The sequence below is a fragment of the Ursus maritimus genome, unplaced genomic scaffold (genome assembly GCF_017311325.1).
Source record: "Ursus maritimus isolate PB19 unplaced genomic scaffold, ASM1731132v1 scaffold_7, whole genome shotgun sequence".
Classification (NCBI taxonomy): domain Eukaryota; kingdom Metazoa; phylum Chordata; class Mammalia; order Carnivora; family Ursidae; genus Ursus; species Ursus maritimus.
The window spans coordinates 76,336,556-76,408,644 of record NW_024426885.1 but is presented as its reverse complement, the minus strand read 5'-3'; the positions used below and the strand labels follow the sequence as shown (position 1 = coordinate 76,408,644).

Below are 72,089 nucleotides of genomic sequence, written 5' to 3'. Positions count from 1 at the left end.
TTATAACTGGGATGCACTTATTTCTAAGAGCGATTTTATTCTGGGCCGGAAGGTATGCTGCGTTCAACATGACAGCACATCTTCACTGTGTCGGTTCGACGCTGTCACTTGGTGGAGAATTATATTAAGACAAAAGTATATATTGCAGAATAACATACAAAATCCATACGTGGTTTTAAAAATATGAGTCTTCAAAAAAAGTTAAGTCTTGAGAGTCTGTTTTCAGGCTAAACAGGCAGATACTTCAGAAGCAGAAGTTTCTTCTATTTGGGTACTAACGATGGGTATTTTGGTGAAAAAGTTTGAAACTGGCAAATCTCAAGGCCAGAGATTTTCCCATCCTATTTAGCAAATTGTTTCTGAATGTTGTGCTTACTCTAATACGAAACTAAGAATTGTTCTGTTGCTCCATTGGATCAAATCTCAGTGATCTCTAACCTATTAAAAATAGGCATATTCAATAGTTTACAAAAATTTGTAACTTTATTAACCAGCTCTACTGTTTGGCTTTTTAGTTCAGTATTTCAAAGGCAAAAAGTGAAATAAGCAAAAAAAAAAAAATCCTTGTCACATCCTTCCTTTTTTCAGTGTTGGTTTTGAACTATCTTTATGTCACTTGTTTTGTAGCTTTTGTGCTATATATTTGTTTAGTTTTTCTTAGGAAGGGACTGTGTCACGGACACAGAGAAAAGAAACTTCAGTTACAGTTTTTAACGATGACCCCGTATCTCACGGCTGGTCTCTCAACAGACCAGTCCAAGTTCACTTTATTTATTACAGAACTTTTTGATGTGTTTAAAGAGAAACACACATTTCACTGTCATTTCTCTAAATACATGGGTGATTTTTTTTTCCTTGAGCTTATAAACCCAGCCGATACAGCTCTTTGAAATACTAAAGGTACTGTTTCTCTAGTATATATTTCTTGGAGTGAACCTCAGATATGCCCATTTTTATTTTCTGAGTAAAGCAATTGGAACATAATATATGTCTCCCCAAACTACTCCCCCTGCCAAAATAAACCAAAGCATTAGATAAAATTGGTAGCACTGAAATTGAGGATATCTAAAAACAGCGACCTGTAACCTTGGGAAATTTCGAGTGATATAAATACAATGGCTGAGAGCATGTTAACCACACAATTTTTGCCTTAAACTTAGACACTTGCAAGGTTGTTGAGTTGCTCTCCTGTGGCCCATATTAAAATGCTCATGTTTGGGGACAACAGAGTTCACATCCCATGACTTTGTTTGTTTGTTTGTTTTTTCAAGCAAATCCATATTTGTAACCAACTTGTAATGTCTGGTTCAGTTCCCAACCAAACAAGCAAATACACTTTCTGAGCAGTGATAGCAATTCTATACCTGTTTGTTTACAAATTGTCTGACAATGAGTCAGAAGCCTGTGATTTTTTTTTTTTTTTTTTTTTTTTTTAGTATACAAACCTTCTCAGATTGATTTAGCAATCTGGAATAATTTCCTGTCTGTCTCTCATTCTTTATAACATAAGAAAAGTGCCTTTAATGCTTTCAGCCTTTCTGTCTGATACAGAAGTAATATCATGTATTTCACAGAGAAAATAATGCCTCTCTATTCCATTAAAGTGTACTGACTTATCACAAAACCCCGGTTTTTGGTTACATCACTCAAAACACTGCCTGCCCCAGAGGAAACATGGCTACTCTAATTAGCAGTAAATCAAAGTTCTTTCTCTCTGATGGAACAGGACTGTGAAATTGTAATGGGTGAGCTCTATCAGCAAGCATCAGTGATTAGGAGGATTGGCTGACAAGTCTGTGGAGACTGCCCTGAAGGAAACCACACCCATTTAAGGAGAGGCTGGGGGAAGGACGTTTTCTGTGGTTTTACTGTTGATCTCTGTTTCCTCACACAAAGTTTATTGTAATTGACAATCAGACTGGTACTACACAGGATGCTTTAATCTAAATATTTGAAGGTGCTTTTTTTTTCTCTTTTTGTAATCTAATGAAGTAGGATTTTTTAAATTGAATCAACAGAAACAAGATCATGGTTAACAAGGAACAACCAAAAGCATTAAATAAATAGGGGCAGGCTGTGTTCTAACAGAGAACATGAGAAGTTGGAGCACATTATTCTTTTAAATGCGCACGTATAGTCACACACACACAAAAAGATACTATAATTAGCCTGAGTTACTAGGCTTGTCTGGCTATAGTTGCCAAATGCATGAGTTCTCCAACTAATTTTTTTCTGGGGGATAGCCCCCAAATTACAAAATGGCTTTTAAAAATACTTTTTGGGGGCGCCTGGGTGGCTCGGTTGGTTAAGTGTCTGCCTTTGGCTCAGGTCATGATCTCAGGGTCCTGGGATCGAAGCCCACATCAGGCTGTCTGCTCAGCGGGGAGCCTTCTTCTCCCTCTGCCACTCCCCCTGCCTATGCTTCTGTCTCTTTCTTTATGTCAAATAAACAAATAAAATATTTTAAAAAATAATAAATTAACAAAAATAAAAATACTTTTTGCACAGCTCATTCTAGACAAATTGGTTAATTATAAATCTAAAATTTTAAATTATATACACATATATTGTGGAATGATTACCACAGTAAGATCACCTCAAATATTTATCATATGTGTGTGTGTGAGAAGAATGTTTAAGAGCTACTGTCTTAGCAGATTTTAAGTGTACAATATGGTGACTAGTCACCATACTGTACATCACATCTTCAGAACTTACTCATCTTCCAATTGAAAGTTTGTATATTTTGACCAGTATCTCCCCATTTTCCCCACCCACCCAGTCCCTGGCCCAAAGGAAACAAAATCACTGACTTGAAGAGGTATCTACACCACTATGTTCATTGCAACATTATTCATAATGGCCAACCTAAGTCTGTTGATGGAAGAATGGATAAAATGTGAGATAGATATATTTATATGTCTCTATCACACATATAATGGAATATTAATCAGCCATAACAAAGAAGGAAATCCTGCCCATTTGCAGCAAATACAACTTGAGGACATTATACAAAGTGAAACAAGTGGACAGGGAAGTATGGTCTCACTTATAAGTGGGATCTACAACAGGCCTCAGTATTTAAAGTGCCCCAGGGACTGCTTGTCTCCATGCTGTGCTTCCACCTTCTGCCTACCATCTTGTACTTTCCCGTGTGTTCTCTAAGCTCAAGCTGCACTTCTGTCTCTTCCTCAAAATCACCAAAATTATTTCTGCCTCAGAGCCTTTGCACTTCCTGTCCTCTCTATATGGAATTCCTTCCCCCCCCCCAGATCTTCATATGGCTGTATTCCTCTTGATATTCAGGGTTCAGCTCAAATGTCAACACTTCGGAAAGAACTCCTCCAAGGCGCCCACCAAGTTATGCTGTATCACATTATCCTGTTTTATTTTCTTCATAATCTTTCTTAAAAAAATTATTTAGAATGCAAGTTGGTATAGCCACTTTGGAAAACAGTGTGGCGGTCCCTTAAAAAGTTAAAAATTGAGCTACCCTATGATCCAGCCATTGCACTACTGGGTATTTACACCAAAGATACAGACGTAGTGAAGAGAAGGGCCATATGCACCCCAATGTTCATAGCAGCATTGTCCACAATAGCTAAATCGTGGAAGGAGCCGAGATGCCCTTCAACAGATGACTAGATTAAGAAGTTGTGGTCCATATATACAATGGAATATTAGTCATCAAAAAGAACGATTACACAACATTTGCAGCAACACGGATGGGACTGGAGGAGATTATGCTAAGTCAAATAAGTCAAGCAGAGAAAGACAATTATCATAGGGTTTCACTCATTTATGGAACATAAGAAATAGGAAGATTGGGAGGAGAAGGAAGGGAAGAATGAAGGGGGGGTAAACAGAAGAGGGAATGAACCATGAGAGACTGTGGACTCTGGGAAACAAACTGAGGGCTTCAGAGGGGAGGGGGGTGGGGAATTGGGATAGGCCGGTGATGGGTATTAAGGAAGGTACATATTGCATGGTGCACTGGGTGTTATACGCAAATAATGAATCATGGAACATAGCACCAAAACCCGGGGATGTATTGTATGGTGACTAATATAACAAAATAAAAATTATTAAAAAAATTATTTAGGTATTTATATGCTCGCTTACTATCTCTCTCAACTATTAGAAGTTCCATATTGCAGAAGCTATATTTTTTCACCATTGTCCTAGCCCCTCAAGCAGTGTCTAGCAGCACGTCGTAGACACATAATAAAGTCGCTCATTTTAGAAACTATTCATTAAGCACTTACTATGTCCCAGGCTCTGCTCTAGGCAATAAGGATAAAGTGATGAACACAACAGATGAAATATATAAACAAAGTACATTATAATAGTACCCACTGGACAGGTTAGATGAACTCAATTCTTACAGGGAATTTTCCTTTTTAATGTCATTGAATTCCCACAACTATAAGCAAACAGTCAACAGAGCTGTGTTCAGAATTTATAGGCGTGCAGTCTAGCCTACTGGGAGTGATGCAGAGGAAGGGATGCCTGAGACCACAGCATCTAAACCCTAACTCTGGCTCTACCAATACTGGTAGCTATGAAATATTAGACAAGACATGTACCATGTAGTTATTAGGAGCACAGCTTCAGAGGAAGCTGGTTTCAAAGACGGGCATTTATAATTTACCCATCCTTTCTGGTATTTCATTTTCTCATGTATAGCGTGTGAGTAATGGTAAGTCACTGCTTCATTGGATTGGACTGAGGATCAAATAAGGCAAAGAAAGGGAAATTAAATAAGGCTAAAAAGAGCACAGAGAAAGATGCATTTTAATAATAGCTGTGGTTACATTAATTCTTCTTCTGTTCCTTCTCAGCTTTGAATTTTTTTTATCTCTGCAGCAGTGAAGGTAAACTAATGTTTCTGCCATCTTTCCCAGAACTCACATTTTAAAAATATTCTTGATGATTACACTGGGATCCTTGACAATGAACACCTTGTGCATTTTTAAACAAATATACGTTCCAGAAGTATGTAATAACTCATCCCAGATTTCTTGGCTCTTCTATTTTCAGATCCTATGAATGATTAAGATGAACAATGATGTGGTAATACTCTGATTTGCTACTCGTAATTTAATCTGCTGTTTTACTGGATACCACGGATTTTTGTTTTGCTTTGTTTTTGCTCTAAGCATATGCAATTTTAAAGTCTATTTTTCACAAAGTTATTATTTTTCTTGAATGGATAATTTTAGTTCCGTGGAATTTGTTAGCCCACCCCTCATTACATTGCTTCTGACTTTGAAAAATGGAGGAAATTGCTCTGGGTGGGTAGCCAGCCAGTCTGACTCGTCCACTGGGCGCAGGCTCCCTGGCCACTGGGATCACTAACGCCTAATGCCTCTCTAATTATAGACACATCTCATTCCTGGCTACTTAACGGCCTCACCACAGGGAGTGACTCCACTTCCTGACTGGAAGCCTACCTTCATTAGCGTAAACTGTACATCATAACCATCTAGTCTTACAATAACCCAAGGGGCCCTTCCTCCCTGAACTGTGGCAGTGTGACAGTCTTAGCATTTGAACCTGGAGACAGATGATAAGAATTTATGACTTCTTACTTTAAAATGCACAACGTAAAACTCGATATGGTATGGTTTTAAAAGAAGCCATCTGTGCCGATAATGGAGAAGATGCAGGGATTCTGTTTTACCTATCCCTCTTCAGCGTCCCTTTCTTCCTAAGTGAAGCAGGACCTATGGTAAGACTCTCAGCACTGGGGTAGTGGAGACTGAAAGATACAGATAAGCCTATAAAGCAGCTTAATCCCAGTTCAAGATTTAGTACATCTAGAAGTAAACGAATTATCACTTAACTTGGATTAGAACTTTGGGTCCCTGGTCAAACCTTATCTACTTTTATAATCCTACTCCTTATCGTCTCACTTGCTACCTTTTATGGAAAACTCTTCATATGCTGGGCCCTGTACTGAGCACTTTAGATATTCTTGGATATTCCCCTAAACGCTACAAAGTAGGTTGTCTCCATTTGTCTAGGAAAAAACTAAAACTCAGAAGAGCTTAGGAAGTTGCCAGGCTCACACAGCCTATGGCTGTGTGATTTTGATTAAAATCAAAATACTTGATTTTAAACTTCTCTCAATCCACTCTAAATCCTTTAGACTTTGTTGCCCAATAACAGTAGAATGACTAGACTTTTAAGGGCAATGCTCCTAGCTCTGGGCTTTCATAGACGTTCCATATTCAACTTCCATTACAATAGTAATAGTAATATAATTTTCACAACAGTAACGATAACCAATTTTGCTGAACATTTATTACAGGTCACACACATAGTACTCTCATTTGGTCTTTAAAATAACCCTTATATCTTTATTTTGAAGGGAAGATATTGAGGGGTAGAGAGGTTGCATGGATGGCATGCAATCACACCCAGGTGGTTTTGCCTTTCATGGTAGCACTTAACCACATACATCATATTTAGATATATGTTAAATTGTCTTCTTGATCACACAATGAGACTCAAGAGAAGGAATCACAGCCCAGCAGCTTCCTCACTGATTAGGACTGTGTCTGGCACAGATACAATAGATGTTTGCTGAGCAATGATCAATTTTAGTTACACTTGAGCCAGTCATTACCTTGTTCACATAATGGTGAAACATGAGAATGTCTGCAGGCCATATGACAAAATGAGGGCTTCATACATTTTTCTAGTTACGCTAAAACCTTGTTAGTTAGCAGTTAAATCTTTAGTTCTGGTGCAGGGTGACTGTAGTGTTTTAAGAAACACTTAATAATACTGCAAATGGAGGTAGCAAATCAGAAACAAATCATAATTTTATGACAGGTGAAAGACCGTTGTCTATTCGAAATTAGCAACCCTAAAGTCTTGGACTGTGGAAAGAAGGCCAACATTTTCTGTATGTTTTCTCACTTCACTTCCCAGTGATTCATGCATTGATATCTACATACTATAAATGAGTACTAGAGACATGAGAAATCAGAGTTGCCTGATGGCATCTCTTCTGACTAAAGTTAATTCTAGTTCATTCACAATAATAATCTATTTTGTAACTCTGGAAGCTGGAAGGGAATTTAGGAACCCCTTAGGAAAAACTCTTATTTAACTGATTATGCAAAATAAAGTGTAGCGACATTACATTTACACAGATAATCAGACCTAGAATAGAGATCAGTTTTGGAGGCCCACTGCTCTGCATCTTGCCAACAGCAAAATAAAACTATCCTTTTTTTAAAAATAGAATTCATAATTTCATTATATATCTTCATACATATTTTTTTAGTACTCCTTCCCAAATCCACAAAGTACACACATACTACCTCCATGTCCAGGCCACCAGGCCGGGCCACCACTGGCTGTAGACTGGATTACAGTTGGCCTGCTCCTAATCTTGCCAGACTGTTTTTTCAAACATAATTTAGATTATGTTGGTCCTCTGCCTCGGAACCTTTTCACCTCCAAGTAAAAGCCATTTCTTTTCAAGAGTGTATGGGGCCCCAAACATCTCACTGCCTTCCTCATCTCTCCTATTCCTCTGGCCCATGTCCATCCATCTGTGCTGCCCCCTTCCAGTGCCAAATATGCATCTGGATGCTTCTGTCTAGTATAGGGATTTGGCTCTTGCTGATCGCTCTGATTGGAATACTCATCTATGCATGCCCCATATACCACTTGCTAGTTTATACATCTTGTTCAAGTCTTTGCTTAGATTTTACCACCTCAAGGAGGCCTATCATGACCATTTTTATTTTAATACTATAATCTAGCTCTCTGTTTCTATCCCCTACTGCCCTGTTCTCTCAATCCCAATTATTCTGCCCTATTTTAAAATTTTTCCATATCACTGTCTGTCTTACCATTTAGTTAATCAGTTAATTTAATAGTCACATTATTTCTAGTCATAGACAATATAGTTCTTGAACTTCCCAAATGTAACAACAGCAAATATTAACAGACATGAGCACATTTACCCAGCTTTTAATGTTTTTCTCAAGTGTTGAGAGATTTTCCTGTTATTCTTCAGTGGATTCTGATTTGTTTCATTGTGGTTGGGTTACATACTGTGTACAATTTCAATTCTTTAAAAAATGTTAAGGTTTATTTTATGACCCAGGATACAGTCTATCTTGGGATACGTTCTGTGGGTGCTTGAAAGTATGTGCACTGGCTGTTCTAGGGTACAGTGTTCTATAAGTGTTGATAAAATCCTGTGAGTTGGTGATTGTGTTGAGATCTACTGTATTCTTGCTCATTTCTGCCTAGTTGTTCTATCAGTTGTTTGGAGAACGCTACCGAAGTCTCCAGCTATAATTGTGGATTTTTGTTTCTGCTTCCAGTTCTATCAGGTTTTGCTTCACAGGTATTACAGCTCTGATGTTTGATATAGATGCATTTAGGATTTTATGTGTTCTGTGTATTCTTGGTGGATAGACCCTTGTATCATTATGTAATGTTTCTTTTTTTCTGGTAATTTTCTTTACTCTGAAGTCTATCTGATATTAATCTCTCTATTCCTGCTTTTTAGAAGTTAATGTTTGTGTGATATAAAAACAATTTTCTATTGTTTTTCTTTCAACTTTCCTAAGGCATTCATTACATTTGCTGTCAGTTTCTTATGAACAGCACCTAGTTAGGTTATGTTTTTAATCCACTTTACCAAACTCTCTCTTAATTGGTGTATTTAGGCCATTTACATTTAATGTTAGGTTTTAAATCTGGCATTTTCTGTTTTGTTTTCTGTTCTGGTTTTCATTTCTCTGTTTTGTTTTTCATGACTTCTTATGGAAAAATTGAACTGAACATTTTTTAGAATTCCGTTTTGACTTATCTGTAGTGTTTCAGGTATTACATTGTATATACATATCTTCTCATGGTCTTTTGGTATCAACTTTTTGCCAATTTAAGTGAAATGTGGAAACCTCACCTTCCTTTACCTTCTCCTACTTAAAGTCATTTAAAATATTTCTTCTTTACTCATTGAAAACCACATCAAATATCATTATAATTTTGCTTCAACTATCAAACATTAATTTAGAAACTCAAGATGAGAAGGAGACACATTTTTTAATTTTCTGGTCTTCTCTTTTCCCGTTTATTATCCTAAGATTCTGTTGATGTTGTTAGTCATTTTTCTTTTGTTTAGAGAACTGTTAGACATTCCTTTAGGGTAAGTCTGCTAGTGATAAATTCTTTTATCTTTGCTTCATATGAAACTGTCTTGATCTCCCCTTCATTTTTAAAGGATATTTTTACTGGATATAGATTTCAGGGTCAACTGTTGTTTTTATCAGCACTTAAAAAATACTGTGACCCTTCCTTCTGGCCTTCATGATTTCAGATGAGAAATGTAATATGTACAAAAGTAAAGTGTCATTTCTCTTCCACTGCTTTCAGGATTTCTGTGTTGTCTTATGTATTCAGAAGTTTGACTATGATGGCCTTAGTGTGGATTTCTTTGATTTATCTTGTTTGGAATTCACTGAGATTCTTTAAGTTGTTGGTTTATGGCTTTTGCTGAATTTAAGAAATTGCCAGCCATTATTTCTTTGAATATCTTTTCAGTTCCTTTCTTTTACTTAACTTCTTCCTAGACTCTGATGACATAAACATGAGATCTTTTGTTCTACTCCCACAGGTCCTGAGGTTCTATTCTTTCGGGGGTATTTGTTTTGTCTTTGTTTTTGGACTGGGTACTTTCTATTGTTTTGTCTTTAAGTTCCCCGATTCTTTCCTCTACCCTTCGTATTCTGTTTGGAGGTCACCCCTTAAAGGTTTTTTAAAAAATCTCGATTATTGCATTTTTGCAATTTAAAATTTTTCATTTAGTTCTTTTTATATCTTTCTTTGTTGGGGTGAAAATTTGCAAAATTTTTCTTTTTTTTAAATTAGTTTCAAACATGTTTGTATTGCTCAATGAAACAATGTATTTTACTTTACATTTTACTTTAGCTGTTCTGAAATCTTCCTAAAATAATACTAACATCTGTACCATTTTGAGGTTGCATCAGTTCACTGTCTTTTCTCATTCATGTTAGAATTTTCCTGATTCCTGGTGTGGAGTGATATTTGATTACAAATTGGACACTTGGGGCATAATGTTATGAGACCCAAAGTTTATTTCCATGTTCTGTTTTAGCAGGCCTTCTCTGAAATCACTCTGGTAGAAACCATCTTTAATTGCCAGGTGGGGTAGAAGTACAAATTCCCTACTCAGCCTCTTATTTATATCTGCAGTGCCATCTCCTTGTTACTGCTGGGTGGAGATAGAACTTCTGGCTTCTCAGGAGGGCTCTGCTGTTACCAGCTGGCAAGGAGACTTAGGGGTGTCTCATTGCTACTACCCATGTGTCTTCCACTGACACCATGGGGTGCAGGTGGCTTTGTTACTGCCAGAAGTGGTGAAAGTTGGAGTCTTTATTTGACCTCCTCTGGCACCACTCTCGCATGAGAGTGGGGAGACCCTTTGTTATTGTAAGAGGGGAGTGAGAAGTCCAGGTTCCCTGTATAGCCTCCACTGACACCTTCTTCCATGTGTGGGCTTATGACTACCCCAGGGGGATGAAAATCCTGGCTTTCTGTTGGATCTTTGTGATATCACCCCAGCAGGGAGTCTGGAGCATTTTACTGTAGCCTGAGAGGTTGAAGAAAGTGATTCCTGCTTAGCCTTGGCTATTGGGTGGAACCTCTGTTTTTTTTCTGTGCTTTTTGGCTGAAGTAGAGTGCTTATTTGTCTTAAAGTTTTCTGTCTTGCTAGGCTGCCCGGCTGTTGGTCCTTTATCTCAGAGCATCCAGATTTTCTTGGAGCTTCTTTGTCTGTACCTATTTGCATTTCCAGGGTGTTATCTTCTCCAGCACCCTGTCCTGAATACATGAAACAAAAAGAAAACCTAGGAAACTCAGTGCTGTGTTGTTCTTAGGGTCCTGATGTTTCTAGCTGATTGGCCTTTTTCTCTCCACCTTTTAGAATCTTTTTATGTTTGTTTTATATATAATGTCCAGGATTGTTAGATGAACTTGCCAGGAGGAATAGAGAAAAGTACATCTATTCCATCTTTCTTGATGCAGAAGTCTCTTAAAATTCATTTTTCAGGGCTCCTGGGTGGCTTAGTTGGTTATGTGTCTGTCTTCAGCTCAGGTCATGATCTCAGGGTCCTGGGATCTGAGTCCCTGCTCATTGGGGAGTCTGCTTCTCCCTCTTCCTCTGCGTCTGCCCCCCACCCCTGGCTTGTGCTCAGGTGCTCTGTCTCTCTCTCTCAAATAAATAAAAAAATCCTCAGAAAAAATCATTTTTCAGTGGTTCAACCTTGATTCTGAAAAAAGTACCATGATTTTTAGGTGTCAGATTATAATAAGGGATACGATTGTTATAGAGAATTTTGAGAATTTCCATTCAAGTGTCTCACATACTATACCAAAAGTATATTTTAAAAGAGATACAAAATAACTAGAGTAGAAATTGCTAATTTTTCAGATATTACAAATGGTTTTCTGGGGTAGATCTGTACATCATGGAAGAAGAACATTAAGTGAGTTTAATTCTCAGGGAGACAAGAAAATCCCAGAATAAATGGCATTATTTAAATAATGAATTAAGGTCAGCTTGTACATTTAATGAGTATTATTGATGAAGGTATATAATGATGATGGTAAATGCCAACCAAAAAATTTCCCTTTCGATTAATAAGTCTTACAGGACGCTGAAGTCAAGATAAATGATAAGAGAAGCTTTGTCTTTTTATTCATTTATAACATTTAAAGGTTATATTTTATGGTACTGTGATAATGAAGGTTTATATTGTTAGGATGTTTTCAGTTTTACTTTAACAATCAGTTTACTAGAATAATATTGTGGAATATCAGATCAGACTGTAGTTGATGATGTCATTGTTGTTTTAAAAAATTCCAAAAATCCTTTATTTTCTTGTTTTTCAAATCCATATTGGTAATCCAAGATTACCTTTTCTGGCGTGTAGGTAAAGATAAGTAGCATTTGGTGTATACAGTACTGACAATGATTGATTTTTGTTTTCCATTCCAAACGTTGGTTTCTTAATGCAGTTTGTTTTTGATATATTTTTTAAACAATGAAAAAATATCTAAGACATGGATGTTAAACCATCAATTAATTTTCGCTAATTTTCATTCATTTTAACACAAGAATAAATAACAGGTTTTAAATTAGCCTATTTAATGACAGCTGACATGAAGAACTTAGTTTTGGCACATTAGACAGTAAATGAGGTGTGTTCAGAGCATTCAGACCCTAGAGTTTCCCAGTTCAGGCTCTAGAGTCAGAATGGCCCTATTTTGAGTCCAACTCTATTACATACTAGTTTGTGTGAACTCAGGAAGTCATTCAAACCCTCTAGCCTTAGCTTTCTCTTTAGCAAGTTGGGCTAATAATGTGTGATTGGTAAAACTGGATGTCACTGTCTCAAATATTTCTTGAAGAATATATGGAGAGTGAGTTCTGGGGCACAAGGGTGTCAGATGACAGGTGGTCTTAGGGTCCAGATGTGTTGTATTCCTTCCCTTGTTTGGTCATCTGGTCTTTCTCCAGATTTTACAAATAGAGTAAATTCAGATTCCCCTTTCTCTCTCAGCAAGTCATGTTTATGATTTGTTTTTAGTCAAGAAACAGTCTGCTTTGTGTTGATCAATTATGTTAGTGAAAATCTCCCTCTAGTCAGCGTTTTAAAGCCTAGGATTGACAACTGGTCAATTTACAAGGATGGGAGAAATAAGCAAACATCTGGGAAGCATGAAAAAAGCAAAACCACGTTTTCCCTGAAAAGGTGAACCCCCCCCCCCAAAAAAGTACTATCATAGCAGAAAAAAAAAATAGGCAATTTGAGGAGCATGTTTTGAGGACACACTGTTAACATATCAATAGATTGAGTGTGTGTGGGAAAGAGAGGTGCATGTCCTCCTTTCCAAGTTCAGTCATATGGAGGGATAATTTGGTAAGTTATTTCATCCCCTTTTCCTTTCTTGTTGCTCTTTCTTTTATCTCTTTCTCAGAATCCCTTTATATTAGTCTTGAGGTCCAAGTTCTTTTCCTTGGGTTGGGTAGTATCTTCAACAGGGCTTTCGCACAATAAATTGGAATTAAAAAGCTATATTTCCAAATTTCCAAATTTCCACAGCTACCTTTGATAAAATAATTTTTCATGTCGTATTTGATGAAAATATATCCTAAGTGTAATTTCCTTGCTATCTATATGGACCTGGAACATTTTTGCTTCAGCAAAGTTTGTCCTCTCTTCATGATACGACCTGAATACCAACCTACCCCAAATCACCTGTTCCAGCGAGTCTGCCTAGAGCCTCGAATCACAGGATGTACCATTCCTTTCAACTGGTGTCTGGAGAACTCTTAACAGAGAACTTTATCTCAAAAGAAAAACCTGCATAAAGTACTTTTATTGCCATGATATAATGCTTAAAAATTGCATACGGTGAAGAACGGTGGAGATAAAAGGCAATTTTTCCTCCATAATGACTACATAGGAGGAAAAAGACAGGAGAAGAGAATGGGCCATGTAAGAGATCTGTGTTAAGAATCTGGAGGTAAAACACGAGATAAATCTACAATCATTAGCAGCAATTTTGAGAATACTAAGGATAGTGTGTGGCCGATAATCATTTAGGACAATTTGCCTCCGTATTTTGGTTCAAACGTATGTATACCAGGTCTCCAGGATAGGTAGATCTTTAGCCAGTTCTGAAAGAATACACTAAATATCAGGGGCTTGGAACTTAGGAATTTGAATTTTAAATAAATACCCAGATGATTATAATATGCAACAAAGTTTTTAAATAACTTGCCTAAGCTGCCTAAAAATGTTCCAGGGTGATTATGACCAAGTTTGACTCCAGAACTTTTCAAATTCAGCTTCTTCAAATTTGTTTTTTATTCTAAGATTTATACCAATTGTGTTTGGAACCGTGTGAAAGAGAAATAATAATTGAGGGAAAGCAGGGTGGTATTGTGTTTTAAATTATTGTGTATCCTCAATTATGGCCAATTTTACCATTCTGTGTTTTTTTATTTCTTTTCATGGACAATCAGGACTAAAAAGTACAATAAAGGGGTGCTTCAGTGGCTCAGTTGGTTAAGCATCTGCCTTTGGCTCAGGTCATGATCCCAGGGTTCTGGGATCCAGCCCCTCAGTGGGCTCCACACTCAGCAGGGAGTCTGCTTGAGGATTCTCTTTCTCTCCCTCTCTCTCACCCTTTGCCCCTCCCCCTGCTTGTGCTCTCTCTCTCTCTCTCTCTCAAATAAATAAATGAAATCTTTAAAAAAATTTTTAAAAAGTGCTATAAAGATCATCTTCATTTCTTAAGGAAAAAGAATCATGCATATGTACAACTAATTTACTGTAAGGATGGTCATCACAAATTATTTATAAAGCGAAAAGTTCATAACCTAAATGTCCTGGCTGTGGAGGAATAGTTAAATATGCGAAGGCACGGGGATGGGATAATATTCAGCCAATGTAAGCCATGTTTTAAAATGACACTTATGACATGAAAAATGCTCACAATACATTGATAAGCTGAAACAAAACAAAAGTTGACGGCCTAATGTTATCTCTCATGTGCAGGCAGAGATGGGATGGCCTTTTGTGGAGCTTAATCAGAGTTGGCAGTTTTCCCCCAAATAGAAGCAACTTATATCTACTTTTCTGGTTTTTAAGCACGTTGAAACGAGAATGCCAGCACTCGCACCTGTTTCATCAAACATCTGATTCTGACTCCTGTAAAGGAGAGGAGCTGAGAGAAAGGGCATGAACTGTAAAAACTATTTGAATGTTATGCAGACAGTTCTCTCCATTCGGTGGTCTATATGCTATTACTGGTTGAAGTCCGATCCACCATAAGGATATGGATATACAATTGAACTATATTTTGCTTTTTTAAAAAGATTTTATTTATTTATTTATTTGACAGGGAGAGAGAGCAAGAGAGGGAACACAAGAAGGGGGAGTGGGAGAGGGAGAAGCAGATTTCCCGCCAAACAGGGAGCCCAAAGCAGGACTTGATCCCAGGACTCAGGGATTATGACCTGAGCCGAAGACAGACGCTTAACGACTGAGCCACCCAGGCACCCCTATATTTTGCTTTTAATGAGGTTTTCTTTGATGGTATGTTCTTGGTTTTTAATTGATGTGACTTTAAGAAATATTAATGAGTTTATTTTGAATTTTATTTAAAGATACTCTTGATAATAAGCCTCCCCGAGATATTCTGTATTATACTTCTGTTCCTGTATATTTCTTCAGTGTGTTTTCTTATCCTTTGAGACCTAACTAAAATACCTTATTTGTTAAGAAAGTCCCTATTTCCCACAGTGACGATTAGTCTTGCCTTCTTTTGTGCCTTTTGATTATTTTTTTATTATAACAATTATCATATATTGTTTTGGTTGTCCATAGTTTCACAAATTTCACCTCAAAAGTTAGTGATTACAAAAATAATTTATTAGCATTTTTCATGTTTCCATAGATTGGGGTCAGTTGGACAGTTCTTGCTTGGAGTCTCTCATGTGGTTGCTGTCAGATGGCAGCTGGGGTTTGAGTCATCTGGGGGCTTGACTAAGCTTAATAAATAACACGGCTTTTTCACTCACACACATCTGATGCCCAGGCTGAGATGACAGGAACAGATGAGGGTGGCTGGGCACTTCTGAGTCTCCTTGTATTTGCTCCATGAAGCTCATGTGGGCTTCCTCATAGCAGGACAGTCTCAGGATAACTGCATTTCTTACATGGGGCCTCAGTTCCTCCAGAGCTGAAGCTGCCAGATTCCTTATGACCTAGCTCTGGGAGTCCTAGAATTGACTTCTGCCATATTCTGTAGTCAGGGAAGTCACTGGGGCCAGCCCACATTCAAAGAAAGGGGAATCGGACTCCATCTCCATGTGAGGAGCAGTAGGCATGTACACAAAGGCAGGCACTGATGGCGGTCATCTTTGGAAACTACCTACCATGCATAGAACAGAACAGAATTTCGGTGCTGAGAAGTATTTGAAAGATCATCTGATTCAACTTCTCATTTTGATGAAGACAAAAAAAAAAAATCTAGAAAGACTTGCCCCAAATTAAACATATATATATTTGCCTCTCTTCCCTTCATGAACTCAATGCCCTAAACTGTGGTAGGATTGGTCACAGCATGTGCAATGGTTTGTTCGCAGCCTAGCAAAGGACTGTGCCTAAATTACACATAGAGCACTTTCTAAAGTGCATAGGGTATGTTATAGAACATAAGTTTAGCTGCCCTGTATTTCACTTTGAGGAGCAACGGGAAAAAAAAGTCCAAGCTTTCTGTTTTGGCTGCATCTTGCCCTGGACCGTGTGCATTTTGACCTGATTTAGATGTTGTTCTATGTTGTGAAATCAACCCAGGTAGGGTTTTTTAGAAATAGTTCTCATAGCTACACTTCTTCGAATAAACCTTGGTTATAGATTTGACTTTGGAACCATGAAAATGACCTACAGACAAAGCAAAATTAAATCAAAATGAAAATGAAAAGCATTCCGAAGCATGGATAGCAAAAGAAAATAAATAAACTTCATTTTGCATTGAGTTGGTGACTTAACCAAAATGGAGTTATTTCAGATTATTTTAAAGCACAGTATTTTTACTCGGATGTATCGTAAGAACAAAATAACTCCAAAGCAAACCAAAAATTAAAGCTGTTTTCAGTAATTATATCATTGGTAAAATTTTGTATTGTTATCCTATTTTGCATGTGTAGTGGGATAAAACTATAATTATGTTAATATCATTAAGAATCAAGATTTTCATAATAAAAAAATTTGAGATTAACCAAAATTCTGTATTAATAAATTTTTGAATTTGGGATTATTAGTATAAACTCGGGCTTTATACTCTTTTTTTTTTTTTAAAGATTTTATTTATTTATGTGACAGAGAGACAGCCAGTGAGAGAGGGAACACAGCAGGGGGAGTGGAAGAGGAAGAAGCAGGCTCACAGCGGAGGAGCCTGATGTGGGACTCGATCCCGGCACGCCGGGATCACGCCCTGAGCCGAAGGCAGACGCTTTAACGACTGCGCTACCCAGGCGCCCCCGGGCTTTATACTCTTATAAATATGTATTTCTTAGCTCTGTCCAGTAAAATAACCAACAAATAATAACCGATGATTCTTCAGTTGCAGTAAGCACAATTAATGCACAGATTCTGATCTGTAAAAGCCATCTCCTCCTAAATCAAGCTGAGGGTCCTTAGAAAAACAGTTGATTTCAGAACCCAGGACAGGAGATGTATAAGATAAGCCTGGAATATTTTGTGATGACAGAAAGCAAGAAAAGCTATTAAAGAGTATTGAGGTCGTGGTCATGTCAGAAGGAATCAGGAGCCAGCAAGAAGTGTATCCAAATAGCAAAAGTTGGGACAAATTGAGAATCAGTAAGAATAACGACTGAATGACCAACAAGAATAAGATTTGGTGAATTAAAACCAAATATCATTTTTGGGGCATCTGGTTGGCACAGCGGTTAAGCGTCTGCCTTCGGCTCAGGGCATGGTCCCGGGGTTACGGGATCGAGCCCCACATCAGGCTCCTCCGCTATGAGCCTGCTTCTTCCTCTCCCACTCCCCCTGCTTGTGTTCCCTCTCTCGCTGGCTGTCTCTGTCTCTGTCGAATAAATAAATAAAATCTTTAAAAAAAAATAAAACCAAATATCATTTTTAAAATCACATGAATCCACAAGTATACTTTTAAAAAGCCTCTTGGACACCTTTGCTACCGGAGTGGGGAATGATTTAGCATTCTGAAAACTGAGCTTATATTTTCTGCATAAATTTTATATAGAATGCAATAAAATAGAAGATGAGAAAATTTGTTTTCTTTTTTAAAAATTATCTCCGTTAATAAAAGAAGGGATGTTAAAGTTAGCATATCATTTGGGAAACTGCAAAATAAATTATTCGGCAAAAACAACAATGATCGATGCCTGATAGTGACATCAAAAGTGTTGCAGTCAGACATTACGCTCCATCTGGTTAAAGTACACAGAACACCAAGGAAGTAGTTTTGTCAAGAAATGAACCTGCAGTCAGGTCAGCCCTGCAGACTTAGCAACAGTTAACAAGAAATGCAGGAGACAGGAACATGATAAATGGCATCATGGAGTAACGATCTACAAAATCCAGACTGTTAGAAACTTGACAGGAGTGCTTAAACTTGAACATACATATAAATTGCCCAAAGATCTTGTTAAAATGCAAATTCTGACAGCACTGTGAGGTGGGATCGAGATTCTTTACTTATAATAAACTCTCAAGAGTTGTCAGTGCTGCTGGTCCATGGACTGTACCAAGAGTAGTAGCAAGGTTCAAGGTAAACTTACTTTCTTAAGGGTGACAAGAAGAAAAAAGAGAAATGACCTATAAATTAAAAAGATTCCAGAGACATAATAATCAAATGCAGTGTCTACACCTTTGTCTAGGTCCATTGAGCCAAACAATGTGAAAAATTATGAGAAAATGATAACCTGATACTTGATAATATTTTTTAAGTTGTGGTAACAGTACTGTGGTTATGTTTTTTTTTTTAAGTTCTTATCCTTCTGAGATACACACATAATATATGGCAGGATTGATGTGATAATTGAAACTGGGTTCAGAATCAATCAGTGTGTGTTTTTCTTGGGGGGACATAGTGGAGAAGGGCTGGGAATTATCAGTTCATCATTTTGTTTTCTCTACTTTTTTATTTTTGAATTTTTCCATAAGAAAATTTCTAAACTGGCTCTGAAAAAATGTTAAGCATATTTTGGAAATATTCTTATTGGTTTTTTTTTTTTTTTAGTGTTTCCCTAAATTCTTCACCATTTTTTTACATACATGTGAGTAGATCACTTTTCTTGGCAAGTCTGTAGCTTTCATTACCTTTTCAAGGATGATTGAATGAACGGGAATATTACTAATGGTATCTAAATTCAGGAAATGATCTCCTTTGAAAACCAACAAATTGAAGAAAGCCATTAAGATAATCATTGTATTAAAATATATTTCTTGCTCTTCAGTGAACATTTTGAAACATTTCCTAGCGGATAATGTAGTGTATTTTAGTAGAAGAGCACCCTCTGCTGTCTTGACAAGAAATGTCACCACATCGAAGAGACATTACTGTGTCCTTGATTTTTCCAATTACCAGTTATGGCAATTGGAACATAATCATAATAATAATAATAATAATAGCAACAACAATAACTAGACAGACCAAGGTAACAATTGAAAAAACACAAATTAGCAATCAGGAATAAAAAGGGGATACTATTATTGATTCTAATAGATCTCAAAAGCGTAAGGGATGACTATGAACTTTATGTCAATAAGTTTGCCAAGTTAAATTCCTTGACAAATAAAAGTTAACAACAATGATACAAAATCAAATAGAAAATTCTGAACAGCCCTGTATCTACCAAAGAAAGTTAATTTCTTATTAAAACTTGCCACAAACACAACTCCGGTTTCAGTTGGTTTCACCCATGAATTCTATTAAACAGGAGGGAAGAAATAAAATGAGTCTTACACAAACTCTTCCAGAAAAGAAGAATAAGGAATACTTCCCAATTTGTTGATAAAGCCAGGATAACCCTAACGTCAAAATCTGAAACTATTACAAGAAAGTATTGTAAAAATTCTTAACAAAATATACTGTTTCCAACAACCTGTGACAAACATACCACAATCAAGTCATGTTTATCCCAGAAATGAAGAATAATAAAAAATAATAAATAATCCACTGTATTAACAAGTGGACACTTAAAAATCAATCACTGAAATCTGCTATATTAACAAAATAGAGAAGAAAAACTATATACTCAATAGATTTTTAAAAAGTCATTTAAAATTTCCTTATTCTTTCATGATAAAAACTCTAGCAAACTTAGAATAAAGGGAGCCATCTTGCATGGAAATCAGTAAAAATATTATAGATGACATCAGCCTTAATGGTGAAGCATGGACAGTTTTACTACTCACATTGAGAAAAAGTCAAGCGTATCCTTTCTTATTACTTCTATGCAACATTTTTCTAGTCATTGTAGTATATCAAGGAAAAGAAAAAAATCAAGAATATTGGAAAGAAGTAAACCTTTCCCTATATCAGAGAAGACATTTTTTTACATAAAAAATACATGTTTAGAGTATAATGCTAAGCAAAACGAGTCCGTCAGAGGAAGACAAATATCGTAAGATCTCACTCATGTAGAATTTAAGAAACAAAACAAGCGAACAGAGGGAAAAATAAGAGAGAGAGACAAATGTAGAAACAGACTCTTAACTCTAGAGAACACACTGATGGTCACCAGAGGGGAGGTGGGTGGGGGGGATGAGTGAAATAGACGATGGGGATGAAGGAGGGCACTTGTGATGAGCACGGGGTAATGGATGGAAGTGTTGAATCACTATATTGTACACCTGACACTAATATTGTGCTCTATGTTAACTAATTGGAATTTAAATAAAAACTTTAAAAAATACTGACATAGTTAAAAATTCGCTAGAAGTCAATAGGATGAATCTTAAATCGCTCACCTTAATGTGAACTAAGAGCTAATACATGTAGTATTTCCCTGTAATGGGCCCTATTCTAATTGTTTTATGTATACTCATCCCAGCAAATCTATGAAGTAGACACTTATGTTTTCTATTTTGTAGATGAGGAAACAGAGGCACAGCACAGGGCCTTCCCCTTTCCCTGCCTCGAGGGCCAGTGGCTGGTCCAACAGAAGGATAGGTAGGAGGCTTGGTGGTTCCCCCTGCAGTGTGGAGGGAACAGGTGACTGGCACCAGCTTTCCCCAGACTGTGAGCCAATTCTTTTGAATCAAACACTCCTCTCCTTGGGGGAGGATTGCAAACCATCCCCTGGATACAGACTCTCAGGGCATAACCTCTGAGGGTTCTAGGTCCTGTCCTGCTGTGGTTCAGCCCCCAGCCTTCTAACCCTTAATATTCCTGGTCAGCAGCATCCTACCTTGTTGGCCAGCACTGTTCTTGCATCCTATTTCCGACAAGAGGACAAGGAAGGAACATGGATGTTTCTTCTCGGCCTGTTGCTTCTTTTCAAGAAAGAACCCCAACGCTATCTTTAGGGGCCAGACGGGGTTTTACAAGCCTGAGCTTCATAATTCAGGGATTGTCCTCATCTTTTTTTTTTCCCCTTTTTTTAGGATTTGTTAATTTATTTATTGAGAGAGAGTTCACACACGCATGAGTGCGTGCGAGTGGGGGAGGGCAGAGGCAGAGAATCTCAAGCAGATTCCCTGCTGAGTGTGGAACCCTGCATGGGGCTCAATCCCACAACTGTGAGATTGTGAACAGAGCCGAAACCAATAGTTGGCCGCTTAATAGACTGAGTCACCCAGGCGCCCTGGATTGTCCTCATCTTATACATTCACCCGTATCCAGATGCTCTTCCGTGCCTTCGTGTGTACACACACCTCCCTCCTAGTGCTTGGACCTCACTCATACACACAGACACTGAGCTGGACTCATACAGTCAGGAGCACACAGGTACGTAGTTGTGCAGTGGCAGAGACACACTGTCCATTTTCTCTCTGCTTCCCAAACACAAGTCACACAGATGAAAACATACTCATGATACGTACATGGGCACAGTCACGGACTCTCTGTGGTGTTGCAGTGAGAGCAGGCCACATCTGTATTTTTACTACTCTTCTTAGAATCCGTTTAACACCGACTTGGGGCTGGGTGGAGATCAGTCCCACCAATTTGTGCAATTTTTTTGTATGTAAGTTGGTGCAGGAAAGCAACTCACTTCTGTTGACTCTAGTTCCTTCAATTAATAGCTGGGTACAGCTTTCCTCAGGTTTCAGGATGTGAGTGTGACTTACAAGCTCTCACAAGCCATGGTGCTGTGAAGTTCAATCTCCAGCAATCCTGTGATGCCCCTGCATCAGGTAGGGCTCCTGATGAACAGTAGGAGATACGTTAAGGAATTGGCTCATAAAAGAGTGGGGTTGGCAAATCCCTAGTCTATAGGGCAGGCAGTAGGCCAGAAGCTCAGGCAGGAGTTGACATAGCCATCTCGAGGTAGAATTCCTTCTCTAGAAAACCTGTCTCTCCTCTTAAGGCTTTCAGCTGATTAGATGAGCCTACCAACAGGATTGAGGTAACCTGTAATCCACTTAAAGTCAACTAATTGTAGTTGTTAACCACACCTACAAAATCCCTTCATAGCAACATTAGATCAGTGTTTGATGAAATAACTGGGTACCATAGTGTGGCCAAGTTGACACATAAAACTGGGCCTCACGTGCCCTGACTCCAGGATAGACAAGGAGATGTGCTGCCCAAATAGAAAGCCACGAGCCACGTGTGCCTGCTGAACCCTTGGGGTATGTTTAGTCCAAATTGAGATGTAAACGCACACCCAATCGCAAGATGTTATAAGAAAATAGTAACAGAGAAGTATCAGTGAATAATGTGTTTATATGATTATGTGTTGAAATGATAATATTTTGAGTACTTTGGTTTAAATTTCATTAAAGTTAATTTCAAATGTTTCTTCTTACTGTTTTAATGTGGATTCTAGAAAGTTTTAAATCATACATGTTCCTAACAATGTATTGGACTGTGATTATACACCTCACGGTATATATATACATAGATATACATATTATATGTGTATACACCTCACTATATATGCACCTCATCATATATATGTTATTTCACTATATATATAGAATGCCATTTATAAATGTACATTATAGTGGCATATAAGTACCACTATATATATAACGATTGTTTGGATTTCTATGTACACATAAAGGGCTTTTAATGGGAGATGAAAAAACTTTTGAACAAGTATTACTGAAACTGCTAGATATCTGTGAAGAGAGAATCCATATTGAACTCCGTCACACATCCTCAACAAAAATTAATTTAAGGCCAAAATGTGAAAGCTAAGTTAATAAAGTTTTACAAGACAACAGGAGGATGCCTTCATGAAATTGGAGGAAGCAAAAATGTCCCAGGTAGAATAATAAATCCTTAAAGAAAAAAGGAAAAAAAATGGATAGATTCTTCATCACGAGTGAAAACTCCACTCACCAAAAGGCACCAGTAAGAAATCAGGAGACAAGCCACAGATTGTTAGGAAAGATTCGTAAACTTCATCTGAGAAAAGACTTGTCCCTAGGATATATAAAAATTCTTACAACTCTCCAATAAAAATGCAGAGAAGTTAAAAAAAAATGGGCTAAAGACTTGAAATGAAAATGCACTGAGGAAGGAACGCAAATGTCGATAAACACAAGACAAAGAGGTCAGCCTCATGATTCCTCAGGAAAACACTAATGAAAACCACAGTGAGATCCTATGCACACCTCCAGGAAAAAAGCTTCAATTCAAACAGCTGAAAACAACCAGAATCTTCACAGACACGAGGAAGTGGAGACTGCCATACTCTGCTGGGGAGAAAGCAAATAAGTACCATGACAGGAAAAGGGGAAGATGCCCGTAACACCTTCTTTGACATCTGTTTTGACCAAGGGCTGGAGGGGGCAGAGAGGGAGTGCACACCTCCCAGCCTGGGGGAGCCAGCCCGTCCTGATTTTTCCTGAGAGCCCTCAGTGGTTTAGGGAGCAGTGCTCCTCCTCTCTCTGAGTCTCAGCTCCCACATCTGTGCATGGGGCTCTCTGCTCTCAAGAACAGATTATGTGGGGTTACCTCACATGGCCCCTGAAAAATCTCCAGAAGGATGTGGCTTACCCACCACGATTTTATGCTTTTCTTATGGGAACGACTTGCAGAGTCCACAGAGTTCACTGTGCATCCCCATGGGTTGGTCAATAATGACCTCATGTCTGGGTCCCTTATTCTCCCATTCATTCATTCATTCATTCATCCATCCATTCATTCATTCATCCCACAAACAGGAGCATGTACATCCCTGAAGGAAGGTCTGTTCTTGCATCTTTCCTGAGAACAATTTTCCTTTAGAGGCCCTGAAATCCAGAAGCTGTCATTCTACCCTTTTATCATTATATTTGTCAACTTTTTTTTAAAAGATTTTATTTATTCATTTGACAGAGATAGAGACAGCCATCGAGAGAGGGAACACAATCAGGGGGAGTGGGAGAGGAAGAAGCAGGCTCCCAGCAGAGGAGCCTGATGTGGGGCTCGATCCCAGAACGCCAGGATCACGCCCTGAGCCGAAGGCAGAAGCTTAACGACTGCGTCACCCAGGCGCCCCTGTCAACTTTTTTTTTTATACCAAATTCTACAAGTGAGGCTGAAAGTACCACTTCTGAAACCTTGCTGAGAAAACCCATCCAGGTGCTGCCCCAGTGTGGCTACCTGACCCTGTACAACCTCTGCCCCCCACCCCCCCCCCCCTCCCTCCAGTGCATCTGCATAGCCCCAGTGGCAATGTTTGATTTCCTTTTCTGAGAAAGGCTGTGTGTGTGGCCAAGCCCCGGGTGATGTCGTGTTCAGCTGGGGTGGCAGGGAGCTGGTGACAGCTGGCAGTGAGGGTGGGGAACTGGAGTCCATGGCAGGGCAGCTGCCATGTCCTCTTCTGCCAACCCCTGCACCTAGTTCTGGGAGAAGACCGAGGATTTACTTTCTCTGTCTTTCGTTTTGAGCTCTTCCTAGTTTTCAATTCATTGTTTAAAACTCTGCTGAGGAAAAGAAAAATAACCTCCCTGTAATAAGCTCTTGGAGTTCTGTATCAGTCTTTGAGACATTCAGTACGGGCCTTTCCTATGTAAGCCCAACATTCTGCGTCCTTTGAAGGAATTTCCTTGTCAATTTCTAACTGTTTTGGAAACATTTCAATTATTAGATTCATTTTCACATTCTCTTCTTCTGTTTGGGTTCTTCAGTGTTAAATAATGCAGATTGTCCTTGTTGAATAACATTGGCTCTATCCTACAGAATGTTATGGCTAATATTTCATTGTTTGTACTTTCCACGGTTTGTGCAGAATTTTATTTGGTGCCTTGTTGGATCTAAAGATTATTTAGATCTCTGAATTTTCCAGGCAGTTGTTGGTTTTACTTTAAGTGTTGTTATTTCTTTCTAATTTTTTTTAAAAAGGAGATTGCTGAAAATGACCCCCACTGCAGTTTTTAATCTTTCAAAGTAATTTAAGGATCTCTTTGTAATTCAAAATGGTGAATTCTGAGGAAAATGCCATGGTTGTCTGATGTTAAAAATTTGTTCAACCTTTTTAATTGCAGTACTCTGCTAGTCTATGTCCATGAGAGTTAAAATACCCTAATGGATTATCTGATGGTCAGCAGAGCATTACATGTTGATTGTTTCCACAAACGTGCACAGAGCATGGAGGACCATGGCCGGGCTCTGTCTCATGCACTGGGGCCACTTGAGTGAGAGAAAAGAGTGGGTCTAAGGCGGGGTTGTGCCCCACATGTGGGCAGCGAAAAGTGGGGCTTTCTGGCCTGAGAGAACGCTGTGCATTATGGATTCAGCAGGCCCTTGGGGGCCACAGAAGGAGAAGGTAAAGAAAGGAAAGAAAGAGCCAAGGGCAGTGTGGAGTTCTTCGTTGCTTTGAGCCTACCTGCCCAGCCCTCAGCAGGCGTGGTCTTCCCTGGTTGCCTGGTGCAGGTTTGGTTCTGGATAAAACCCAGAGCAGACATCTCCATGGGGTGGTGTGGTCCAGCTGGCCTTGATGACCCTGGGAACTTCTGTGTCAGACTGGGCCACTGTGGAGGAGCTTATAGAAGTTATCCCATTATATGATATTCTCTAAAAAATATAAATAATATTCTTATTTGATCAGTCAGCCTACTATTCTTTAAACAAAACAATATTATCTATGAGCAGTTTACTCCACAGAAACATTTGAAATTGAAAGATACTTTCTCTGTTAATATTTCTATCAGCAGCATTATAAAAAAAAGGTATAAACTCCTTCATGATCTCAATAAATATGCTTAAATGAAAGACTGGGTGACATGAGGATTGAGTGGACACAGAGGCCTATGAAGTGGAGAGTATGTGGGCCTGGACCCACCCATGTCTGTTGCCCTTTGCCTGTGTGAACCTCTGAAAGAGGCCAGGCTAATGTAGACACTTAGTGAAGATGGGGGTGGGTCAGTTTATAAATCTCCACCTTTGCCGCCTGTCTCTTGGAGACCTGGGCTACTGTGGCTCTCAAAATAGTCATCTAGATGATGGGTTTATCCCAGTGTCACTCTTCACAATGCCATCTTTAGGTTTACATGTTGTGTCCCTGGTGGCATCTTATGCCAAGTGCTGGAGTGTCTGGGAGTATGGGTATGGGATAGATCTGACTAGCAACTAGTTTGACACAAGATCAAGTATGTCCCCAGGTTTGGCAAGTGGCGAATGTCATGAAGGATGCGAGGGTGACGCCTTGAGTATTTAAGTAAAGAGCCTTTGGTCTGAGACAAGGCAATTCCGACAGTACAGAACAATAGGCTAGTCTTTGCTCATCTGGATCATGGTCCAGAGACACAACCATTCCAACCAGAGCATCCATCAGTCTTCAGGGAAGTTGTGCCTCAGATCTTTGGTATGTAATGGGGATCTAGGACCTGCAGGTCATCTGACTGCCACTGAGTCTCAGGTTCTCCATCTTTACCTGGGTCCAACATTTAGAACTGCCTACCAGCAGTCCTGAGAAGATTCCAATAGGACTTAAGAGTCTCCCTGGTACCTGGAAGCCAGTACATATCCAGAAATGGACAGTAGCCTATACTAAGACTTCCCCGAGGATGCCCCTCCGAGCCAGGCATTGTGCAGAAAGGAATGGGCAAGTACCAGGGTATTCCCAGAGAATAGAAGCACCATGAGGGCTAAACACTGCACCTATCATGCCATGCACTGAGGTAAACAGAGGATTTGGGTGGGGGCAGGGATTGTGGGGCACCCAGATTTGGAGACTAGGCATTAAACTGGATCTTGTACCAACACACTTCAGAGACTGTGTCTCTTTATGACAGTCCACTATTAGAGAGTGTCCTTTCAGCACAGATCCTGGGGAAAAGCATCTACTGGAGGCAGATTGTTCTGGTTCTTTCCTAACCCCATGCCTGAGATAGTACTTCATTGTGGTCCCTATCTTCTTTGGTTGTTTCTGCTTTGAAGGCAGAGAGGACCATCTCTGGGCAGGGCATGGGCCTTTTGTGTCTACCTCCTTACAGAAGTGACTAGTAAAGGCTTAGCCAGTCACCCTAAGGCCTGGGATGTGGTCGCAAGAGTCATGAGGGTTATTACAAAGTCATGCTGTGCTGCGGGCCCTGTGGACATGTAGGGTCTGGCACTGGGATGACCAGCATCCATATGTCCTGTCCGGAATAAATTCTATCTCATTGCCCTTTAGCTTCACGTAGGGGCCGGGAGAAGGTAATATGTCAGCATCACTGCAGGAGAAATCAATATGTGGGGAAAGACACCAGCCAGGACTTCATCTCATCCCTGTCCGCCACTGTCCAGGTGTGACCTGCTTCCCTGACAATTCCCTCACAAAATTCCCCTGTTGTAGGAAATCCATGAACATTTTCTTTGAAAATAACCAGCAGAGGGCAGCATACACCAGTGCCCTAAAGAGTCCTGTCATCCAGGTCCCTTCTATGGAATTGCCCTCTGCCTTGCAAGGAAAATTAGAGTACCCAGCAGCTCACTGTCCCTGGCTTACTCTCCTTCCTTGTATTTAGGCTAGTTCCCCTGTTTTACTTAACAAGTATTTCTAATTTTTCCTCTTCGCTTTTATTTTATTACTTTTTAAAGATTTCATTCATTTATTAGAGAGGGAGAGAGAGAGAGAGTACGAGCAGGGGAAGTGGCAGAGTAAGAGGAACAAGGAGACTCCCCCTGAGTAGGAAGCCCGATGTGAGGGTCAATCCCAGGACCCTGAGATTATGACCTGAGCCAAAGGGAGATGCTTAACTGATTGAGCCACCCAGGCACCCTTCTTTTCCCTTATATCTTAATGTATTCGACAATTGTAGGCTCTTGGCCCTATGTGTGCCAGGTCATGCACACGATGATGAGGGTCTTGGTGAGCCAGGCTCCCCTGTCCTCTCTCATGGTCTACTCTTACAACCTCAGCATCCATGACTGTCTGTGGACTGATCCTAGAAACCCAAGAAGGGGAGGGCCTTTTTTTCTCCTAGAACTGTACCTGAGCCCCTAATTTCCTATAGAACAAATGTGAGGACTTCCCTGGATTACCAAGGGCAGGTACTGAGGACACAAGACATTGTGGGACATCTCCCAGTGTGGTCCCACAGGGCTTCTCACCTCTATCTGCAAGGTATGCCAGCCAAGGCCAGGGGCTGAGTGTGGAACTGAAATCCTGATGAAGGGGCAGTCAAGCCCTGCCCACTGTGCCTCACTCCAGGGCATGAGAGTGATGCTGGAGGGGAGGGGTCCTTTCCTTTCTGTTCCATGATGCTCTGGGGACTTACACCTCTTGGCCACGATGGAGGAGCTCGACCTTCCCACAGATAACAGTGATTAAGTCTGGACAAATTATTCCTAAGAAAGCACTTGATGGAAGGCACTGCAGAGTCATTCAAATGAGGTGGATCCTGGAGGGGATACCTGTGGAAAGAAAGTGCTAGGAGCGAAGTCTCAGTGCAGCTGTTCAGCCAAGTAAATGCCCCAATAATATTGAGGAAATGCCTCAATAAATATTAAACTTCACCAAAATGACTCAAGTCAAATAGAAAATCTTCCACATTAAGTCAGCCTCAAGCTCAGATGACTTTCCTGGTGAATTTCATCAACTTCAAGGAAGAAACAACCTTACACTAAGTCTTTCGGAACACAGAAGAAAAGGGACGTCTTGCTGACGAATTGTGGGACACCAGTATTTCCTGATACCGAATGTCAAAGTATACAAAAGCAGAATGACAGGCCAGGGTGCCTCATGATCATGGTCACAAAAATTCATAACAAAATAGAAGCATATTGGCTTAGCAGCATATGGCAAATAGAGAATATCATGACCAGGTGGCATTTATAAAAGCAGCAATGCAAGTTACAGTTTACATATGTCAAACTTTGAAATCCAACATATTTGCCTAATCAGGGACAGATAGAAAACAATAATTTCAATAGATTCCGAAAAAAAATCAGTCGACAAAATTTATGACCTATTCATTATTTTTTTTGAAAAAACTCTCAGATTTGGAATAGAGGGGCATTTCCTCCATGTAATAAAATATATTTATGAAGAACCTTGAGCTAATGTTATTGGTGACAGTTGGAAAAATTTTGTGCCTGGATTGAGAACAAGGCCAAGAAATCAGCTCTTATCGCCTCTATTCGGTGTTGGGTACAGGATCCAGTAAATGCAATATGGTAAAGTAAAGAGAAAGAAGTAGTGAAATGTTGAAAAGAAGTAGTGAAACTTCTCCTATTCACCAGAGGCATGAGTTGATATAGAGAAGTCCTAGGGAATCTGTTTTTAAAACAACTAGAACTAATCTATATATTTGGCAAGGTCTTAGGGTACAAGGACAATGTACAACTACAACAATCAATTTATACTTCTATATTTTAGCAGTAATAATTTAGAATGTAAAAGTATCCATTTCAATGTCAATTCTCTACACGATACTTTCTAGATTCAACTCAATGTTAATTACAACCCTAGAGAAATTACCAGCCTACTCCATAATTTATATGGAATGCATTAGGGGAGGATTATACTCCATGATTTCGTGTATAAAATTCATGATTTCGTGTATAAAAATACAGTAATCAAGACAGTATTGAATTGGCATGGGCACACATAAATACATTTGTAAAATAGAGCAGAGAATCCAGACATCTACCCAGTTTCTGTAAGTGGGACATAGATTCTTCAAGTAGGCGTAAAAGACCTTTAGTGGAGAAGACAAAGACTTCTCAACAAGTATTGCTGAAACTGCTGGATATCTATGAGAGGTGTAATCAGTTTCAACCTCTGCCAAACAGGCATGTAAAATTAATTCAATTTTATGACTGAATATAAAAGCTAAGTCAATAAAGTTTCTACAAAAACAAAAAACAAAAAGCAAAAAACAACAACGAACCAGGAGAATCTCTTTATGAAATTGGAATAGGCTAAAAGTCTTGGTAGGATATTAAAACCATAAACAAAGAAAAAAAGAAACGGGTAGACTACCCTTCACCAAAAATGAAAACTCTGCTCATCGGGGGCACCAGTGAGAAAATGAGATGAGACACACGTTGTTAGAAAATATAAAATTCATCTGAGAAAGGACGTGTCCTAGAATATATAAAAATTCTGGCAAAGAAAAATGTAAGCATAAAGCTTGAAAATGCACAAAGGAAATCATGCAAAAGCTCTGTAAGCAAAAGAAAGTAATTGGCACCACTTCTCATCAGGGAAATAGTCATGAGATTACAGTAAGATACTGCTCATACCCACAGGAGAAACGCTGCAATTAAAATGACAGAGCACAGCAGGAATTAACCCAGGTACTAGGGAACCAGCCCTGCCACACGATGCTGCAGAGAAAGTAAAGGAGATACCTCCCTCCACTTTGGAAAAAGGTAAGATGACCATCTCATTTGACATATGGTGACCAAGGGTTGGAGGTGGCAGCTACAGAGCAGTTGGGGTGTTTGCGTCACAGACAGTGGGGTCAGCCTGTCATGACCTGCCCTGACCTGTCCTGAGAGCCAAAGGAGGGCAAGGTCAGTGGTGAAGGGAACAATGCGTCTCCTCTCTCTGAGCTTGTTTCCACAGCAGTACACTGGCCCTCAGCTTTGTGTGAGCAGAGCACGCTTCCTTGAGTCGTGAGTTTGCCTGTGCCTTCCCACCCCAAAAACCTACCAGGAGCATGTGGCTTTTCCACCATTGGTTAAAGCACCTACAGAGTCCATAGAGTTCATCGTGCATACGTAGATATACCCAGCAACTGTGTCTACATCATGCATTCATTCATGTACTCATTCATTCATTCCACAAACAGTGACAGGCACCTCCAGAATTTGCAGTAGTCCTCCAATAGATACCTGTGGGCGTGATCTGCCACTTTTCTCTTTGAAAATGGATTTTACTAATTAGTAGAAGGAGGCACAAACAGAGCTGCAAGGGTGGCCTCCAGTCATCCTATACAGAAAACTTCTCTGAATGGTGATGCCAAGCTGTGCTTTTCAGCCATGCACAAGCTCCATGCTCGAGTCTGGGCTGCAGCCCCTGGCCAGCCTAGAAGGGGCTTTTCTCTGTCTCGGCTCCCTGGTGATTGGGGATGGCAGGGGCAGGAGGGGCACGTGGCTGGGAGAAGGTGGTGGGGAGTCCAGCACAGCTGTTCCCAGCAGCTCCTCCCTGCATCTCCCTACAGAGTTCTGGAAGGAAGGCTCTGGAGAGTTTGTTCTCTCTTTGTTTTTCCATTCTCTCTTAATTTCAAAGTCTACCTTCTCCATGTGAGAGAGAGAAAGAGAAAGATGGCCACTCTCTTTCAGCACTTGACGTTCCATTCCAGTCTTCCGATTTTCTGAAATCTAAGAGAAAGTGTTTCACTACATTCAAGGTCTGATTCCATTCAGGCTGCTATAACATAGCATGCCATAGACAGGGGGATTCTGAACAGCAGAAACTTACTTCTCACTGTCCTGGAGGCTGGAAGTCCAAGATCACTGCACAGGCAGACGTGGTGTCAGGTGAAGGCTTCCTGGTTCATACTTAAATTTTCCCTGCTTGTTTCTAATTCTACTGAGATGTAATCACAGGAAATGAGCTCCATTGCAATATTTTATTTTAAAAAATTGAGGACCTTTTTGTTGTCCAAAATAGTGAATTTTGATAAATATTACATGGTCATGATATTAAACATTGTTCAACATTTAAATTGCATGTACTCCATTATTCAGGAGTTTTAATTCTTAAAGAAACCAGCTGCTTAACAGATTATTATGTAAGACCCCTCAGAGGTGACCAGGAATGGCTTCGCTCCTCTGTTCTTCATTCAGATGCTCATATATTCATTCCTGCCACACACACATGCATAGAGCACTGAGCACTGAATCCTGGCCAGGCCCTGTCGCAGGCACTGGGAAACATGGGTGAGGAAGGGCACTGGTTTCAGATGGGGTTGAGCTCTCCTACACTGTGCGCAACGAGAGGAAAGGCAGAGGAAATGGCATGCACAGAAAACAGGGTGGGTATTTGGGACCCTAGGAGGAATAGTTGAAGTAGAGGGGAAAAGAGCCAAGAGCAAAGGAGTGGGTGTGTGACTTCTTTACTGTTCTAGTCCTGCCCACTCAGCCCTCTGCAGCATGGTCAGCCCTAGTTCCCTGGTGCAGGTTGAGGTCAGTGAGTGACTCAGTTGAGTGATCTCCATGATGTGTTGGCCCTGGTGGCTGCAGGGGTCTCTACATCAGATTGGACCACTAGGGAGGAATCATCCTGCCGGGATCTTTACAGTTGGACAACCCAGGAGATATTGGGGAGTTTTATGGTCAAGGATATGAGGCCAGGGCTGTCTCTGGCTATCTGTAGGAGATGACGGAGGATGATGCAGTAGTTCAGCTGTTCAACCTTATCTTGGCTTTGTGCAGAATTCTCAGCCAAGGAAAGATTTTTTTTGTTTTTTAATAGGAGATAAGGAACATGCCAGTAGCAATTCAGTGGTGGATGTAGCAAAGTGGAATGTTTCTCAACATGTCTTGTTCTGTAATAGAAATGATATAAACCCAGAAGTGCCAGATGTGTGGATTGTTACAAACCTATGATTAGAGACACCATATACATTATAGTAAGACATTGGGAAAAGAAAATCCTCAAACGTTCATATGAAAGAGAACTGATGTATGGACTGCAGTTAAGATCCAGACACTGGAGGAACAAACAATCCAGCAAAACACAAGCAGAAGAAGCTAGCACACGTATAAAAGTACTGTGGGCAAGTGAGAAGATCCACTGCCTGCATAGAGCGGCCCCTGGCTGTGTGCAGGCTCAGCCGCCATGTCTGCAGGACCGCTGGCTCTCTGAGAGAAGAGGGCACACATGAGCCTGTGCAGCCAGAGGAGGGAGAGCATGCGGGTGACCAGGAAGGAGGATCACGGAGGAAGTGAAGGACGCTGTCATGTAAAATGAATGATCTGGAGAGACATCGGTTCTACATTGTGAGTGCTGGAGAAGAGGAGAGCCCACCTGCCTGGTTATTATAACGATATCCAGCCCAAGAAGCCTCAGTCAAAAGGGCAGCTCAGCATCTCGTGGAGAGAGGAAAATGGAATGACGGAAGTTTTTTGAGAGAAAGAAAGGGAGCTGTGCAGGATAGTTTCCCATCAACATAGACCATGATTTCCAACAAGAGACAAAAAGTTCTGAAGGAAATGACCTAATGAGCTGTGGAATCTGCAGAGTGATTTGAAGAGCTCAAAGCCACGATGGAAAGAAACATTTATTCTTTTCAGAGCCAGTTTCTTTCCCAAGAACTAAAAGCTCATGATGAGCTGTGGAATGAGATGTCCTTTCCAGACAGGAGGTCACAGATTTGAAACAAAGACTGATGGAAAGCACCATTCAGCTGCAGCTTCGTGTATTTAACAATTCCAGCGGACCATTTGGTGGGGAGAATTGCATCCCTCATCTGTGCATCTGGTTGGGGTGTTCTGTGTGATAGAGGGTCTCTGGCCACCCACTTAGATCCTCTGCTGACTGGCACCTGTCCTGTTCCTCCTACTCCTCATCTTCTTTACCTCAGGCTGAGGTTTCCATTGGCCTAAATGGGGAATAACTGGCAAGAGGAAGTCCCCTTCCTATACCTCCCCGGGAAGCCTGGGGTGCATGGCTCCAAGCTGGCTCCCCATCAAGCTGAGGTCAGGGGGCATGTTCCATGGGACACCTCCCTCCAGAAAATGGAGAGATTTGTCTCCTGGACTCACTGGGATCATCCCCACGTTACCCTGACAGTCAAAATCCTGAAACGCCCTTAAGTCCCTTGGTTTCTTACTTTTCCTTAAAATATTCTTTATTCTACATATTTAATTTTAGGATGGAAAAGTCTTTGAAGCAAGTGATGTTCCTTTCTCATTCTGCATCTTGAGCATAGCATCATTTTTATGATAGATTTAGAAAATAGAAATCATCTCATTTCTCCCCACTGCATTGTACTCTGTAGAAAACAGAAGTAGTATTTTATGTGGTGAGTCAGTCCACTATTCCCTAGACAATACAGGATTATGTGTGAGCATTTTTCCTCATAGAGACATGTGGAAAACAAGCAAACATTCTCTCTGTTAATGTTTCTATTTACCAGCATTCTAAGAAAAACATGAAAATTTCTTGGTGGTTTCCGTAATTTATAGCTGAATTATAAGAATGGCTAATCTGTGACTGAGAGGAGGAGGCTGTGTTTGGAGTGGGGGATCTCGTAGGGCTGGACAAACTCAGGTCTAGTGCACACTGTCTGGGCCAGTCTCCCGCTGGGGCTAGAATATACTGAGCTGCTTACTGAAAGAGAGGTGGGCTCCGGCTGTGACTCCTTGCCTGTGGCCGTCCTCAGGAGCAGATCCAGGATGAGGGGGCTCTCAGACTCTCTGGAATCATGGGCTCAAGCTAGTGTCCCTGCATCTTAGCACCTGTTGCCAGCCTCAGTTGCTACTGAGGATGGAGTAGGGAAGCAGAGCTGCTCAGCAGCCCCGCTGATCCAGAGTCATGGGCATATGAGATGTGGGTAATGCCAAGCAAGACTGAAAATTGGGTAGTGAGGTGGGGGGGTCCTGCATCCAGGGCCCAGGCCAGAACAATAGTCCAGGTTAGGCTCATGTAGGGCCTTATCCTTATGGACAGAGGAGTGGCCAGAGTTGTGAGAAAACCTCCAGCAAGGACTCTCTTGGGTCAGCCAGAGCAGGATTTGAGCTGGGCGCCAGGATCCATCGGCAATGCAGTATCTCTCCATTTACGGCACTTAGCTGGGCCTCCGTTTCCTGATTTGCATATGGGTGCTGTTCTAGAAACTGCCTGTCAGTGCTCCTGGGAAGGTTCCACTATGAGCAGAGGGTCTCACTAGTGCCTGGTATTCAGCAGATACCCTGATAAACACACATTTGGTGTGAACAAAATTTTTTCCTTTTGGAGACCATCAACACAATTGCTTGGGCTGCCCGGCAAACATGTCTTTGTGTGAAACTGGGAACAAAATTATTCCCACACATTACTCTGTGGGTTGGAGCTTCTCAGAAATGTGCTCCTGCCTAGAAAGTCTGTGTCTACACTGCTCACTATAGAAATTCAGCCCAATGGGTTTCATTCTGTTGTCCAAGTCTGTTCAGTGCTGAGCTCACTTAAATGCTCGACAAGGCTGTGGCAAATCCCTCAGTGCCTGTCTGGGCTGTCCTTACCTTGATCCTGAGGGTCACATGAAACAATAGCGTGTTTATATTGTGGCCTATGTCATTTTCCATTCACTCTGTTTGAATTCCTCTCTCTGGGAGAACTGCCAGAGAACCCTCATGTTTCAAATAACACTGTGTTGAGTAAAGCGTTAACAAAAACCCTTTCTTCTATTTTATGGAATTAGCCCTTGGGTTAACTCTCTAGCTCCCTTTTCCCAGAAACCTGATAAAGGTGGAATGTCTGCTGTGCTCCTGAGCAGCACTGCACGTGTAGAAGCCACCTCTGCCGGTGCTCTGCCTCTGACCCGGGAGGACAGAAAGGACTAAAATAGGGTGGGAGGCATAGCTTTGGACTTCCCAAAGTGTGATGGTTCTTGTGACTTCGGGGTCTCTGGTGGAGACCTGGAAGTTTTGCCTCTGGAGATGTAATTGTTGGTTCCTATGTGGCAAGAAAATTGTGCCCTGGCTCTGCTGCTTCGGGAGAATGTGGTGGTTTCACTCTAAAGTATTGCTTCAAGGTGCTGGTTCTGAAGCAGAAAGCGAAGCTTAATATTGCTGTGTAGGAAGTATTAGTTGGACTGTCTTTCCACCCTACATGGCAAGGGGAAATCTGTGTGTGTGTGTGTGTGTGTGTGTGTGTGTGTGTGTGTACCTTTGAATCCCTTGTCAGCCCCTACCCCACAAGTCACCTCTTCATTAGTGAGTATAATGAGTGCGTTCTGCTGTTCTTTTCATGGCGACTCCCCAGTTGACTCCTTGGATGGGGACCACAGGGCTGACAGGAGCAGAGAGGCTGGATAGGTGCTGGGCTAACAGAAGTGGGGAGGGAGGGGCGTCTGGGTGGCTCAGTTGTTAAGTGCCTGCCTTCGGCTCAGGTCATGATCCTAGGGTCATGGCTTGAGCGCATGCAGGGACAGAGGACCATCAACAAGCAGGCCACAGCCCAGGGCAGATGGGAGCGCGACGAGAATGGAATGGACAGAGAAGAGAATCAGGTGCCGTGGGCTCCAGAATGAGAATTCTGTGCTGATGAGCTCATGACTTCCTCCCTCCATCTCTCTATGAGGAGCTGACCCCATAGATCATGAAAGAGGAGGACCTCATAGAGACAGGTCTGAAAGAGAAATGCTCTTATGCCTCAGCCTGGGTGGAACCAGGACATGAAAAGCAGGACCATGAGGAAGAACTAAATTCTTCAGTCTATAATTACTACAGAGGGACAGGGATTTCATATTTACATGGTCTACCTGTGAACTCAATTCTCTGAAAGATATAAGAAAAGTCATCGATTTTCAGTTTGTTTGGCTTGTTGTTGTGAAGGTAGGAGTTTGACTTTCAAGCCCTTTACATGTTAGAGCTGAAACTAGAAGCCAGAATGCATTCTTTTCTGTTCTTTTTTTTTTTTTTAAGAATTTATTTATTTATTGGACAGAGTGAGACACAGCGAGAGAGGGAACACCAGCAGGGGGAGTGGGAGAGGGAGAAGCAGGCTTCCCGCTGAGCAGGGAGCCTCATGCAGGGCTCGATCCCAGGACTCCCCAGGATCATGACCTGAGCCGAAGGCAGACGCTTAACTACTGAGCCACCCAGGTGCCCCAGAATGCATTATTTTCTATATTATCCAAATGCTATCTTTCTTGTAAACATAGTAAATAAGGGAGGCAGCAGGCAGAGGGGATAGTCCCTGCTTTATGGTCCATCCCTGATGGTATATTTCTGTTTCCTGCTGGGTTCTGACTGCTTTGGGCCCCATCCAGCTTCCCCAAGGGATACGAGGACCAATATTTCAGCACATGTGTGACCCCGTATGCCTCTTCCCACAGATGGGGGAATGCTGATTTACATGTGACCGGAATGGTGGGGCCCCTGTGGCACACATTTTCCAGCGGGGCCCACCTTGAAGCAGGGTTCAGTTTTATGTAGTCCCCAAATAGATCCAAATTCTTCTCAGTTGAATGGGAAGTGAGTAAGTGACTGGGGATTTGTAGACAAAGATGTGTAAAACACAATTCAAATAACACTTCATCAGCTTTATTATTAGAACTCTGTCTTTTGCTTTCCCAGCCAAATTATTTTTTTTATTACTTTTTATTTTTTGTAGGATTCTCCTTCAGGGACTATCAGGATGACCTCCATGGGCCTGACCTGACCAATTTCTTTTTCACTCCCATGTGAGTGCTCCACTCAGAAAAACTGAATTCCCTTGAGCTGTGTCCATCCACCATTTTCCGAGTTCACAACTTGTGAAGACTTAGGTCATCCTTCTACATCTGGGAAGGAAGTTCTTTGCTATTTTTAGTCCTGATGCCATGTTTCTTAGCTTGTGTGGGCAGTGTCTCCCTCCCTGTGCCAGGGTTCCTCTCATTCTTGCACACATCCCACCCTCGAAAACTCCCAGATGGATACCACCCCATGCTCCAGGCGAGCTGGAGGACGGAATGGATATTTGACTCAGAAAGAGCAGCGGGGTGGAAAATCAGGAAACAGAGAGTTGCAGTCATTACCTTATCATTTCAGTGATCCTTCTAGAGAATATCTTCCTGACCTGTGAAATGAGGGGTGTGGAGGTGATTTAGAAAGAGAATTTGCAACACCCACTTAAAATTTTTAGCAAACATTAACACACTTTTTAAAATTTTAGATAACAAGAAAATTAAGATAACACATGCTTTACAATTCTTTTTGCGTTGTTTTGTTTGGAAAGATATCTTATCCAAATTATAATGGAACAATATCTACTAACAGATGAGGATGGTAATTTATTTATTTATTTTAACAAATCAAATTTTCACAAGATGTCTGAACACAAAAGACAACACTGGGTGATCATGATATAATTTCATATGGTGAGAGAAAAAAAACCTCAACCTTTCCATCTTTTTTCTATCTCTGTGCAAAGAAAGTATAAATAGATGATATTTTTGCCTTGTCACCTACAGTCAGGTTTTGGCTTTCTTTCTAGGAAAATAGGTTTAATAAAAATCAAAACAAACAGAGAATTCTCTTCATGAACACTTTCATTAGAAAACAAGAAGTTAGTCAAATTTCCTACCCTCCTGATGTACCTTAATGTTCTGCTGTGGATTCGATTCCACTTTTAATTAAAAGGATATTAAAGGATAGCAGAATATGCCGCTCAAAATGTGCCACTTTGACACATTGATTATTGAACTAAAGTTACCTAAGTCAGCGCAAGAAGGACACTCTGACCCTCCTCCCCCACCCCTTACAGCAGGAAATAGATCTCCCATGTGAAGGTCCCCTTCCTGCCCCTGGAGGGTAGAATGTACCCTTGCCATCCTTATCATCCATATCAGAGACAGGGAATTTCGGGCCCAGAAGGCTGTTTAAACAGACCTTGTCACTACTTCACTAATTTACTACCCAAGCCCAAACTTCCTTGTCTTGTAGGTTCTTCACATATATTTTGTTCTTTGTCTAAAAGGTATAAAAGCTGCCTCTTCTGGTCATTTTTTGAGTCTCCTAACTTTATGGGCTCCCATACATACAAAATTAAATTTGTTTTACTCTTGTTTATCTGTCTTATGGCAATGTAATTATTAGGCCAGACAAAGAAGCTAGCAGGGAGGAAGGAGAAAGTTTTTCTCCCTCGCAGCATTAAAGAGGGTAAACACACTTCCTGCAGTCTTGTGAAAGTCATTTAATAATAAATAATTTGTGCTGAAGTGGAGAATTCACATAAAGGAATAGATTTTTGAAGTGAGACAGAATAATTTTGTAACTTGCAGAAAGAATATGGCTTTCAAAACCTTGAAATTATAGTGAAAAATGAATTTTAAAGGGCCAACCATGACATTCCCACTAGATTACTATAACAGCCACCTTCCATCTGGCAAAATCAACAAGCCTTTTAGTGACAGTGCATTTTCTTTTCCAATTAATCTGTATTCCCTGATCACACATATGTAAAACTGAATGATTTTCAAATGCCCAACTAAATCCTTTCTTGCTTGGTATATCATCATGCCAGAAAATTTAGAGATAACAATATCTTTATTGTGAGGCATATGAAAAATAGAAAATAGCAGCATAAAATTATTTGTGATTCTAAATAAATATTGGTATGCGTTTATAACTCTGTAACAATTCATAGCATTATTTTTTAAGTACTTCTATAGCACACACATTGAATGCAGTTTTCAAATTTCAACAGTTGCGTCTTCATGCCCTTAATCCAGATGAGGTGGACAAACAGAATGGATTAACTAGTGTCTAGCAGCAAAAGCAAGTTAGATAATATGCTTTCCAGTGCTTACTTACTTTCAGAGCTGCCTGGGAGGCTTATATTTAAGGAATAGGCAAGTTTGGAAAAATGTGGCCTAGTTTGAATTCTTCTTCTATAAGTGAATAGTTTAAAGAGTGGCAAGAGGTGAAAGATTTTAGAACTTCACTTTACTTTGGAGCAGTACCCTGTGCTAATCAAATCGTGATCAAGTTTTCCTCTGAACCATTCATTTATCCTTTACAGATAAGCAATACTGTTCTTTAGGAGATTCCTATAAAAAGAATAAGAATGGCTCAGAGCACAGTCACTCTGGTTGGAGATGGTCTTTGGATGACACATCAGTTTGTTCTACAGAATGACAAAACCTAAATATTTGTGTGTAATAAATGAGCAGTTTTTGCTTCTCAAATAATTTTTTTTATTTTTACAAAAATGTTCTAAAATAGACTTGACTTTTTTTTTTTACTATTTTAATTAAGAAAATATTGCCATATAAGCTTGTCAGTGTTACTGATTTTTCCGTAAAGCTGCTCTTGCACTGACAGGAAAACAGTAAACTAAATTCAGTACATATTATCTGCAATATGAAAGGGATTGCAGGTCAGTCCTGGTGTAATATTTTATTGTTGTTTCCTTGCATTTATTTTCCAGAACAGACTCTGAACTTCTTTATAAAAATATTGTTGTACCTCAGGTTTCCACTCTGACATGTGAGAGCGTGGAAGCCATTATCCCCACTGTTCCAACAAGAAAAAGGCTGAATGCCCTGAAAATCAACAACTTTTTTAGAACCCATTAGAGAGGTTAAATCACAGGGCAAACTGCTACTTCAGAATGCAGAGAGACAGAGAGTGAGTGCAGAGAGACACAGCTAACAGAAGCTTACTGTAGCAGAGACCATGAGGCTGGAAACTGTAGGAACACTTACATAGTAATTCTGATGAATTACTGCAGGCTAAGTGTGGAGCAGTTTGAGAATAAGAAAATACTGAGAGTATTATTTTAGGAGAGGCCCTGCACATTCTGAGCCTTTACCTCCAGGAGCCACACCAAGTGAACAGCCAAGAAAAAGCACTCGTGTATCTTTTTCAGGGGGAGGAGAAAGGAACCATTTTGAAATATGTGCAGTTCTCTGTAACAAAGGCCTACCTCCGGGGAACAGGACTTTATCAGAGCTGCCCCTGGGAGGGCCTGGGGGCCCTAGTATTTTGCCCATACCCTTTCGCTTCTCTTGTAGGCATCCTTTCCTTTATTTAAATCATTAGGTAAGTGGTCAGTATGCTCTGGTAAGTCCACTCAATGATTGGATCTGTTAAAATTGTTATAATAACCAGTATTTTTCTGGCCTGCCTATTGGAGGCTCGTAGATCCCCAAGATACTCAAACTGGAGAAATCTTTGCACTGGCAAACCATTCATTTGGGGAGTTATAAATGCATATTTTGGAGCCTTGTTAGAACCAGAATCAAAAGCTTCACGGCAGAGCCTGGGAACTTGTATCTGGAATTCTGACCAGGTGGTTTTGATGATTAGCCAGGTTTGAGAACCCCTAACCTAAGCCCTGGGAGATCTTCAGTCATCTTAAAGCTCTATCACAGACCCTACATAGCAGGAATGTGTCTTCTCTGCTGGGAAGAAATAGTCCAGTCCACATGGGTAAAAATTACAGTGTAAATAAATAGAAATCAAGGAAAATGTTGGGTTAAGGGCTTGATACATATTGCTTTTAAACTTTTATGTTAAATTGTTTAGTAAGCTATAACTGTTTACAAATATTACAGTCAACCTCCAGGAACATTATCACAAGTTGTATTCAAATTAGTGGAAAGAATTGCAGTTATTATGCAATGGTCATACCTGGAAATGAGGAAAAGGATTATGGCTGACAGCGGTCTGTACCGATTTTTAGTAAGTGTCCCCTGCTTGCTGATGTCAAGGAGACTACATCTGCCATGGTGTGGATGTCTCTGCCCTGTGTGTTTACACGATTTTAGGTCCTTAGCTAAATTAATTAGGATATATCTAACCTTTCCTTGGAGATGTGTCTGCTAGGAAAAAATAATCCAACCACATGGATAAAAAATATGATATAAATTAGTTAAATCCACAGAAAATCATAGGTGAAACCGTCAATGTATCCTTAAAATTCAAAGAAAAAAACTTGCACTGAAATCCAAACTACTATGTTAAAGTGCTTTCTTTTACCTTGTTTATAACTTAGAGCCCACAGTCTCAATTAATTTGGGTGGGGAGCATTTCAGTGGCAAAGAGAAAATCTCTCTTTAAAAGATAACATTCCTCTGGAGGGTCTGGGCCTCCCTCAACAAGAGATGTTCAGTATGACTCTTACTAATTCACTGGGTTTTGTTTTGGTCTTTTAGGCATGGGACAACACAGGATTGTTCTCCTAAATTAAAGACAAGGAAATTCTACCACATAGAAGGAAAAAAGCATAGCTTTTGAAACTAGGAGCGATAGGTTTGATATAAACTCCAGCACACACAAAATGTGTGATCTCTGGTCAACTGTTTATAATCTGAGAATATCAGTACCTTTGTCTACAAAAATTAGGAGACAACTTTACTTCTAGGACTGTGGTTAGGATAAAATGGGATAAAGTACATGAAAATGTCTACTATAGTACCTGGATCACATTGTACCTTTGAAGATGCTAGTTTCCTTTTTTTTTTTTTTCTTTTCCTTCTGCAAATACTTTCTGATCACCTTCATCAGGCCCTCTGTCAGACAATATATTTTAAATGGGAACATGAGGTCACCTAAACTCAGTGCCTAGCTCCGTGTAGATGCTTAATAAAGACAGTGCTATATAGAGTAGAATCGGATCTTTGCCCTGAAAGAGCCTGTAATATAATGAGGAAAAACGTGTATGCACATAAAAATATGTACCATAATAGGGGCGGCTGGGTGGCACAGTTGGTAAAGCGTCAGACTTTTGGTTCCGGCTCGGGTCATGATCTTGAGGTCATGAGATCAAGCCCCATGTCCGGCTCTGCAGTCAGTGCAGAATCTGCTTGGGATTCTCTCCCCTTTGCCCTCTGCCCATCCCGCTTGTTCTCTCTCTCTCCCTCTCAAATAAATAAATAAATCTTTTAAAAAAGTACGTCCCACAACTGAGCAAAAAGTAAGTACAGGCTGGGGGATATTACAGGATCAGGTGGCTACTGAGAAACACTGTGACCATAAAGCCCTGAAAAAAGGTGGACAAAGGCCATGTTTATGAATATGGATAGCATCCAACACACATGTAATTGGGGAAGGTTAGTTTGTGCTTCAGAATTTCTCAAGCAGAGGAGCTGAGAAGAGTGAGCAAGACACATTTTGATGAGCTGATGAAGGAAACTGAGTGGAAAGGACAATTCACAAAGCTGAGAGTAGGACTAGATGTCTGCTAGGTGTAGGTCACTCACATGCTTCGTTAAGAAGTTTGGCTTTTATTCAAAACCCCAGGAAAATATTAAAGGCCTTGGAACATTTACATGACTGGTGAAATAAGTGTTTTTTGGTTAAAGTTAGTTTTGGGCAAAACTGATTGGACTGGAGTCCTGACTTACTGAAATGTGTATTTTAGTACGCTCTTGATAAAAACGCCGGCTTTAGCTGCAAATATTTTTGAATGTTTTCTTAAGATATGTTTAAGTGAGGAATGCACTGTTTCTTATCAGAAACAACATAGAGAGAGTCTGATCTTTGAGACATATTGCTCCCCTTGAAATTCTTCAAGACTATTTTTTTTTCTAGCAGCCAGAGTTAAGGAGCTCAGCGTGCAGAAAGTGAAAGGAGTTTGGGAGGAGAGGGAGGAGCTAGGACTTTGGATGCCCTCCTTGTTCCCCACAAACACTGGGATTTCCTGGATATTGGAAAGCCGTGGGATGTAGAAAAGCATCTTGGCATCAAAGAAAGCTTGATTTAAGTTCTGACTTTATCCTTTTCTGGCTGTGCTGTCTTCATGTAGCTACTTAACTTCTCTGAATGTCAGTTTCTTCCTTGGTAAGTAGAGGTAATTATGCCTACTTCTCAGGGTTCTTGTATTAAATGAGACATGCCACAGTGCCTGGCATATAATAGGTAGTCAGTGGATACTGTTGAGTTTCTTTGGTTTGCAAGTAATGGTAGTAAGAAGAAGGGTTAGGTGCAGACTACTCCCATAATGATGGTTTGGGCAAATTCTCATGATGACAGTTAGTCATTAGATATAATTACTTTAAAAAAAATCTGTGACGTAGAAAAGTGCAGTTGTACGAGTCAAAAGAAAGCCCTGGTTATCACTTAAAGCTTTTTTTCTTTAAATTCCTTACCCAGTGAATTGTATCTATGCTCATTAACTCTTCTATGGCTCTTTCTCTAGTAGGGGATAGAGCATTGCTTCAGCTCACAGTACATTCCTGTCTTTTTGAATACAAGATGTATGGTGCATAGTAGCTATTTCTCACCACTTCCTTGGTTTTGAAAGTAAGTTTAGGCTTATCATTTTCCAGCTGAGAAGCCCAAGGTGAGAGATTAAGTGTCTTTGTCATTATCACATGGCTCAGAGATAGGGATGCTCAACCCACTGAGCTGTGAGCCAAAGGCATTTTGTCAGGACAGATAATTTTGATATGAGTTGTATTTTATGAAATATGAACTTCAGCACCAAAATACTCAAGTCCTCGCTATTAACCTCTTGTTGAAAGTTAAATAAAATTGTTGTAACTAGCCAGACTCTACTCTCCTTCAAAGCAGAGAAAAGAAAAAAAAAAAAAAAAGATCGTTTATAAACCTGAAGTGGAGATCACATTCCACTGCCTCCATAATGGGGTAGGGCTCTAAAGACATTTTGTGTTCTGGTAGCCTATTTTGTGGAGCCAGATTTCATCAGAAGGTGGCTCAGCCCACACAAATGAATCTAAATATTCATGATTTAATTTATTAGAATCCAGCTGGTTTTTACTGAGAGTGGATGAATCTGTTTTGTTATTTACAGAAATAGCGCTATTTCCTGTTACTCCCGTGCCATCCTGAAGTGACCTTGGCTATGAACAGTAGTGCTGCTGCTCTCCAGATGCAGGAAGTGTTCATGCAGCCTTGCATCGCTAGGTGGCAGAAGTGCACCTGATAAAGTTTGCAGAGCTGTCCAGGAGGCACTTGTATCCTCTCAGTGGTGATGAGCTCCTTTAATTAAATAGTCACCCCACACACGAAGCCCACTCAGAGTGTTCTGATTGAAAGAGACATGTAATATACTCTTTCAAATGTCCACAGGGAATTGGCTTTTTACCATATTGATGGCTTGGCCACAGATGTTTTTGTGGGTCCTGCTTATTCATTTTAGTAATGGGGTAGAGTCATCTTGGGCTTCCATTGCTCATCCATCAATGGTGAGTATTCGAAGAAACATAAAATCTGTATTTAAACCCTGACAGAACATCGTGTTTGCTACTGAAAATCTCTGCTTATAAGTCTTGGTGTCCAAGAAAAGGTTGACAGGAGAAACAATTTACTGCCTTTTTTACGCTCATGATCGAGGAGAGAGAGATTTCATCACAGAATGGATCTCAGTAATGACAGAATAACCAGAATCTAGTTCCAAGTGGTACTCAACTCTGCCTCAATATCTGCGTTGCTTTAAAAAAAATTGCAAGTTTTTGGACACTGCTTCAACCGTAATGAGTCATAATCCCTGCACTATACGTATTTGAATTGCTGCACACATGATTCTGAAGGGCAGACTTTCACCCTTGGGTAACGTTTGTACCCAGAATCCGGATCAGTGTGTCAACAACTGTGTACCATGCAGGCCTGCAGGAGCAGTTGAAGGATCCAAGGTGTACCTTGAGACCATGACCAGAGCCGAAACCAAGAGTCGGTCACTTAACCAGCTGAGCCGCCCAGGCGCCTCTGAATCTAGTGCTCTTAATGGTGCATTTAATCCCAGCACAATCACAGAGGAAAAAGTCACATTTTCTCCTCTCAGACACTCACTTTTGTCTACAAACAAGTCTGGAGTTTCTATGAAGTTGCTTCTGAGACTGTCCCCAAGACACGGAGGTGGAAGGGCCGAACGTGGGAGGTTCTATCAGTCAGCCGAATGTGTGTGAATCCAATCTGCTTGTTTTTACTTTTCCCTTTGAGTTGATCTATTTTGGGTCGTGTGGGTACTGTTCAAACTGCCGCTCGATTTAAATAAACTGTGTCTAACAATAGTTATTTCAGTGACAAAAATCAATTGAACTTATAATTTGATAACATGAAGTACCAAGAACTCCTCTGATTCACTTACCTTTTACTTTTTAAGTACATGTGTTGGCAAGGTAGCCCCAGAAAGCCTCAATTATTGAAAAATATCCAGGGAAATGACATTTTCATCTGGGGAAAAACATTCATTAACTCTGGGTTAGCCAACCACTCCTTTTGTTACTTTACTAGATTTTACCAGCCTCTTTCTCTCTTGGTAACACATCTGTTATCACAACCCCAAGGAAAGTCAACACTGAATTTGAGAAATCCAGTAAACATCGACGTCAGTGACATTTTGTGTTCTGTTTAATCAATATCGTAAATATATGCCTCAGAAAATAGTTTCACACGGCCTTCCAGTATTTATGGTGATCTTGATCTGGGTCAGGTAGAATGGCTAGATTTCAGAGACATTGGGAAGCATAAGATCAACAGGGAAACTCTCTTACCAAGAAAGATGTTTCTGTGTTTACAGCAGCCTGAATCATTAAGCTTTCTAGGTTACTGCTGGACAGAGAAAAGATTGGGGTGACCAAACCTCCCTTTCAGGGGTCCTCTAATTCTAAAACTTGTGCCGAGCCGGAAAGAAATCTACATCTCCCAAATTATATTTTCTTATTGCAGGCATTCGCAGAGATAGCAATTATTTCTCAGGGGGAAACTGTCATAAATATTCCATTGGAAGTTGGTCACATGTTTGTAGCTTTAGCTTGGAGATGGGGTCACTGGCAACGTGTGATTGTACTTGCCATTGGTGTGGAATAAACTCTCCCTCAAAGAACCTGGACACATTGTTCTGCATTTGTGCTTCTTATTCTTATTGAAGAGAACATTAGAAAAAATCCCGTCAAATAGTATGAAAGTGACAATGTGTTGCTTTTGGAAACTGGCTTGTATTTTATCAGGAAGAGCTGTGTTTATTGGTCGTATAGTTACTGAAAGTTTAAAATCATCAAAATGGGCTACCATTGTAAAAATGAAGCAGATGAGGGACAGACCTGTATCTCTTTATTATTTAGTTGATGATTTGCTTGTTTATTTGTACAAAACACAAACATTTGCTTTATTTGAGGAAAAAGTAAATATCACTCTTCTTTTTTATTGCCATTAAGCAATTGGTAATAGGTAAAAAAAGATAGCATGAACATTTCTTGGATGCTAATGATTGGTTGGATAAGAGAGTTCTTTGCTTTAGGCTTTCAAAATAAAAATCCATTTCTTAATGAAAGGCACTTACAAAGATGAGCTGCCTGAGATACCACATGATGAATTTACAGAACTTTATGGTTCTGCCTAGTGTGAATGCCTTTATCTGATGTGTCAATAAATCAGTTTGTCGAATTTGTAATTAAAATGTCAATGGAGTGCATGAAATCTGTCTGCAGGTCCAGCTCATCAGTCATTACCAGGTACTCGAATCACTACTTGGCCTGACTTGAGCAATAGTAACCAGGCCATCAGGCACTTTGCAACAACAAAATCACTAGCACCATTTGCCTTGGAAGTAGGAAAGGTTGCATTCTGTGCAGTGAAGAGTTCTCTCACTCCTTTTGGTCAGCGCTAAATCATAGAGCATCATATGTCCTTAGAACTAATTTGTGTTTAGTTTTTGTAGTAAAACGAGATAATAAGTTTCATGTCCTTTTAATAACCTTATGAATTTCAGTTACTAGTTGCAAATGGATGTCTCACTATTATCCTCCAGGTAGATTTTGCGTAGTTTGAATGTTTCCAGTCTATAAAGTTATCATTATTTTAAAATTATTTTTGGTAATTCTGAATGCCTAAATTTCAGATATTTCTTTTTTTTTAAATTTTGTATTATGTTACATTAGTCACCATACAGTATATCCTTAGTTTTTGATGTAGTGTTCCATGATTCATTGCGTATAACACCGAGCACTCCATGCAATACACGCCCTCCTTAATATTATTCAGATGTTTCTAATAAAACCCATATTTCTGGCTTCTGTAGAATAAGGCAGGGTTTGGCAACACCAGCCCCGTATTTCTACAGATACCACTTGCTCGCTTGAGTAGCAACTGCCATGTTTAGACAGAAGAGGAGTTCCCTAGTCTGCCATTCTACTTCCTTTTCCCAGTTTTACTCTAGTGAGATTAAGTCTTAGTTGCTGTTTATAACCATCTTTGCAGTGGCTTTTGTTATAGTAGGGCTAAAAGGAAAATATTGCTTATAAAAATTGCTCATCTAAAGTGGAAAAATGAAGGTTGGAGTGAGAGGGGCGAGGCATATGTTTTCACTGTGAAATCTGTTCTGAATTCCTCGCAGCTACTCATCCATTGGGCAGAAAGGTCCACATTCAAGAGCAGCTCATAGCCACCTTGTTCCATGTACCAAAGCTGCTTTCCCCTCCCCGCGCCCCCCCCCCCACCCCGTGTAGCTTTTGTGGCACTGAAACCTCCTGGGCATCATCATGGGATACCATTGTTCTTCCCAGCCAGGGAGTGCTGATGACAGCTGTCAGCCCTTCCCCAGCAGCCTTAGTGCTCCCTTTGTGTAATTTTCTATGGTCATGAAGACAATCAGATTTTTCACCTTGTTGTAGGACAATTAGCACCATGACTTTGTTTCACAAATTACAGAACTAACAGAAATTTGGGCAATTCTTTGTTTTCTACCTCTGCCTTATTTTATGATTCTTTATCTATCATCCCTGGTGTCTCAAAGAACCATATGATGATCATATAGATCCTGGAGCCCTTCGGACTTTGTCTTCTAGCTCACATGTTGCTGAAGACTCGAGGGCAGGGAAGGGAGATGGGTACAAGTGTAATCAGAGACGTGTGTTGTTCCTATAACTTGTGAGAACCCTAAGATATAGAACAATAAATATAAGATGCAAGAGGATGAGATTAAGATGCTGTTTGGGGGAAAAAATCCAGTTAAGGTACTCCAGGTTTCCAAAGGGAATATATATTGCCAGAGTAAAATGATGGACAAAGAAAGCATTTTTCATTATGCTGTGGCCTTGGCCCCAAAACACAGTGGAAAACTTTATTACATACAGAGAAATTATCTGTCTACACGGAAGGCAGGCTTGGGTTCTCTTACTGATGCAGTGTATGTAATTCCGCCGACTTCCCTCCTCTCAAACCCACCCCTGAGTCTCAGAACTTCCTGCTTTAACGGCAAGGGTCTGAGGCAGCTGGAAGCAGCAGGTGCTGTAGCTCCCACCATTGAAGTGCAACGATATGGCTCCAAAAGGTTTCTGGCCTGTCTCTGCTGGGCCTATCAGGTTTCATGGAAAAGCAGCATCAGAAAGGAGAAAAAATATTTATGCATATAATCTCTAATGCGTATAATCTGTACCCAAGGACAGTAGTCAGATCCATAGAAAAACTCCTCCTCCATGAAGACAAGTTGAGTTCAAGTTCTGCAAACAGCACTGTACATAACCTCATTACCAATTTACTAATATAACACAGAGCATATTATAAATAATAATAAAGTATACAATGCTTTTCATTATAAATTCCGTATTACCAATTGATTCTTCCAGAGACTGTCATTGATTTTTGGCATACTCGTGTATCCATAGCCAAACTATGATTGCAATTGATGAATGACTATGGTTCCAACATGAATGTTGATTTATTTTACATTAATGCATAAAATGAAAATAAAACAAAGATGTACACTGGATCTTCCCTCATTTGTCAATAAAGTAAATGACTTGGCTAGATATGATTAAAATGTAATTTTTGAGTACTGTAAGACTAGATCCTCAATTTTTGTGCTCTTCACCATGTAATAGCTACAGACACATCTTTAAAAAATTTTTTATTTAAATTCAATTTAGTTAACATATTCTGTATTATTCATTTCAGTGGTAAAATTTAGTGATTCATCAGTTGTATATAACACCCAGTGCTCATTACATCAAGTGCCCTCCTTAATGCTGATCACCCAGTTACCCCATCCCCCTCACCCACCTTCCCTTTAGCAACCCTTAGTTTGTTTCCTAAATTAAGAGTATCTTATGGTTTGCCTCCATCTCTGTTTTAATCTTATTTTATTTCTCCTTCCTTTCCCCTATGTTCATCTGTTTTGTTTCTTAAATTCCACATATCAGTGAGATCATATAATAATTGTCTTTCTCTGATTGACTTATTTTGTGTAGCATAATACCCTCTAGTTCCATCCATATTGTTGCAAATGGCAAGATTTCATTCTTTCTGATGGCTGAGTAATATTCCATTGTGCATATATACCACATTTTCTTTATCCATTCATCTGTCGATGGACATCTGGGCTCTTTCCATATTTTGGCTATTGTGGACATTGCTGCTATGAACATTGGGGTGCATGTGCTCCTTCTTTTCACTACATCAGTATCTTTGAGGTAAATACCCAGTAGTGTAATTACTGGGTCATAGGATAGCTGTATTTTTAATATTTTAAGGAAACTCCATACTGTTTTCCGCAGTGGCTGTACCAGTTTGCATTCCCACCAACAGTGTAAGAGGGTTCTCCTTTCTCTCTCCAACATCTTTTGTTTCCTGACTTGTTAATTTTAGCCATTTTGACCCATGTGAAGTGGTATCTCATTGTGGTTTTGACTTGTATTTCCCTGATGCTGAGTGATTTTGAGCCTTTCTTCATGTGTACAGACACATTTTTTACTCTAACCTGCATTATTAACTTCTATCACTTTCTTAGATGTAAACAATCAACAAAATTATAAATCAAACTTTGAGTTATTTCATTTGATGATTTCCATGCTGTAAATACTACCTCCAAGGCTGATGTCAGGCTACCAACATAACATCACTGAACATGCAGTTATGAAGAGATCACAGTGGCACACTATTTTATAGTATTTCCACCATACAGATACAGTTAAAAGTAGTAAATCACAATAGTAAGATGTAGTAATCTAATTATGAAGTGAAGAGTTTTGAGTATTTATCTCCTTAAGTTTTAATAAAATTAATTTTTAAGTTTATATAATGAAATTTTTAATAATAGCTATGTTTAACAACCAGCTCATAACATTCCTAATAAGTAATCCATTCCTGTGAGCTAGTAGGAGCTGTGGGTGAGAGAAACCCAAGAGAGCATCATGGACCCTTGACCTCACTTTCATGGACTACTGTTTCAATTTCTTTTCTTTTTTTTTTTTTTAAGATTTATTTATCTTTGGGGTGCCTGGGTGGCTCAGTCAGTTAAGCATCTGACTGTGGCTCAGGTCATGATCTCAGGATCCTGGGATGGAGCCCTGCCTCCAGCTCCCTGCTCAGTGGGGAGTCATCTGTCCTTCTGCCCTTCCCCCCTGCTCATGCCAGCATGCGTTTACGTTCTCTCTCTCTCTCTCAAATATATAAGTAAAATCTTTTAAAGAAAAGATTTATTTATATATTTGAGAGAGAGAGAGAGCATGAGCAGGGGGAGGGGGAGGGGAGGAAGAGACAAGCAGGCTCCCCACTGAGTTGGGAGCCCAACGAGGGCTCTAACCCAGGACCCTGAGATCATGACCCAGGTCAAAATCAAGAGTTGGCCAATCAACTGACTGAGCCACCCAGGTGCCCCAGCTGGTTCAGTTTTATCTGTGTACCTGCTACAGGTGAGGTGGGCGGGTCAGTTCCTAAAAGCTTTCATTAATATCTTTGATCTTGCTGTGGAAGCTTCTTAAAGACTAAGCCTAAAACCACACTGTACACTAAGAAGTCACTCATTTTTATGTGAGTCAAAACAGTATTCTTGATAAGAACACAGGCCCTGGATTCAGAGTCACCAGTTTCTAGTTATTCTGACCTTTGGTTTCTCTGAACTTTTGTTTCCTTATGTGCATAATTTTATTCCCTGCAGTAGGAATCTCGCGAGTAGTAAATGACAGTCTGAGTGATGGTGCTCAGCACAGAGCCTGTTAGTAGCGACAACAGTGGTCAGCTGATTTTTACTAAGCACATGTCATGAGACTAGATACTGTTCCCCTATCACTTCACTTAATCCTTCTGTAACATTATGAGGTGAGGTACTATCAGTATATCAACTTTACAGGTGGGGAAACAGGGCAGAAGTGGTAAATAAATTCTAAAATACACATGGGTGAGAAAAAAAAAATGGAAGAACAACTCTTCTCTGATCTTGTAACCCAGTGTTAAAAAACGGTTTTATAAAGATATGACATGCAATACCCCAAATTGAACAATTTATGAAACATGAAAGATAAATTCTCTTTTTATGTCAAGTTTGTGCTTCACACTGAGGCTGTAATAAAGCTAATCCCTTATGCCTTTGTTTACAGAAAAATTAAAGTCCTGGAATGTGTGCAAAAGACACTGCTTGTCCTGTTTCTCACAGGGCTCAGTCCCAGACATCAGGGGCTGTTCTGGGCTCTGGGTTCTCCTTTCAGCAGCCTCACCCAAGCCTGGCTTTCTGTTGAACGGCTGCTGCTCCTTGGCACCATTCAGTGGCTCTGGAACTGGAGAAAATGCAGCTCACACTCTCTCAGACATTTCGTTTTTCCAAAATCCCGGAGGATATGCACACATAAGAACTTCAGCATCGGATAGTTTTCCTGCAAGTAACTCTCAACCCATGAAACAGTTTCCTTATACAGTAATGTATCCCAAACAAAAGTAAGAATCTCAGAACATGGCAAATATTTTATTTTAGATCATTGTGCTATAAACAGTGCCAGATTTTATCTTGGAGAAAAATCATATGTAGAGGAATCGGAAGAGAATACAAATGTGTGTGGTATATATGGTTGGTAAAGATGAAGAAATACATCTATATTTCTCTACACATGTGTACACATATACATATGTGTTTCTTCATCTTTGCCAATTATATATGTATGTGTATATATATGCATATATATGTATGTATATGTATGTGCGTATATATATGTATATATTTCTTCATCTTTGTCAATTTAATAATTTTCCCACGTCTAGGAACTATGGATGGAAATTCAGTTGGGAGAAATTGTCTACCAAGAAGTTAACAATGACAAAATAATTTTTTAAAATATTTAATAATCTGCTATGGTGGACTTGTCAATCTTCAAAACTTCCCCGATGTTCCTCCTTCCTTTTGATGTTTATTTTTTTATATGTAAAATTCTATCCTTTCCACTTCCTCTTTGCTCTCTTGCATTCCTGGTATTCCAATGCTGCATTAAGAGAATTTCCACCTAGAAATGAAACTTGAATTCTACATTTCTAGCAGCCACCTCTCCAGAAAGAGTTTACGGGCTTTCTCAGGTGTAGAATGACTGACTTTGGATTCTTTGTCCTACGGTAGAAACTTCCCTCACTACAAACCTGCTAGTTAACCCAGCTTATTTTCCTGTTCCCTTTACTCAGAGCTCTGTCCTTGCTTCCTTCTTGGATTTCATCTGATTTAGAAGCATGTTCATCATTCAAAACCTGGAGCATTTGGACACTCTTTTTACTCCAAAAGTTATGAGCAGACCTTCCAGGAGAAAAGCAGTTCTTGGCATTGTTCTGAACTCTAGAGGGTGCATCTGAAGAGAGAGCACTCTTTTCTTAGTCAGTTTGTGCAGCTCTAGCAAAAGTACCACCAACTGGTGGGCTGAACAACAGGCTGATCTCTCGCAGTTCTGGAGGCTCGGAAGTCCAAGATCACGGGGCAGGTGGATGGGGATCCTGGTGAGTTCTCTCTCTCTGGCTTGCCTTCTCGCTGTGTTCTCACATGGTGGAGAGAGAGACATTCTGTCTCTTCTTGGAGGGGCACTAATCCCATTCATGAGGGCTCTACCCTCATGACCCAAGTACCTCCCAAAGGCCCCACTTCCACACACCATTACACTGGGGATTAGGCCTTTAACATATGCATCTTGAAGGGACATAAACAGTGCACAGCAGTATCCATTCACCTGAACTCTAACCCCTGTGAAAGCTGCTCCATAGGTAGAATGAAGCCCTGGGCTTTCCTTGATCTCCACACTAGACAGCGGGGTTAGAGAAGCCATGCATCAGTCAGGCACCTCCTTCCCCTCTTCCTCCCCTGAGAAGAATACTTGCTCTGTACAAGTCAGGGGAAGTAGCTCCTACCATGTCTTTGTCTCAGATTATTGTGCATTCTTGGGAAGCAAAGTAGTGCAGTGATTAAGAGCCTAGACTGTTCAGATTCTGGCCCTGCCTCTTAATACCCATGTGAATGTGGCCAAGCCTCCATTTCCTTCCAGGGAGGCCTAGGGGTGATGGTCACAACAGCACATGCCTCCTAGAACTGCCATGTCTGGGATGTAATGTCTGGGAAGCTCCCAACGTGGTATCTGGCCCATGTGAATTTCATGTACTTCTCTTTCTCTTCTTCCCCTTCCTCCTATTCCATGAGCTTCATCTTCACCATCATATTTATACTATTCAGTTTATCATCTGTGAGCATCATCATCAAACCCAGATGAGGCAAGGTTGTGGGAAGTAAGAGGTCTCACAGGGAGACAGGAGGAAGCCTCAGGAAATGTAGGATATTTCATTGATGATGATAATAATGAATAGTACTTACCTTTTTGGGGATACTTAACTTAGGTGATGAATACCAGTGAGTTCCTTAGATGTACTATCAGTATGTAATTCTCCCATTAACTCTTTGGGATCAGTATTATTACCTTCAATTCACAGGAAGGGAAGTAAGCTCAGAGGAGTTAAACGAGGATGGACGTCTGTGGACTGTGGAGTGATCAATGAAGCCTGGTCTTACTACTTCAATACTTATTCTCTTTCTACATTTATACTTTGACTATAAAACGAATAGAAGAACAAATGGAGAAGAGAGGAAAAAGAGCAAAGGGCTTAGGGACAAAGGAAAGGGCAAGAATAAAGAGAAAGAGAAAGTGAGCAGTGCTGGAACCTGTATGTATCGCAAGACACCTTCGAACATGAGTACAGACACCTGATCTCTCACACCAAAGAAGGGTTCGGGGTGGGGTTGTCAAGCCTCAAGGGAAGTATTTACAGGCCTGGGGAAGGAGTCAGGCACGAATGGCTTAAGTGAGTGGGGGACCAGGGGGTGATGGGCATTGGAGAATTCCTCAACAAGTTCAACTCCTTCCACATTATATCCTGCAAGTGTCACTCAGAGAAAATACTGGTGAGAAAATGGGTGCTACTTACTGATTGTTCTTTTTTCATGGGAATTAATTCAAAAATCAAGAGAAGAGAGAAGGAATCATCCAGGGAAGAAGACAAAGTAGCTTCGAGAAGGCAACCCATATAGCCATTCCAGGTAGTGTAAATGCCCGTGCCTGCTGTGAGTATGCCCATTTCCTTGGTTTTCCTGTGTAAGCTTAAATGTGTGTGTTCCTACAAAAATAAACTTTATGAAACCCCAGCCATAGGCAGAAGATTTTCAGAATGTTTCAAATTCCTGATTCCTTAACACTGCTTCCTACTTATTTTCACTTCTGATGCTTGCATGTGTGGAATGTGTCACCAATGAAATGTGACTCTGTTGGGCCCTGGACTAACCCTTTCAGATAACTATTATGTGAGGACACCATAATTAATGACCCTAGATAGTGATCAGCATGTCTACATAGAGTGTTGGTCTTGTTTCCTCTCTTATTGCTAATTTTTTTCCATGTGTCTCTCAAACTGATAGTGAGCTACCAGCACACAGGGATATCTCTCTCATTCATTCATTCATTCATTCATTCATTCATTCATTCATTTATAATCACTAGTTTACTGGTAGTTAATAAAAAAACAAAACCAGTTGCAGATTTTATATTGCTCAGCCATCCATTTCTTTTCATCCTTATTTATTTAAGATAGTTATATTTCAGGCATTCTTTGTGTGCAATACAATACAGTGACTTGTTTCCCCTTTTACAAGGATTTTCTAAAATGTTGCACTATAAATATAGAGTTAAAAAGAGATAAGACTGTTCAGTTCCCCCTTACAGCACTCAGGGCTATGTGGTCCTCCTATGTGAAATCCATGATGGTGTTTTACAAACTTTTATCAGCCAAGAGTTAGAATCTAAGTATTGGGATTGATAGGGTGCCTGGTGGCATATTAAGTGTCCAACTCTTGGTTTCAGCTCTGACCCCAGGTCGGGCTCCACACTCAGCATGGAGTCTGCTTGAGACTTTCTGTCCTGTCCTGTCCTGCCCTGTCCTCCCCACTCTTCCTCTCTTTCAAATAAATAAATCTTAAAAAAAATAAAGTAGTGGGATTGAAGGTCTCTTAAAGAGAATTATAACAGAATTCCAGTAATACCATGAAACAATCTTATATATTCTTCACCATGCAGATTTCCTAATGTTATCCTTGTATTAGAATGGGTTTGATTTTTACATCCTCTTGTCCAATCCTACAGATTTCTTTCACTCAGAAGTGAATCCCATTTTAATGGAGATCATGCAGTAGGGTATTTAATTGCCTTCCTATATTGAATGCAACTCTGATGTTTTCTAATACAGTTAGAAGCAATGGCATAAACTATATCTCAGTGGAATTTTCAACCTAGCATTCCATGATTTTTATTGTCTTGTCCTCTTGGATGAACTGATTTTGTGCTTACATTAAAAAAAAAAAAGTCCACGCATTCTGTTTGATTCCAGGGAAAAATTTGTATTTCATAAATACAGTACATTTTTATACACCATCTTCACCCAGTTATCTGATTCTGATTCTGATTGTGTGAAGGCTTTGTGCCTTTTATTGCTTTTCAGCTCTTTTACAACTCTTGAAATTTTAGATAGCTATTTAAATAATTTCTGTCTATGGAATAGTAAAAAAATTTGGTCCAGTAGAGGAACAAATCTAGCCCTTCCTTGGAAAAGCCACTTTTGCATCCATTTTTCAATTCATGTCAGTAATCCTGGTTTATAAGTGTGCCTATCTTCAATTTTCTTTTGAACTGGTTTTAAAATATGCCCTGCTCATTCATTTAATGATGAGTTAAATAGAATCATTGTCATGTGCTTAGTTCATATCTGTACAAGAGTTATGATTTTTACTTTCAAAAAAAAATCCCCCCTTAACAATCCCGCTGCCTTCCCAACAGAGCTAGAATAGCCACCTCCTCCCTTTTACACTATATTCCATGTCATTCACCAACATTTAGAACCAAGTAAAGCTCACTTTTTGCTTTTGTCCTGAGGGCTTTGGTACCACAATAAATTTCAAGTGAATAGTACCAATGGCTTCCTAGCTAGTCATCTAAAAATTAGTTGTAGCACACTTACTAAATAATAGTAGCAAAGAATATGGCCAATTAGAGACGTGGCTGTTGGTAAAGCTTAAAGCTTAGGCGGTAAAGCAAACATTTCGGTTATTAAACTAATGCATAGTGATTAAGATGTCATTCATTGGAAAGTTAATCTCTATATTCAGATTTATAAGTTTATGAACCTCAAGGTAAAATCAACCTTTATTGCTGCTAAATGCAAAACATCAATTATTAATAGGATTCTCCTTTCGGTTGGCACTCTATCCATTTATTTCAAAGAAGGTTAATGCAAGTATAAATCTTTCTTGTAAATGCCATTCATTTGATGCCAGTTAAGGCTACATGACAGTAGGAAAGGATCAGAGTCTTTTAAAATATGGGTCAAATATAGGTATGCAGTGGGGAAATATAGATGACTTTTAAATATATTTATTCATTCTATTTTCCAGGAGATCAGCTGGAGTCTTGAGGGATTTAAAGCCACTCTTTGGGATTTCCTAATAAAATTGCTATCTCTGTGTGTTTGTGTATGTTGTGTGTAGTTTGGCACTCCTTTCCCGTAGGAAACAAAAGGAGGCCCAGAAAGCTCATTTATATTCAGAATGTTAATATTCAGGATCATGCTTAAAAACATTTGGTTGTTGTTGTTTTGGTAGAAATCCTTGGGAAAAGCTTTCTAAGTGTATTTTAAGGGGAAGTATGTCCCTATGACAGTTACTTGGTTCTGAGTAAGTTGGAGGTAGGAAAGATTCTTGAATGACAGGGGCTGTTGGATATTAGCTGATAATGTTTAACAAACAAACAAACCTGATTTTTAGTAGAATAAAAAGTGAGCTTGACAGTAAAATTCAAGTTTGACATTCTCAAAAGTTAGAGAAGGTCCTGGCATTTGGCATATGGATTTCCTAATGACTAACTTCCTCTTCCTGAAGGAAATAGTCGTAGCAGAAACCTAGTGAAGAAGGCTCTAATTAGCCCCATGGGCATTGGCTAGCAAATGCAGGCACTAAACAGTGAAGTAGAAGGTAACTATCAGTCTCTTTCCTCTCAGCCTCAGTTTCTCATTCATAAAATGAGGTAGTTGGTTAAAGTACATCTTGAGGTCCTTTTAAACTCAATTATTCTATATTTTGGAATTTGACAACTTCATTTTTATCTTTTATTTTTTTAGTTCCATCAACCAATTGCAAAGGACTAGATTTAAAAAAAAATAGTTAGAGATTATAAGATCATTTTGGACACATAAGCTCCTGAGCAGTGGAAAGAAAAATTAGTGAGTATAGGAAAAGGAAGAAATGACCTCTTTAGTGATTTTTTTAAAAAAATATTTTATTTATTTATTTAGAGAGAGCACAGGAGCCAGGGGAGGGGCAGAGGGAGAGAGAGAATCTCAAGCAGACTCTTTGCTGAAGGGGGAGCCTGACTTGGGGCTTGTTCCTAGGACCATGAGATCACAACCTGAGCTGAAATCAAGAGTGGGATACTTAACCAACTGAGCCATCCAGGAGCCACTCTTTAGTGCTTTTTAAAGTCGTTTTGCAACAAAGGTTTATCACAAAATGGCTGGTAAGGAAAAAAAGTAAAATAAGATCCTATCTGTCCCAGAGCCAGTTATTATTATTGTGACTAACAAATTATTGTTAAAAGAAAGCTGTTGTCAGTCATACGTTGTCCAACAAAACAAAATTAAATTGACAACAGAATCAAACCCCAAAGTCTCCAAATTGTTTTCCCTTCAACAAGTGGCTTCACCTTAGAGAGTTAACTTCTTCCATTTTGGGGACAGCATTAATGAAAGTCAACTTTTGCTTCCTGCTTAGAACATCAGCAGATTAGGGGCACCTGGCTGGCTCAGTTGGTGGAGCGCCGACTCTTTGATCCCAGGTGTTGTGAGTTCCAGGCCCACATTGTAGAAATTACTTAAAAGTAAAATCCTTAAAAAAAGAAAAAAATACCAAAAACATTAGCAGATTTGTCAGTGATCATACCAGAGGTATTTCTGTTTGATTCCAACTTGGCTTATGATTATCTTCAATAAAAACCAAAGAAGACAAAACACCTGTCAATGATAATGGCATGTCTATATGAACGTTTAGAAAGAGAGATGATCCAAGAACAAGAAAATAAAAATCCCTCTTTGGGGTGTCTGGATGGTTCAGAAGGTCAAGCGTCTGCTTTCGGCTCAGGTTGTGATCACAGGGTCCTGGGATCAAGCCCCTTGTGGAGCCCAGTGTGAGCCCCGCCCTGAGTCGAGCCCCCTGCTCAGCAGGGGGTCTGCTTCTCCCTCTGTCCCTCCCCCTACTTGTGCTGTCTCCTGTGCTCTCTCTCTCAAATAAATAAGATCTTTAGAAAAATCCCTCATTATTCTGCCATCCAAATGTAAACAAAGCTAGATATTGCTGCCTATCTAATAAATTACTTACAAAAAATGATTTTATTGTACTTAACGAGATACAGTTCTTGTAAATTCTTTTTTTCTACCCCTTATATCATGAGTCCTTTTGGTATTAGATATTATACTACTCTTTTTTTTGGTTTTAAGATAGTCTATTGTATGGCCTACCAAAATTTATTGAAGTAATTTCACACTGGGTATTATGTTATTCCTTAGTTTTTGCATGCATCTTCCCTCGAATTCCTTTTAGTCAACAGACATTTATTGAGCATGTACTGTACCCCAGACACTGTTGTTGATGAAGATATTATGGAGAACAGGACAAACAAGGCCCCTACCCACATGGAACTGCAGTCAGGTGTAAGACAAGTATAAATTTCAAACTCATCATGTCTAAAACCTCATTTTATCATTTGCTCAAAAACATTCCCTTGAAGTCCCATGAGTTCACTTAGAGTTCTGTAGTCAAGTCGAACTCCTTCCTTTCCCTCAGTCCTCATAACCCGAACTTCACTAATTGTGTTGAATGTCAAGTTCATCTTCTACAAAACTCTTGGAGCCATTTCTCTTCTATATTTCCATTGTCACCTCCCTAGTGCAAGTTCTCATGTTCTCCTATAGGATTATTGCCATCATTTCTTACCTCTAAAATCTTAATAAGTACTCTGTTTTATGACCATGATTCTCTATCACTCTGTTTTTATTATCCAGTTTCCCCAGCTCAGTCTTTTCAAAGCCCATGAAATTTTGTTTTGCCCCCACCCCAAAGTCCATGAAATTTTTTCTCTTATCCCCCTCTTTTGTCCCATTTTATGAATCTTGCTGGCTCTCCCTTCTTTCCTATTCAGTCTAGACATAGTATTTTATACAAGCACATAAGTGTTAGCTTCCTCACAACACAACTCACAATGTGCTTGACAGACATTCTTTCAATTTTCTACTTTAGAAAAACATTATTTAATAATTAGCACTCACCTTCACTGCTTTCTCAGCTTTTGGCTGGTGAAGTCCCTTTCCCTGAAATATTTTGCCCATCAGATTAGTGGAGACCCCACCTCTGTCTGAGGAAGGACAGACAGGCTGAGGTGCACCATGCTCCGTAGCCATGCACTGCAGATGAGCTCCTGGTGTTCAGTTGACCTGGCTCCCAGTGAGAAGTCAAAGTAATTGAAAATGGTGACATCGAGTGGAAACATTTCCTTTCTCATTTGGTACATGAGCCTAGAGCCTCTTTTATTAACAGATCAAACCTTCTAATGTGGCAAATAAGCAAAATCCACATGATGTCAAGTAGAGCTAGATATAAAGACTGAGGTAATTTGTATGTTTTTGTTCCCTTCCCTTATTATAATTTACATAAGTGGCTGTGGGAATTGAACAGCCTAAACTTGGTAGGACCATGGCCTACTACCGATACTAGAATAAGCTCATGAGTTCCTCGAGAAGAAAATAGTCACACAGCCAATGGCCAAGATGTCAGTAAGTTAAAGAAAGATTGACCAATGGCTTTCTGACATATCAGTATGATATTATCTTCATGATCTAATTTAAGGTAGCTCAACAAACAGTCATCAGGTGGTGTATTTGAACCCAACACTGGCCCAGTTGAGTGTACAGAATGTGTAGCTGTGATACACTTTTAATTGTCAGAGGCAAGTGTTACCCAGGAAGAATCATGATTTCACAGAGTTGGGGAATTTATTACCACGTGTATTCCAGAAGGGAGGTGGGTGCTCTCATCCCAGAGAATGCAGGCAGAAAGGAACTGTAGTGTCGAAGAAGAGCAGATGCATGTCCTTCCTGTGCTAGTGAGTGAAGCAAGTGGCTTACTTTTATAAGGCATAGTAGGGGGAAGAAAAATCAGTGTATGGGCTATGGTGAAAGAGAACTTTACATATTTGTGGTGTGAAGACAAAAGGCTATCTATGAAGAGTCAGGGTGCTGAGCAAGACAATGTCCTCCGTGCACCATATACCATTGAAAACAAGAATTAGGAGACAGGACAGATCAAATATTCAGAACAGACCCACAAGGAGGAGGAACTAGAGATGTCATTGTGATAGTCGTCATGATCATTATTACCATCATGCTACGGGACTGAGTACCTCTGTAGTGAGTTAGGTTTGTGCTAATTGGCTTATTTTACATTATTTTTCTAACAGGACAATAGGTAGGTCCTCATATTATTTTCATTCTATAGGTAAAGAAATTGGGAAGGCAGACTACGTTGGCCAAGGTCATCATGCTGGTATGTATTACTCAATAAATCTTGTCTAAATTTAGCTATTTTAATGTCCACAGAACATAGCCTTACCCATTCAGTACCAATCTACTCAATAATATCTCATCACAATAATATACATTTATGCTTAAGTTAATGTACTTTAAAATGTATATAATTCTATGTCAGCATTAGGTTCAGACCTTTCTAAAAATCTTTTCAAAGTTAACATAAAATTCAAAAATTCAGATTTAAATACCACCCATTCAGGTACAGTTATGAGTAAGACATCCATACTGAATAGCTACCATCTGTCTATTCTGGTCAAATGTTGGTATCTAGATTTAGCATAAACTGTACCTTTTACAGAAATATCTGTTAAGAATCGTTAACTTTTTCTGGATGTGCTGCTCATACTGTATTTATTATGATCATTTAAAGCATTTGGAGGAGAAACCCTACCAATGTAGGCATATAAACTTAACCACCAAGAGATCTGTTCTGTGGAAGCAATGCAAAAGACTTTTAAAGTGAGAATACAGTGAACATCTTCAGTTTTTCTTTTTGCTGGTTCTTTTGAGCTGATATGAATTGTCCTTTGTGCTCTGTGTTCTCTGAACATAATTGGTATTATTAAAATCATTGTGATGGCACAGTTAGCTCCACATTAGCTATGCCATCCAGCCAGCTTGCTGCTCTTCTCTGTAGAAGGCTGGCCCAAGTTTTTGGTCATCATTTTCTTCTAAAGATGTTCTTTCCCGCTGAACAAGAATAATGGATACTTGGGATGCCTGGGTGGCTCAGTCGGTGAAGCGTCTGCCTTTGGCTCAGGTCACGATCCCACTGTCCTGGGATTGAGTCCCGCATCAGGCTCCCTGCTCGATGGGTAGCCTGCTTTTCCCTCTCCACCGCTTGTGCTCTCTCGTGTTCTCACTCTCTCTCTCTCTCAAATAAGTAAATAAAATCGTAAAAAAAGGGGCGCCTGGGTGGCACAGCAGTTAAGCGTCTGCCTTCGGCTCACGGCGTGATCCCGGCGTTCTGGGATCGAGCCCCACATCAGGCTCCTCTGCTGTGAGCCTGCTTCTTCCTCTCCCACTCCCCCTGCTTGTGTTCCCTCTCTCGCTGGCTGTCTCTATCTCTGTCAAGTAAATAAATAAAATCTTTAAAAAAAAATCTTAAAAAAAAAAAAAGAAGAAGAATGTAGTCTTGCTATTTACTTTGTTGCAAAGAAAGAAGAGTCCCAAACATTTGTCAAGTATATCATTTAATTATGTCTGTATTTGATTGCTTATCCCTGGGCCTTTCTGTGGGACCTGAAAATGGCTATCTGATAACTAGATCTTCTCTTCCTTCGTGATTTTTGTATGTTGTGGCCCAAGATGATTAAAAAGATTTTTCTTTAGGCAGATGATGTTTTTTTCCCTTTTAGATCTTGTATTCCTCCGGAAATTCAGGAGCAAAATTATCCATTTTTTTCTTGTGTTGGGTCAACAATGTAACCTTTTTTCCCTGCTCAACTTTTTTTTCATAACTCCGCTAGAATTTATCTTGTGAAATGAAGAAATAGTATCCCTGCTCTTCTGTTGAGTGTTAGAATATTCTTCATTATTTTGGAGAACAAGGAAGATGAAAGAAGAGGGATAGGATGATTGATGGAATGGTAAATCATTCTAAGCGGCGATTTTCAGTGGGCAAAATAATGCTCCAGAAGCTTCTCTGTCTTTCCTTAGCACTTTCTGGAGTCCAGGCTCTCAAGGGTCTGCCTTTTGTTACTTCTGTCCCATTCTCCTTCTCTGAGGACAGGGTTTCACTACTTTTATCTATATGTAAGACACTACTTATTTCACTACTGTATCTGCCATGGGGACCTCGGGAACCCACAGGACCTTTAGCTCAAGAGTCTTCTACCCTCTGAGTACAGTTAGTCTTAATAGAAATTCTTGAGAAAGATGATATTGCTGCTGATTAGGAAATGGGTTTCCTGGTGTTGGATGAACTGCTCACTGCTGGTCCAGTTAGGCACTGCCAGGATGCTAAGGTCCCGAGATAGTTTGAAGAGCCCCCTTAAGACCTGCGGGCAGGGCAGGCATATTTTATTACAACACCATTAAGAACTGTGACTGGCCCAGGAGGTGTAGCACTCGTCCTCAATAAGATTACCTTTCTGACAGCCTTTAAATGCACCTCTCATTTCATCTAGTTAGCTTTCTGTATTAAGGAAAAATATTTAAAATATTTTTATAATCTTACTTGATCTCATCATACCTTTAAGGCATCTTGACTCATTCACATTCAGAACCTTTCAGTTTCATTAAAAACAGTCACCTAGGATACTTCTTTTTCCTCACTTCAGCCCTATACCATCTTCCCATATGCCTGGCACTTGCCCTTAACATCTGTCTCCCATAGGCACCACTTGGCTTAGTAATTGCTCTTACTCTTTGGCTGGACCAAAGATTCCAGCCCTTTGGCTTTGCCTTCTTTTTGTTGCATTGGGTCGAGCACCTTGTTTTATCTTAGATTCTAAGACCTGAACTTCCGTACTGAATCACTGTGACTCTCTTGGCTCTTTTCAGGTTTCTAAACCTTGCTTAGATTATTCACGTGACTATCGTGTTCAGATTATTTCTGTGGTTCCCCGTTGTCCTTCCAAGGAGAGCTAATGAGAGTTCTTAATGGCAGAGGCAGAAGTTTCCTATAACTTTGTTGGCCATGTCTAAAAAATAGAAAAAATATGGTTTTCATGTTTGCTTTCTGACACATATAAATGAAAATCAAATCAGCATTTATTTAGGTAGGAAACAAATAGGTGAAAAATCTAAGACAGGAAAACCTGGTTGGAAGGACATTTTAACTGAAGGGATATCTTTTTGAACTAATGATATCGGTTAATTCTTATAAATTTTGCATGTTTGGATTAATGACATTTAATCTTGGCAGACTTTGAGGCTGATGTGTAACTAGAAAAATCAGTCACTTCAAACTTACCTTGCTGGCCTCTTGATAGGTTCACCACTTGGTTTTTTGTTTTCTTTAATTCAAATATAATTCATATATAGTGTTATATTAGTTTCAGGTGTACAATATAGTGATCCAACAATTCTATGTGTTTCTCAGTGGTCATCAAAATAATTATTTCAACCATCCCCTCCCTCCCTTCTGGAAATCACCAGTTTGTTCTCTATATTTAAGAGTCTGTTTCTTTGTTTGTTTGCTTTGTTTCTTTTTCCCCTTGATTGTTCATTTATTTTCTTTCTTAAATTCCACATATAAGCGATAGTATGGTATTTGTCTTTCTCTGACTGAATTATTTCACTTAGCATGATACCCTCTAGGTCCATCCATGTTGTTGCAAATGGCAAGATTTTTTTCTTTCATGGCTGAGTAATATTCCATTTTATATCTATATCTATCTATCTATCTATCTATCTATCTATCTATCTATCTATCTATCATCTATTTATCTATCCTGCATCTTCTTTATCCTTTCATCTATGGATGGACACTAGGGCTGCCTCCATATCTTGGTTATTGTAAATAATGCTGCAATAAACATAAAGACGCATCTATATTTTTATATTAGTGTTTTCATTTTTTTTAAAGATTTTTATTTGTCAGCGAGAGAGAGGCAGAGAGAGAGAGCACAGAAGAAGGGGGCGTGGCAGGCAGAGGGAGAGAGAAAAGCAGATTCTCTGCTGAGCAGGGAGCGCGATGCGGGACTCGATCCCAGGAACCCGGAATCATGACCTGAGCCAAAGGTAGACCCTTAACCGAATGAGCCTCCCAGGCTTTGTCATTCTCTTTGGGTAAATACCCAGCAGTGAAATTACTGGATCATATGGTAATTCTATTTTTAGTTTTTTGCAGAATCTCCATACTGTTTTCTACAGTGGCTGCACCAGTTTGCATTCCCACCGATAGTGTACTTGTTATTTCTTGTATTTTTTATCTTAGCCATTCTGACAGGTGTAAAACAAGTAATTGTGGTTTTGATTTGTATTTCCTTGATGATCCATCCATTATATTTGATCCATCCATCAAATATAATAATATATTTGAGACTCTTAACAGCAATATCAAAACACTGAATGCTTTTCTGGTCCAGCCCCAGATCAGAACCCAGCACAAGAGAAGTATATCCCATTGTCTTCCTACTTCACTGGGATATTAGGACTTTTGAGACTTGGCCACCCAGGAGCTGATTCATTTAGACTACTAAAACATGAGAAAGACTTTTTAACACAAAGAGGTAAAACCAGCAGTAATCTGTCTTTCCCTTGAATATTACCTATCTACCTTGCTGTGGATGGTCAAGTATTGTACAACTTCTGGAATTATGATTTCAGGGTTTATAGAATCTTTGAAAGCTGATTGCTTTAAGTTGGGTTTGGCCTGAGACTAAAGGCATAGAGAAGTATATGTTAAGTAATGAAATTCTCTGAATTTCTGTTGGCTGATAATTGATCTTAATTATGTGGACCGCAGACTCCAGACTGGGAAGTCAACATAGGGCACTGTATGGCTTTGGGCATCCATATTCTGGCTGTTTAGAAAGCCATGACTTAAGTAAGAGATTTGTTACATGTACACAGTGTGGGTACATGGGATTTACAGTATTGTTTTTACCTACATAAACCTTTTCCTATGAGTAAACTCAGAAGTAAGAAAAGAAATTCTTTACTTGTGTACATATCCTGACTTTTGTTTTAAAAATACTGTTACTGTTGGGGTGCCTGGTGGCTCAGTCGGTTGAGCTTCTGACTCTTGGTTGCAGCTCAGGTCGTGATCTCAGAGTCATGAGATTAAGCCCCAGGTTGGGCTCTGTGCTCAGCATGCAGCCTGCTTGAGATTCTCTCTCTCCCTCTCTCTCTCTGCTCCTCCCCCTACTTCCACACTACACACACGCTCTCTCTCACTCTAAATAAATAAATAAATAAATAAATAACATCTTTAAAAAATGAAAATAAAAATACTGTTACTGCAAGTAATGTGCATTCATGAATACATGCTAGAGAGTAATATAGCTAGTGCATAAGCCCTCGCAAAGCTCTTGTTCCAGCAGTCTTGGCATATGATGATTAAGATCATATGATGCTTGGAGTAGCCTTCACTTTTACTTTCTGCAACCTGATGGAATATTTTATTTTTATTTATCTTCTTTCTGCATGTTTATGTACTGACACTCTAGTGCTATCTCAAAGTGAATTAAATGGCTTAGAAGCTGTGATTCTGCAGCTGTCAAGACTTTGGCACGGGAATGACTATCTGAAGGTGCTCACGTGTCGGGTGTGGATGTACCTGTGTCCATTTTAACCTACGCAGGCAGCTTATTATTACCTTAAAGCATTTACTGTTTCTGCCCGTGTGGCTTCTGAATCAGGGAATAATGTCTTTTTAACAAGTGGAATTATAAATGAAGGCAAACAGGACCAAGGAGAGAAAGAATGGATTTCAAATAAAATACATGAAAATTCATCTTTCGTCAGCTGGAGCAGCTGAGGTGCTTCCCCCTTTATTGTACATGAGTTGTCTGTGTGCTCTGTGACCCAGCCCTGTATGTAGAGGCTACATCACAGGACTTTTAAGTATTAGCCCTTCATTTTATAGACACTTTCTGGAATTGGCTGTAGAGTAAAAGTGAGCCATTTCTACATGGGCAGAATTTGTAACTTTTTCTGTCATTCTCACAAAAAAACCTGTATTTTTTCTCAACCAAAAGAATCAGGAAGTCACTACAGTACTTTTTTCTTGTTATCTGTTCTACACCAGTCTTTGATTCTCCATTTCAACCCCATGATGCCCCGAAATTGGGCTGTTTCCCTCTCTGAGGTGTGCCTCCTTCCCCTACCTCTTTGATCCTCCTTCCCCTCCCCCTCCCTTCCTCTGCTCCCTCCTTCCCCCTTCCCCCTTCCCTCTCTCCCCATGCCTACACTTTCCCTTTCCCCCCTCCCTCTTGCTTCCCCCTTTTTGATCATAAACATTTATTAAGCCGCTGTGTGACAAATACTGAGCACATTACACACACACATACACACACACACACACACACACGCACACACACACATACGCACACAGCAGATGTAATCACTGACTTTGCATTATACACAATCCAGAAAAATGGTTTCCAACTTTTCTGACTGGGCCCACAGTAGGAAATACATCTTACCTTGCAACCCAGTACCTGTAGACATACATGCATTAATTTGCTAGAGCTGCCCTTGCAAAGTACCACAAACCGTGGCTTAACACAACAGAAATCCATGTCCCACATTCTGGAGGCTAGAAGCCTGAATTCAGGGTGTAGACAGGGACCATCATCCCTCTGAAACGTAGGAAGGAATCCTTCCTTGACTCTTTCGCATCCAGTTTGCTGGCAATCCTCAAGCTGCCATGTTTCAATCTCTGCCGAGGTCAGCACTTGGCATTCTTCCCTTGAGTGTTTTCTCTCTGTGTGCCTCTTTTTCTTCTCATAAAGGACACTGGTCATATTGAATTAGGGCTCACCCTGCTCCATACAACCTCATTTTAATTTAACAATTTGCAATGACCCCATTTCCAAATAAGGTCACCTTCTGAGATAGTGGGGTTTAGGACTTCAGCATATACTTTGGGGGACACTATTCAACACATAATAACGCACAGGCACACATACACGATGAAACAATGGTTTCATGAATCAGTAATCTTTTTGTTTTACTATGTGATATTTTCTATTCTACCTTATTAGAGAAAAATTTGGTTTTGATTTACTAAATTGATTTTACAGCCCACTAATAGGTACAAGCCCAGTTGGGAAAATACTGTTCTAAGAAAGGGAGATAAGCATACACATGAATAATTACAATATAATCTTACAGGTGCTAATAAGAAGATTCTGTAACATGCATTTGTTAGCATGGGGAAAGATTTGTTTAGGAAAATAATGAAAATCAGCATAAGGAGGTAAACTGCGTTTAGTCTTAAAAGAGAAATAGGGGGGCTCCTTGGTGACTCAGTCAGTTAAGCTTCTGTCTTAGGCTTAGGTCCTGATCCCAGGGCCTGGGATGGAGCTCCTGTGTCTGGCTCCCTGCTCAGCGGGGGATCTGCGTCTCCCTCTCTCTCTGCCCCTCCCCCCAGCTCAAATTAAGTAAATAAAAATCTTAAAAAAACAAAAACAAAAACAGGAAACACCAGTGGTGGGGATGGGGATTTGGGGAGAGATGAAGGAAGACAAAAGCAGGTATGTAGGGTAACTTAACCCTTGGGCAGAAACGGGAGTTCATGAAACAGTGAGGTCAGTTTATAAAAGGTCTTATATATGATTAGTAAGGAGATTATCTTTTATTCTGTAATAATGGAGAACTGTGGATGATAATAATACTTATGAATATGGGTGAAATTTGTGTTCCAATCCCAGTGTGACTTGACTTTGGTTTTGTTATATAACTGGAAATAAAAATACCACCTGCCTCAGTGGATTGTTGTAGGAGTGAATGAGTTATTACATGGAAAGAATGGTGTCTGGCCCATAGTAAGACCACAGTAAGGGTTAGTTATTGTTTTTGTAATTATTATAGAAAGCTTTTAAGAAAGGAAGTTAGAACAGGGTGAGCAAATGTTACTGGATAGTTGGAAGATCATTGCAGATAAACGTATAGGAAACTAAAGCCATTAAACGGAAAGTAAAAATAATCAAGCAGTGCTATCCAACAGTTCCAAAATCTACCCTCACAGCTACTTGATCCCACTTCCTCCACTTCCAGCTTAACTGGAATAGTTGGTTGTTGAGGTGTCCTCTAGATATAGCTCAATCAGTTCTCTCTCCCTCTCCCTGTCTCTCTCCACAGTTCTCTTGACAGGGATAAGTTCCTCATTTGCATAGTTTCAGTCTCAAAATGAAGGCATTGTCTTTCTACTTCACAAATGTCTCCTTAGGGAAAGGTCTGGAGGACGGTGCAAATACACTTGGGGTCTCAAAACCCAAACCAAAACAAAAAACCCAGCTTTTGGGGGGAAATAAGGCAAATTTCAAGGAAACAAATGAAAACAACTTGCTATAATTTTTGTGCCACTCTATTTTGTATAATAAACAATATATTTCACATAATATGACAAATCATTGCATATTTAGCTAAGCCTTTGATCAAAGTCAAATAAAACTTTTTATCATTTGGGATTAATGTTGGGATTAGATTCGGAGGTTTATTGTAATTCAGCTTTTCCTGTTGTTTCAACCACCTTCATTTTGCCCACCCCCCACAGCTGTAAAATTATAAGAATGATGATTCTAAGATGGCATTATTGGCTGTCACCGCGGACGCACTGCATGTGGGCCATACATCTAGGCAGAAATCCGTGTCTCAGTTCTACCAGGACAATGGCCTTCAAACTGAGCCCAAATCCAGGCTCAACAGACCACAGCGAGGAATGGGCATCAGTGGGAAAGTCGAACAAGCTGTCCAGGGACGTGGGGTCGCCCACGGGAGGAGCGATGAGGGCTGTGCAAGCGGCTGTGGGAGCATCTGGAGCTGCCACCAAGTGCTCACACAGCACCCCTGGCTGGTGCGCCTGCTTCCCCGCGCAGGGCGGTGATAACAGCCGTCTGTGTGCCCCGGCTCCCATGACCCCGCCCGGCGCCCATGACCCCGCCCGAGAGCCCGCGACCCCGTGACCTCGCGACCCCGCCCCAAGAGCCCAAAGGCCCGCGACCCCGCTCCTAGAGCCCAAGACCCCACCCCGTGAACCCAAGACCCCTCCCTGAGAGCTCAGGAGCCCAAGAGCCCGCGACCCCGCCCCGTGAGCCTAAGACCCCGCCCCGAGAGCCCAAGACCCCGCCCCAGGAGCCCAAGACCCCGCCCCGAGAGCCCAAGACCCCGCCCCGAGAGCCCTGACTTGGCCCTGTGAAGGCGCCCAGACTCTTTCCCGCTGGTCCCAGCTGGTCTCCAGGCCGCAGGGTCTCCAGGCGCAGGGCCCCAGGTGAATTCACTCCGCGGTGGTGACTCCTAGGGATTGAGTCGGCTTTCATTACAGGCGGCTGGGGACTGCTGAAGTGTAGCCACTCTCAAGTACTCTCCTGGCTCAAGCTCTTAAAGGGGTTTCCTTTCAGGCCTTGAACACTAAGGTTGAGAACTTAGCAGGCAGGACGAGATCTTGCAGACATCTCTCCTGGCCGAGAGAAAAGGACCAGCAACTATACAGAGACCTCCAGGAAAGCCTCTCTGAGTCCAGCAAGGCGGGACGGGTGGAGGGGACCCGCGACCACCCTTTCATTTTACATAATAGGACTGCTTGATAATACAGCTTGTGTACAGAACAACTGTTAAAGGGTTTGACTCTCACTGTGGACAGACCAGCACAGGGGGAACGATTCTAGTGCCTGCAGAGACTCCTGTTCAGCCCTTTAAACTTCTCAAAGTACCTTCAGCTTTCTCTATCCCTGATACCTGTGGATTCCTCACGTACAGCACCCATTGCCTATAGCAATACCTGCATGCTGTTAGTCACAGATATTGTTGCATTCTGATTTATAGTTACAAAGTCAGTGGGGAGGACAAAAAGATTTCAGGCCCTTGTATTAAAAAAATAAAAACTTTAATATAATACATAGTGATTATTAAACATTTAGGGGAAAAAAAGAAAAAAGAAATAAAATGTAGAAAATACTGTATCAGAGAGTAAGAATTCCTGTCCCCTTTAAGGTCATTCTAGCTGGACTAAGAATCAAATTGACATAGGACAGATTAACAGGAGATAATCAAATTTAATAGGCATACGTATGGGGAATCCACACAGACATGGAAATTCCACAGACAGGCACCATGAGGTCTATATGTCATCCTGAACTAAGAAGAGGGGTGGGGATCCGGGCCTTCAAAGGGAAGGAATGCACTTTACAGGATGATGAAAAAGAGTAATTTTGTTTGGTAAATGCATGTTTGCCAGGCCTTTCAGAAACAATGGGACGAAGAGAGGACTTTGGTTGCAGTGCCTTCTAGGTTCTTCCCTGTCTACCACACCTGGTTCCTATCACTCTACAGTTCTCTGTCTCTGGTGATAGCTCTCTTCCAGGAGCAGGTCCTCTATCTAAATTCTGGTTAGACAGTTTCGGGGGAGGTAAAGAGCGATTCCTTAATCTGCTGAGTTTGGATTGCTTTTTAATCAAACTGTCTTTATGCCAAAGTGGTCCATCTTGGGGTGGCCTGCCATTGGCCTCTACAACTGAAAAGCAAAAGATGGATGGATACTTGCCACCATAATCCTACCATCCCGAGATAGCCCTAATGTAATTTATGTGTTCTCTGGGAGCAGGGACCACACGTCACTTCCTTCTGACATCTCTCACAGAGCTCAGTTCAGAGCCTTAAACAGATGAGGGCACTCTTTTCAACTTGAGCCTCTGTGATATCCTTGGAGCTAAAATTAAGTCCATAACCAGACCATGTATGCCTGGGCTCCACCTCAGACCTCCTGCTTT

General features: G+C 40.2%; 1 long non-coding RNA gene across 1 annotated transcript; it reads left to right on the top strand.

The window, feature by feature from the left end:
* Positions 1-43,532: 43,532 nt before the first annotated feature.
* Positions 43,533-46,633, top strand: LOC121101229. Its single transcript, XR_005833189.1, has 2 exons — positions 43,533-43,620; positions 44,594-46,633. It is a non-coding gene; the product is annotated as an uncharacterized LOC121101229 (long non-coding RNA).
* The last annotated feature ends 25,456 nt before the right edge of the window (positions 46,634-72,089 follow it).